Source organism: Calliopsis andreniformis, unplaced genomic scaffold (genome assembly GCF_051401765.1).
Source record: "Calliopsis andreniformis isolate RMS-2024a unplaced genomic scaffold, iyCalAndr_principal scaffold0041, whole genome shotgun sequence".
NCBI lineage: Eukaryota > Metazoa > Arthropoda > Insecta > Hymenoptera > Andrenidae > Calliopsis > Calliopsis andreniformis.
In genome coordinates this window covers 300,108-372,196 of record NW_027480450.1, presented here as the reverse complement: position 1 = coordinate 372,196, position 72,089 = coordinate 300,108, and positions in this window count along the sequence as shown.

Sequence of the window (72,089 nt, the reverse complement as noted above, 5' to 3'; positions counted from 1 at the left end):
AATTGAGGATATTCTATTGAGGATTGAGGATTGACAACAGATTGTTGAGGACTGTGGTCTGAAGATTGAGGATTCAGGATTGAGGATTCAGAATCGAGGTTTGAGGACTGAGGATTGAGGTTTGAAGATTGAGTATTGAGGATTGAAGATTCAGGATTGATGATTGAGGATTGAAAATTGAGGATGAAGGCTGAGGGCTGAGGATTGAGGTTTGTGGACTGAGGACTGAGGACTGAGGGTTGAGGATCGAGAATTGAGGATTGAGGACTGAGGATTGATGATTGAGGATTGAGGATTGAAGATTGAGGATTTGGGACCGAGGATTGAGGATTGAGGATTGAGTATTGAGGATTGAGGATTGAGGATTGAAGATTGAGTATTGAGGATTGAGGATGGAGGATGGAGGATGAGGGCTGAGGGTTGAGGATCGAGGTTTGAGTTTTGAATCCTGAGAATTCAGGATATTCTATTGAGTATTGAGAATTGAGGATTGATGGTTGAGTATTGAGGGCTGAGGATTGAGGGTTGAAGATTGAGTATTGAGGATTCAGAATTGAGGTTTGAGGACTGAGGATTGAGGACTGAAGATTGAGTATTGAGGATTGAATATTGAGGATTGAGGATTGAGGATTGAGTATTGAGAATTGAGGATTGAGGATTGAGGATTGAAGATTGAGTATTAAAGATTGTGGATTGATGATTTAGGATTGAGGAATGAGGATTGAGGGTTGAGGAATGAGGATTGAAGATTGAGTATTGATGATCGATGATTGAGGATTGAGGATTGAGGATTGAGGATTTAGGATTGAGGATTGAGGATTGAAGACTGAGGATTGAAGATTGAGGATTGAGGATTGAGGATTGAGGATTGCGGAATGAGGATTGAAGATTCAGTATTGAGGATTCAAGATTGAGAATTGAGGATTGAGGATTGAACATTGAGTACTGAGTGTTGAGGGTTGAGTGATGAGAATTGATGTTTGTGGATAGAGATTTGAAGATTGCAGATTGAGTATTGAGTATTCAAAACTGTGAATTGAGGATATTCTATTGAGGATTGAGGATTGACAACAGATTGTTGAGGACTGTGGTCTGAAGATTGAGGATTCAGGATTGAGGATTCAGAATCGAGGTTTGAGGACTGAGGATTGAGGTTTGAAGATTGAGTATTGAGGATTGAAGATTCAGGATTGATGATTGAGGATTGAAGATTGAGGATGAAGGCTGAGGGCTGAGGATTGAGGTTTGAGGACTGAGGACTGAGGACTGAGGGTTGAGGATCGAGAATTGAGGATTGAGGATTGAGGATTGAAGATTGAGGATTGGGTATTGAGGATTGAAGAATGAGGACTGAGGATTGAGGATTGAGGATTGAGGATTGAAGATTGAGTATTGAGGATTGAAGACTGACGACTGAGGATTGAGGATTGGGGATTGAGGATTGAGGATTGAGGATTGAAGATTGAGTATTGAGGATTGAAGATTGAGGATTGAGGATTGAGGATTCAGGATTGAGGATTGAGGATTGAGGATTTCGGACTGAGGATTGAACGTTGAGGAATGAGTGTTGAGGGCTGAGTGATGAGAATTGATGTTTGTGGATAGAGATTCGAAGATAGCAGATTGAGTATTGAGTATTGAAAACTGTGAATTGAGGATATTCTATTGAGGATTGAGGATTGACAACTGATTCTTGAGGACTGTGGGCTGAGGATTGAGGATTCAGGATTGAGGATTCAGAATTGTGGTTTGAGGACTGAGGATTGAGGATTGAAGATTGAGTATTGAGGACCGAAGATAGAGGATTGAGGATTGAGTATTGAGGATTGAAGATTGAGTATTGAGGATTGAAGGTTGAGGATTGAGGATTGAAGTTTGAGTATTGAGGATTGAATATTGAGGATTGAGGATTGAGGTCTGAGACTTGAGGATTGAGAATTGAGCATTGAGGATTGAGGGTTGAGGATGGAGGATTGAAGAGAGAGGACTGAGTATTGAGGATTGATGGTTCATGGTTGTGTGTTGAAAATAGAGGATTGAGGATTGAGTATTGAGAATTGAGAATTGATGGTTGAGTATTGAGGATTGAGGACTGAGGATTGAGGATTGAGGATTGAGGGTTGAGGATTGAGGACGAGGACTGGCGGGTTAGGATTGAGGTTTGAGGATTGAGGATTGAGGATTGAGTACTGAGACTTGAGGATTGAGGATTCAGCATTGAGGATTGAAGATTGAGGACTTGGGATTGAGGACTGAACGTTGAGGATTAATGATTGAGGATGGAGGATGAGGGGTGAGGGATCGAGGGTTGAGGTTTGGGTATTGAAACCTGCGAATTCAGGATATTCTATTGACAATTGAGAATTGAGTATTGATGGTTGAGTATTGAGGAATGAGAATTGAGGATTGAGGATTGAGGATTGAAGGTTGATGATTAAGGATTGAGGATTGAAGATTGAGTATTGAGGATTGAAGGTTGAGGATTGAGGATTGAGGATTGAGGGTTGAGGATTGAGGATTGAGGATTCAGGATTGAGGATTGAGGATTGAAGACTGAGGATTTGGGACTGAGGATTGAAGATTCAGGATTGAGGATTGAGAATTGAGGATTGAGGATTGAGGATTGAAGATTCAGTATTTTGGATTGAAGATTGAGAATTGAGGATTGAGGATTGAACATTGAGGACTGAGTGTTGAGGGCTGAGTGATGAGAATTGATGATTGTGGATAGAGATTTGAAGATAGCAGATTGAGTATTGAGAATCGAAAACTCTGAATTGAGAATATTCTATTGAGGATTGAGGATTGACAACTGATTGTTGAGGACTGAGGGCTGAAGATTGAGGATTCAGGATTGAGGATTCAGAATTGAGGTTTGAGGACTGAGGATTGAGGATTGAAGATTGAGTATCGAGTATTGAAGATTGAGGATTGAGGATTGAGGATTGAGGATTGAGGATTGAGGATTGAGGATCAGGGCTGAGGGTTGAGGATTGAGGATTGAGGATTGAGGGTTGAAGGCTGAGGATAGGGGACTGAGTGTTGAGGGTTGAGTGATGAGAATTGATGTTTGTGGATATAGATTTGAAGATTGCAGATTGAGTATTGAGTATTGAAAACTGTGAATTGAGGATATTCTCCTGAGGATTGAGGATTGACTACAGATTGTTGAGGACTGCGGTCTGAAGATTGAGGATTCAGGATTGAGGGTTCAGAATTGAGGTTTGAGGACTGAGGATTGAGGATTGATGATTGAGTATTAAGGATTGAAGATTGAGGATTGATGATTGGGGATTGAGGATTGAGGACGAGGGCTGAGGGCTGAGGACTGAGGTTTGAGGACTGAGGACTGAGGGTTGAGGATCGAGAATTGAGAATTGAGGATTGAGGATTGAAGATTGAGGATTGGGTATTGAGGACTGAAGAATGAGGATTGAGGACTGAGGGTTGAGGTTTGAGGAATGAGGATTGAGGATTGAGGACTGAGAATTGAGGATTGAAGATTGAGCATTGAGGATTGAAGATTGAGGACCGGGGATTGAGGATTGAAGATTGAGGATTAATGATTGAGGTTTGGGGATTGAGGATCTAGGATTGGAGATTGATTATTGAGGATTGAAGATTGAGTATTGAGGATTGTGGGTTGAGAATTGAGAACTGAGGATGAGGACTGAGGGTTGAGGATTGAGGTTTGAGGAATGAGGATTGAGGATTGAGGATTGAGGATTGAGTATGGAGGATGAGGGCTAAGGGTTGAGGATTGAGGTTTGAGTTTTGAGCCATGAGAATTCAGGATATTATACTGAGTATTGAGAATTGAGGATTGATGTTTGAGTATTGAGGACTGAGGATTACGGGTTGATGATTTAGCATTGAGGATTCAGAATTGATGTTTGAGGACTGAGGATTCAGGAATGAAAATTGAGTATAGAGGATTGAAGATTGAGGATTGAGGATTGAGGATTGAGGATTGAGGATGAGGCCTGAGGGTTGAGAATTGAGGCTTGAGGACTGAGTACTGAGGATTGAGGATTGAGGATTGAGGATTGAGGATTGAGGATTGGAGATTGAGAATTGAGGATTGAGGATTGGACATTGAGGACTGAGTGTTGAGGGTTGAGTGATGAGAATTGACGTTTGTGCATAGGGATTTGAAGATTGCAGATGGAGTATTGAGTGTTGAAGACTGTGAATTGAGGATTTTCTATTGAGGATTGAGGATTGACAACTGATTGTTGAGAACTGAGGGCTGAAGAATGAGGGTACAGGATTGAGGATTCAGAATTGAGGTTTGACGACTGAGGATTGAGGATCGAAGATTGTGTATTGAGGATTGAAGGTTGAGGTTTGACGATTGAGGATTGAGGATTGAGGATGAGGGCTGAGGGTTGAGGATTGAGGATTCAGGGCTGAGGACTGAGGATTGAGGGTTGAGAATTGAGGATTGAGGATTGAGGATTGAGGATTCAGGATTGAGGATGAGTTCTGAGGGATGAGGATTGAGGTTTGAGGACTGAGTACTGAGGGTTGAGGATTGATGTTTGAGGATTGAGGATTGAGGATTGAAGATTGAGAATTGAGGATTGAGGATTGGACATTGAGGACTGAGTGTTGAGGGTTGAGTGATGAGTATTGACGTTTGTGCATAGAGATTTGAAGATTGCAGATGGAGTATTGAGTATTGAAGACAGTGAATTGAGGATTTTCTATTGAGGATTGAGGATTGACAACTGATTGTTGAGAACTGAGGGCTGAAGAATGAGGGTACAGGATTGAGGATTCAGAATTGAGGTTTGACGACTGAGGATTGAGGATCGAAGATTGTGTATTGAGGATTGAAGGTTGAAGTTTCACGATTGAGGATTGAGGATTGAGGATGAGGGCTGAGGGATGAGGATTGAGGATTCAGTGCAGAGGACTGAGGATTGATGGTTGAGAATTGAGGATTGAGGATTGAGGATTGAAGATTGAGGATTGGGTATTGAGGATTGAAGAATGAGGGTTGAGGATTGAGGATTGAGGATGAGGGCTGAGGGTTGAGGATTGAGGATTGAGGATTGAGGATTTAGGGTTGAGGATTGAAGATTGAGAATTGAGGATTGAGGATTGGACATTGAGAACTGAGTGTTGAGGGCTGAGTGATGAGAATTGATGTTTGTGGATAGAGATTTGAAGATAGCAGATTCAGTATTTAGTATTGAAAACTGTGTATTGAGAATATTCTATTGAGGATTGAGGATTGACAACTGATTGTTGAGGACTGAGGGCTGAAGATTGAGGATTCAGGATTGAGGATTCAGAATTGAGGTTTGAGGACTGAGGGTTGAGGATTGAAGATTGAGTATTGAGGATTGAAGACTGACGATTGAGGATTGAGGATTGAGGATTGAGGGTTGAGGATTGAGGATTGAAGATTGAGTATTGAGGATTGAAGATTGAGGATTGAGGATTGAGGATTGTGGATTGAGGAATGAGGATTGAAGATTGAGGATTGGGGACTGAGTGTTGAGGGCTGAGTGATGAGAATTGATGTTTGTGGATAGAGATTTGAAAATTGCAGATTGAGTATTAAGTATTGAAAACTGTGAACTGATGATACTCTATTGAGGATTGAGGAGTGACAGCTGATTGTTGAGGACTGAGGGCTGAAGATTGAGGATTCAGGATTGAGGATTCAGAATTGAGGTTTGAGGTCTGAGGATTGAGGATTGAAGATTGTGTATTGAGGATTGAAGATTGTGGATTGATGATTGAGGATTGAGGATTGAGGACGAGGCCTGAGGGCTGAGGACTGAGTTTTGAGGACTGAGGACTGAGGGTTGAGGATCGAGAATTGAGAATTGAGGATTGAGGATTGAAGATTGAGGATTGGGTATTGAGGAATGAAGAATGAGGATTGAAGACTGAGGATTGAGGATTGAGGATTGAAGATTGAGTATTGAGGATTGAAGACTGACGATTGAGGATTGAGGATTGAGGATTGAGGGTTGAGGATTGAGGATTGAAGATTGAGTATTGAGGATTGAAGATTGAGGATTGAGGATTGAGGATTGTGGATTGAGGAATGAGGATTGAAGATTGAGGATTGGGGACTGAGTGTTGAGGGCTGAGTGATGAGAATTGATGTTTGTGGATAGAGATTTGAAGATTGCAGATTGAGTATTAAGTATTGAAATCTGTGAACTGATGATACTCTATTGAGGATTGAGGAGTGACAGCTGATTGTTGAGGACTGAGGGCTGAAGATTGAGGATACAGAATTGAGGATTCAGGATTGAGGTTTGAGGACTGAGGATTGAGGATTGAGGACTGAGGACTGAGGATTGAGAATTGAGGATTGAACATTGAGGATTGTGTATTGCGGATTGAACACTGAGGATTGAGGATTGAGGATTGAGCATTGAGGACTGAGGATTGAAGATTCAGTATTGAGGATTGAAGATTGAGGATTGAGGATTCAGGATTGAGGATTGAGGATTGAAGATTGAGGATTGGGGACTGAGTGTTGAGGGTTGAGTGATGAGAATAGATGTTTGATGATAGAGATTTGAAGATTGCAGATTGAGTTTTGAGTATTGAAAGCTGTGAATTGTGGATATTCTATTGAGGATTGAGGATTGACAACTGATTGTAGAGGACTGAGGGCTGAAGATTGAGAATTCAGGATTGAGGATTCAGGATTGATGTTTGAGGACTGAGGATTGAGGACTGAGAATTGAGGTTTGAGGATTGAAGATTGAATATTGATGATTGAAGATTGAGTATTGAGGATTCAGAATTGAGGTTTGAGGACTGAGGATTGAAGATTGAGGATTGAGGATTGAGGATTGAGGACTGAGGATTGTGGATGAGGGCTGAGGGTTGAGGATTGAGGATTGAGGGTTGAGGATTGAAGATTGAGGATTGGAGACTGACTGTTGAGGGTTGAGTGATGAGAATTGATGTTTGTGGATAGAGATTTGAAGATTGCAGATTGAGTATTGAGTATTGAAAGCTGTGAATTGAGGATATCCTATTGAGGATTGAGGATTGACAACTGATTGTTGAGGACTGAGGGCTGGAGATTGAGGATTCAGGATTGAGGATTCAGGATTGAGGTTCGAAGACTGAGGATTGAGGACTGAGGATTGAGGATTGAGGATTGAAGGATGAGGATTGAGGTCTGAGGATTCACGATTGAGGATTGATGACTGAGGATTGAGGCTTGAGGATTGAGTATTGAGGATTGAATATTGAGGATCGACGACTGAGGATTGAGGATTGAGAATGAGGGCTGAGGGTTGAGGATTAAGGTATGAGTATTGAAGCCGGAGAACTCAGGATATTCTATTGAGTATTGAGAATTGAGTATTGATGTTTGAGTATTGAGCACTGAGGATTGAGGGTTGAAGATTTAGTATTGAGGATTCAGAATTGAGGTTTGAGTACTGAGGATTCAGGATTGAAGATTGAGTATAGAGGATTGAATATTGAGGATTGAGGATTGAGGATTGAGGATTGAGGATGAGGTCTGAGGTCTGAGGATTGAGGTTTGAGGACTGAGTACTGAGGATTGAGGATTGAGGATTGAGGATTGAGGATTGAGGACTGAAGATTGAGAATTGAGGATTGAAGATTGAGGATTGGGGACTGAGTCTTGAGGGTTGAGTGATTAGAATTGATGTTTGCGCATAGAGATTTGAAGATTGCAGATTGAGTATTGAGTATTGAAAACTGTGAATTGAGGATTTTCTATTGAACATTGAGGATTGACAACTGATTGTTGAGATCTGAGGGAAGAAGATTGAGGATACAGGATTGTGGATTCAAAATTGAGGTTTGAGGACCGAGGATTGAGGACTGAACATTGAGTACTGAGGATTGAAGATTGAGCATTGGGGACTGAGTGTTGAGGGTTGAGAGATGAGAATTGATGTTTGAGGACAGAGAATTGAAGATTGCAGGTTGAGTATTGAGTATTGAAAACTGTGAATAGAGGATATTCTATTGAGGATTGAGGATTGACAACTGATTGTTGAGGACTGAGTGCTGAAGATTGAGGATTCAGGATTGAGGATTCAGGATTGAGGTTTCAGGACTGAGGATTGAGGACTGAGGATTGAGGATTGAGGATTGAAGATTGAATATTGATGATTGAAGATTGAGGATTGCGGATTGAGGGTTGTAGATTGAGGACGAGGACTGAGGTTTGAGTATTGATGTTTGAGGTCTGAGGATTGAGGATTGAGGATTGAGAATTCAGGACTGAGGATTGAGGATTGAAGATTTAAGATTGGGTATTGAGGATTGAAGAATGAGGATTGGGGATTGAGCATTGAGGATTGAGGATTGAGGATTCAGGATTGAAGACTGAGGATTTGGGACTGAGGATTGAAGATTCAGGATTGAGGATTGAGAATTGAGGATTGAGGATTGAGGATTGAAGATTCAGTATTTTGGATTGAAGATTGAGAATTGAGGATTGAGTATTGAACATTGAGGACTGAGTGTTGAGGGCTGAGTGATGAGAATTGATGATTGTGGATAGAGATTTGAAGATAGCTGATTGAGTATTGAGAATCGAAAACTCTGAATTGAGAATATTCTATTGAGGATTGAGGATTGACAACTGATTGTTGAGGACTGAGGGCTGAAGATTGAGGATTCAGGATTGAGGATTCAGAATTGAGGTTTGAGGACTGAGGATTGAGGATTGATGATTGAGTATCGAGAATTGAAGATTGGGGATTGAGGATTGAGAATTGAGGATTGAGGATCAGGGCTGAGGGTTGAGGATTGAGGATTGAGGATTGAGGGTTGAAGGCTGAGGATTGGGGACTGAGTGTTGAGGGTTGAGTGATGAGAATTGATGTTTGTGGATATAGATTTGAAGATTGCAGGTTGAGTATTGAGTATTGAAAACTGTGAATTGAGGATATTCTACTGAGGATTGAGGATTGACTACAGATTGTTGAGGACTGCGGTCTGAAGATTGAGGATTCAGGATTGAGGGTTCAGAATTGAGGTTTGAGGACTGAGGATTGAGGATTGAAGATTGAGTATTAAGGATTGAAGATTGAGGATTGATGATTGAGGATTGAGGATTGAGGACGAGGGCTGAGGGCTGAGGACTGAGGTTTGAGGACTGAGGACTGAGGGTTGAGGATCGAGAATTGAGAATTGAGTATTGAAGATTGAGTATTGATGATTGAGGATTGAGGAATGAGGATTGAGGATTGAGGATTGAGGATTGAAGATTGGGTATTGAGGATTGAAGGTTGAGGATTGGGGTTTGAGGATTGAGGATTGAGGATTGAGGATTGAAGATTGAGGATTTGGGACTGAGGATTGAAGATTCAGTATTGAGGATTGAATATTGAGTATTGAGGATTGAGGATCGAAGATTGAGGACTGAGTGTTGAGGGTTGATTGATGAGAATTGATGTTTGTGTATTGAGATTTGAAGATTGAAGATTGGGGATTGAGTATTGAAAACAGAGAATTGAGGATATTCTATTGAGGACTGAGGATTTACGATTGATTGTTGAGGACTGAGGTCTGCAGACAGAGGATTCAGGTTTGAGGATTCGGGTTTGAGGTTTGAGGACTGAGGATTGAGGGTTGAGGATTGAGGATTGAAGATTGACGGTTGAGGATTGAGGATTGAGGATGGAGGATTCAAGAGAGAGGACTGAGTGTTGAGGATTGAGTGTTGAGAATTGACGTTTGAGGATTGAGATTTGATTATTGTATATTGTGGATAGAGTATTGAACCATTAGATTTCAGGATGTTCTATTGAGTATTGAGAATTGAGGATTGATGGTTGAGTATTGAGGATCAATGGTTGAGGGTTGTGTGTTGAATATTGAGGATTGAGGATTGAGGACTGAGGATTGAGGATTGAGGTTGAAGATTGAGTATTGATGGTTGAGTATTGAGGGTTGAGGACTGAGGACGAGGGCTGACGGTTGAGGATTGAGGTTTGAGGATTGTGGATTGAGGATTGAGGACCGAGGATTGAGGATTATGGATTGAGCATTGTGGATTGAAGATTGTGGACTGGGGATTGAGGGTTGAATATTGAGGATTAAGGATTGAGGATTGGGGATTGAGGCTCTAGGATTGGAGATTGACTATTGAGGATTGAAGGTTGAGGATTGAGGATTGAGGATTGAGAATTGTGAACTGAGGATGAGGACTGAGGTTTGAGGAATGAGGTTTGAGGAACGAGGATTGAGGATTGAGGATTGAGGACTGCGGATTGACGATTGATTATTGAATATTGAGGATTGATGACTGAGGATTGAGGATTGAGGATTGAGGATTGAGGAATGAGGATTGAAGGTTGAAGATTGAGTACTGAGGATTCAGGATTGATGACTGAGGATTGAGGATCGAGGATAGAGGATGAGGGCTGAGGGTTGAGGATTGAGGTCTGAGTATTGAATCCTGCGAATTCAGGATGTTCTATTGAGTATTGAGAATTGAGGATCGATGGTTGAGAATTGAGGATTGAGAATTGAGGATTGAGGATTTAGTATTGAAGACTGAGGATTGATGATTGAGAATTGAGGAATGAGGATTGAGGATTGAGGATTGAGGATCGAAGGTTGAGTATTGAGGATTGAAGATTGAGGATTGGGGATTGAGGATTGAGGAATGAGTAATGAGGATTGAAGATTGAGGATTTGGGATTGAGGATTGAAGATTCAGGGTTGAGGATTGAGAATTGAGGATTGAGGATTGAGGATTGAAGATTCAGTATCTTGGATTGAAAATTGAGAATTGAGGATTGAGGATTGAACATTGAGGACTGAGTGTTGAGGGCTGAGTGATGAGAATTGATGTTTGCGGATAGAGATTTGAAGATAGCAGATTGGCTATTGAGTATTGAAAACTGTGAATTGAGAATATTCTATTGAGGATTGAGGATTGACAACTGATTGTTGAGGACTGAGGGCTGAAGGTTGAGGATTCAGGATTGAGGATTGACGATTGAGTATTGAAGATTGAGGATTGATGACTGAGGATTGAGGATTGAGGATTGAGTATTGAGGATTGAATATTGAGGATCGACGACTGAGGATTGAGGATTGAGAATGTGGGCTGAGGGTTGAGGATTAAGGTATGAGTATTGAAGCCGGAGAACTCAGGATATTCTATTGAGTATTGAGAATTGAATATTGATGTTTGAGTATTGAGCACTGAGGATTGAGGGTTGAAGATTTAGTATTGAGGATTCAGAATTGAGGTTTGAGTACTGAGGATTCAGGATTGAAGATTGAGTATAGAGGATTGAATATTGAGGATTGAGGATTGAGGATTGAGGATTGAGGATGAGGTCTGAGGGCTGAGGATTGAGGTTTGAGGACTGAGTACTGAGTATTGAGGATTGAGGATTGAGGATTGAGGATTGAGGATTGAGGAATGAAGATTGAGAATTGAGGATTGAAGATTGAGGATTGGGGACTGAGTGTTGAGGGTTGAGTGATTAGAATTGATGTTTGCGCATAGAGATTTGAAGATTGCAGATTGAGTATTGAGTATTGAAAACTGTGAATTGAGGATTTTCTATTGAGCATTGAGGATTGACAACTGACTGTTGAGATCTGAGGGATGAAGATTGAGGATACAGGATTGTGGATTCAAAATTGAGGTTTGAGGACCGAGGATTGAGGATTGAACATTGAGTACTGAGGATTGAAGATTGAGGATTGACGATTGAGGATTGAGGATTGAGGATGAGGGCTGAGGATTGAGGATTGAGGATTGAGGATTGAAGATTGAGGATTGAGGATTGAAGATTGAGTATTGAGGATTGAGTGTTGTGGATTGAGTACGAGGACTGAGGGTTGAGTATTGATGTTTGAGGTCTGAGGATTGAAGATTGAGTATTGAGGATTGAGGATTGCGGATTGAGGATTGAGGATTGAAGATTGAGGGTTGGGGACTGAGTGTTGAGGGTTGAGTGACGAGAATTGATGTGTGTGGATAGAGATTTGAAGATTGCAGATTGAGTATTTAGTATTGAAAACTGTGAATTGAGGATATTCTATTGAGGATTGAGGATTGACAACTGATTGTTGAGGACTGAGGGCTGAAGATTGAGGATTCAGGATTGAGGATTCAGAATTGAGGTTTGAGGACTGAGGATTGAGGATTGAAGATTGAGTATCGAGAATTGAAGATTGAGGATTGAGGATTGAGGATTGAGGATTGAGGATTGAGGATTGAGGATCAGGGCTGAGGGTTGAGGGTTGAGGATTGAGGATTGAGGATTGAGGATTGAGGATTGAACGTTGAGGATTGGGGACTGAGCCTTGAGTGTTGAGTAATGAGAATTGATGTTTGTGGATAGAGATTTGAGGATTGCAAATTGAGTATTGAGTATTGAAAACTGTGAATTGAGGATATTCTATTGAGGATTGAGGATTGACTTCTGATTGTTGAGGACTTAGGGCTGAAGATTGAGGATTCAGGATTGAGGATTCAGTATTGAGGTTTGAGGACTCAGGATTGAGGATTGAAGATTGAGTACTGAGGACTGAATATTGAGGATTGAGGATTGAGGATTGAGGATTGAGGATTGAGGATTGAGGATTGAAGATTGAGTATTGAGAATTGAAGATTGTGGATTGAGGATTGAGGATTGATGATTGAGGATTCAGGATTGAAGATTGAGGATTGGGGACTGAGGATTGAAGATTGAGGATTGAGGACTGAAGATTGAAGATTGACGATTCAGGATTGAGGATTGAGGATTGAAGATTGAGGATTGGGGACTGAATGCTGAGGGTTGAGTGATGATAATTGATCTTTGTGGATAGAGATTTGAAGATTGCAGATTGAGCTTTGAGTATTGAAAACTGTGAATTGAGGATATTCTGTTGAGGACTGAGGATTGACAACTGATTGTTGAGTACTCTGGGCTGAAGATTGAGGATTCAGGATTGAGGATTCAGGATTGAGGTTTGAGGACTGAGGATTGTGGATTGAAGATTGAGGATTGGATATTGAGGATTGAACATTGAGGATTGAGGATTGAGGATAGGGGATTGAGGATTGAGGATTGAGGATTGATGATTGAAGATTGAGCATTGAGGATTGAGGATTGAGGATTGAGGATTGAGGATTGAGGATTGAGGATTCAGGATTGAAGATTGAGGATTGGGGACTGAGGATTGAGGATTGAGGATTGAGGATTGAAGGTTGAGTATTGAGGATTGAAGATTGAGGATTGTGGTTTGAGGATTGAGGATTGAGGATTCAGGATTGAAGATTGAGGATTGAGGATTGAGGTTTGAGGATTGAGGTTTAAGGACTGAGGACTGAGGGTTGAGGATTGAGAATTGAGGGTTGAGGATTGAGGATTGAAGATTGAGGATTGGGTATTGAGGATTGAAGAATGAGGATTGAGGATTGAGGATTGAGGATTGAGGATTGAAGATTGAGTATTGAGGATTGAAGATTGACGATCGAGGATTGAGGATTGAGGATTGAGGATTGGGGATTGAGGATTGAAGATTGAGGGTTGATGACTGAGGATTGAGGATTGAGGATTGAGTATTGAGGATTGAATATTGAGGATCGACGACTGAGGATTGAGGATTGAGAATGTGGGCTGAGGGTTGAGGATTAAGGTATGAGTACTGAAGCCGGAGAACTCAGGATATTCTATTGAGTATTGAGAATTGAGTATTGATGTTTGAGTATTGAGCACTGAGGATTGAGGGTTGAAGACTTAGTATTGAGGATTCAGAATTGAGGTTTGAGTACTGAGGATTCAGGATTGAAGATTGAGTATAGAGGATTGAATATTGAGGATTGAGGATTGAGGATTGAGGATTGAGGATGAGGTCTGAGGGCTGAGGATTGAGGTTTGAGGACTGAGTACTGAGTATTGAGGATTGAGGATTGAGGATTGAGGATTGAGGATTGAGGATTGAAGATTGAGAATTGAGGATTGAAGATTGAGGATTGGGGACTGTGTGTTGAGGGTTGAGTGATTAGAATTGATGTTTGCGCATAGAGATTTGAAGATTGCAGATTGAGTATTGAGTATTGAAAACTGTGAATTGAGGATTTTCTATTGAGCATTGAGGATTGACAACTGATTGTTGAGATCTGAGGGATGAAGATTGAGGATACAGGATTGTGGATTCAAAATTGAGGTTTGACGACTGAGGATTGAGGATCGAAGATTGTGTATTGAGGATTGAAGGTTGAGGTTTGACGATTGAGGATTGAGGATTGAGGATGAGGGCTGAGGGTTGAGGATTGAGGATTCAGGGCTGAGGACTGAGGATTGAGGGTTGAGAATTGAGGATTGAGGATTGAGGATTGAGGATTCAGGATTGAGGATGAGTTCTGAGGGATGAGGATTGAGGTTTGAGGACTGAGTACTGAGGGTTGAGGATTGATGTTTGAGGATTGAGGATTGAGGATTGAAGATTGAGAATTGAGGATTGAGGATTGGACATTGAGGACTGAGTGTTGAGGGTTGAGTGATGAGTATTGACGTTTGTGCATAGAGATTTGAAGATTGCAGATGGAGTATTGAGTATTGAAGACAGTGAATTGAGGATTTTCTATTGAGGATTGAGGATTGACAACTGATTGTTGAGAACTGAGGGCTGAAGAATGAGGGTACAGGATTGAGGATTCAGAATTGAGGTTTGACGACTGAGGATTGAGGATCGAAGATTGTGTATTGAGGATTGAAGGTTGAAGTTTCACGATTGAGGATTGAGGATTGAGGATGAGGGCTGAGGGATGAGGATTGAGGATTCAGTGCAGAGGACTGAGGATTGATGGTTGAGAATTGAGGATTGAGGATTGAGGATTGAAGATTGAGGATTGGGTATTGAGGATTGAAGAATGAGGGTTGAGGATTGAGGATTGAGGATGAGGGCTGAGGGTTGAGGATTGAGGATTGAGGATTGAGGATTTAGGGTTGAGGATTGAAGATTGAGAATTGAGGATTGAGGATTGGACATTGAGAACTGAGTGTTGAGGGCTGAGTGATGAGAATTGATGTTTGTGGATAGAGATTTGAAGATAGCAGATTCAGTATTTAGTATTGAAAACTGTGTATTGAGAATATTCTATTGAGGATTGAGGATTGACAACTGATTGTTGAGGACTGAGGGCTGAAGATTGAGGATTCAGGATTGAGGATTCAGAATTGAGGTTTGAGGACTGAGGGTTGAGGATTGAAGATTGAGTATTGAGGATTGAAGACTGACGATTGAGGATTGAGGATTGAGGATTGAGGGTTGAGGATTGAGGATTGAAGATTGAGTATTGAGGATTGAAGATTGAGGATTGAGGATTGAGGATTGTGGATTGAGGAATGAGGATTGAAGATTGAGGATTGGGGACTGAGTGTTGAGGGCTGAGTGATGAGAATTGATGTTTGTGGATAGAGATTTGAAGATTGCAGATTGAGTATTAAGTATTGAAAACTGTGAACTGATGATACTCTATTGAGGATTGAGGAGTGACAGCTGATTGTTGAGGACTGAGGGCTGAAGATTGAGGATTCAGGATTGAGGATTCAGAATTGAGGTTTGAGGTCTGAGGATTGAGGATTGAAGATTGTGTATTGAGGATTGAAGATTGTGGATTGATGATTGAGGATTGAGGATTGAGGACGAGGCCTGAGGGCTGAGGACTGAGTTTTGAGGACTGAGGACTGAGGGTTGAGGATCGAGAATTGAGAATTGAGGATTGAGGATTGAAGATTGAGGATTGGGTATTGAGGAATGAAGAATGAGGATTGAAGACTGAGGATTGAGGATTGAGGATTGAAGATTGAGTATTGAGGATTGAAGACTGACGATTGAGGATTGAGGATTGAGGATTGAGGGTTGAGGATTGAGGATTGAAGATTGAGTATTGAGGATTGAAGATTGAGGATTGAGGATTGAGGATTGTGGATTGAGGAATGAGGATTGAAGATTGAGGATTGGGGACTGAGTGTTGAGGGCTGAGTGATGAGAATTGATGTTTGTGGATAGAGATTTGAAGATTGCAGATTGAGTATTAAGTATTGAAATCTGTGAACTGATGATACTCTATTGAGGATTGAGGAGTGACAGCTGATTGTTGAGGACTGAGGGCTGAAGATTGAGGATACAGAATTGAGGATTCAGGATTGAGGTTTGAGGACTGAGGATTGAGGATTGAGGACTGAGGACTGAGGATTGAGAATTGAGGATTGAACATTGAGGATTGTGTATTGCGGATTGAACACTGAGGATTGAGGATTGAGGATTGAGCATTGAGGACTGAGGATTGAAGATTCAGTATTGAGGATTGAAGATTGAGGATTGAGGATTCAGGATTGAGGATTGAGGATTGAAGATTGAGGATTGGGGACTGAGTGTTGAGGGTTGAGTGATGAGAATAGATGTTTGATGATAGAGATTTGAAGATTGCAGATTGAGTTTTGAGTATTGAAAGCTGTGAATTGTGGATATTCTATTGAGGATTGAGGATTGACAACTGATTGTAGAGGACTGAGGGCTGAAGATTGAGAATTCAGGATTGAGGATTCAGGATTGATGTTTGAGGACTGAGGATTGAGGACTGAGGATTGAGGTTTGAGGATTGAAGATTGAATATTGATGATTGAAGATTGAGTATTGAGGATTCAGAATTGAGGTTTGAGGACTGAGGATTGAAGATTGAGGATTGAGGATTGAGGATTGAGGACTGAGGATTGTGGATGAGGGCTGAGGGTTGAGGATTGAGGATTGAGGGTTGAGGATTGAAGATTGAGGATTGGAGACTGACTGTTGAGGGTTGAGTGATGAGAATTGATGTTTGTGGATAGAGATTTGAAGATTGCAGATTGAGTATTGAGTATTGAAAGCTGTGAATTGAGGATATCCTATTGAGGATTGAGGATTGACAACTGATTGTTGAGGACTGAGGGCTGGAGATTGAGGATTCAGGATTGAGGATTCAGGATTGAGGTTCGAAGACTGAGGATTGAGGACTGAGGATTGAGGATTGAGGATTGAAGGATGAGGATTGAGGTCTGAGGATTCACGATTGAGGATTGATGACTGAGGATTGAGGCTTGAGGATTGAGTATTGAGGATTGAATATTGAGGATCGACGACTGAGGATTGAGGATTGAGAATGAGGGCTGAGGGTTGAGGATTAAGGTATGAGTATTGAAGCCGGAGAACTCAGGATATTCTATTGAGTATTGAGAATTGAGTATTGATGTTTGAGTATTGAGCACTGAGGATTGAGGGTTGAAGATTTAGTATTGAGGATTCAGAATTGAGGTTTGAGTACTGAGGATTCAGGATTGAAGATTGAGTATAGAGGATTGAATATTGAGGATTGAGGATTGAGGATTGAGGATTGAGGATGAGGTCTGAGGTCTGAGGATTGAGGTTTGAGGACTGAGTACTGAGGATTGAGGATTGAGGATTGAGGATTGAGGATTGAGGACTGAAGATTGAGAATTGAGGATTGAAGATTGAGGATTGGGGACTGAGTCTTGAGGGTTGAGTGATTAGAATTGATGTTTGCGCATAGAGATTTGAAGATTGCAGATTGAGTATTGAGTATTGAAAACTGTGAATTGAGGATTTTCTATTGAACATTGAGGATTGACAACTGATTGTTGAGATCTGAGGGAAGAAGATTGAGGATACAGGATTGTGGATTCAAAATTGAGGTTTGAGGACCGAGGATTGAGGACTGAACATTGAGTACTGAGGATTGAAGATTGAGCATTGGGGACTGAGTGTTGAGGGTTGAGAGATGAGAATTGATGTTTGAGGACAGAGAATTGAAGATTGCAGGTTGAGTATTGAGTATTGAAAACTGTGAATAGAGGATATTCTATTGAGGATTGAGGATTGACAACTGATTGTTGAGGACTGAGTGCTGAAGATTGAGGATTCAGGATTGAGGATTCAGGATTGAGGTTTCAGGACTGAGGATTGAGGACTGAGGATTGAGGATTGAGGATTGAAGATTGAATATTGATGATTGAAGATTGAGGATTGCGGATTGAGGGTTGTAGATTGAGGACGAGGACTGAGGTTTGAGTATTGATGTTTGAGGTCTGAGGATTGAGGATTGAGGATTGAGAATTCAGGACTGAGGATTGAGGATTGAAGATTTAAGATTGGGTATTGAGGATTGAAGAATGAGGATTGGGGATTGAGCATTGAGGATTGAGGATTGAGGATTCAGGATTGAAGACTGAGGATTTGGGACTGAGGATTGAAGATTCAGGATTGAGGATTGAGAATTGAGGATTGAGGATTGAGGATTGAAGATTCAGTATTTTGGATTGAAGATTGAGAATTGAGGATTGAGTATTGAACATTGAGGACTGAGTGTTGAGGGCTGAGTGATGAGAATTGATGATTGTGGATAGAGATTTGAAGATAGCTGATTGAGTATTGAGAATCGAAAACTCTGAATTGAGAATATTCTATTGAGGATTGAGGATTGACAACTGATTGTTGAGGACTGAGGGCTGAAGATTGAGGATTCAGGATTGAGGATTCAGAATTGAGGTTTGAGGACTGAGGATTGAGGATTGATGATTGAGTATCGAGAATTGAAGATTGGGGATTGAGGATTGAGAATTGAGGATTGAGGATCAGGGCTGAGGGTTGAGGATTGAGGATTGAGGATTGAGGGTTGAAGGCTGAGGATTGGGGACTGAGTGTTGAGGGTTGAGTGATGAGAATTGATGTTTGTGGATATAGATTTGAAGATTGCAGGTTGAGTATTGAGTATTGAAAACTGTGAATTGAGGATATTCTACTGAGGATTGAGGATTGACTACAGATTGTTGAGGACTGCGGTCTGAAGATTGAGGATTCAGGATTGAGGGTTCAGAATTGAGGTTTGAGGACTGAGGATTGAGGATTGAAGATTGAGTATTAAGGATTGAAGATTGAGGATTGATGATTGAGGATTGAGGATTGAGGACGAGGGCTGAGGGCTGAGGACTGAGGTTTGAGGACTGAGGACTGAGGGTTGAGGATCGAGAATTGAGAATTGAGTATTGAAGATTGAGTATTGATGATTGAGGATTGAGGAATGAGGATTGAGGATTGAGGATTGAGGATTGAAGATTGGGTATTGAGGATTGAAGGTTGAGGATTGGGGTTTGAGGATTGAGGATTGAGGATTGAGGATTGAAGATTGAGGATTTGGGACTGAGGATTGAAGATTCAGTATTGAGGATTGAATATTGAGTATTGAGGATTGAGGATCGAAGATTGAGGACTGAGTGTTGAGGGTTGATTGATGAGAATTGATGTTTGTGTATTGAGATTTGAAGATTGAAGATTGGGGATTGAGTATTGAAAACAGAGAATTGAGGATATTCTATTGAGGACTGAGGATTTACGATTGATTGTTGAGGACTGAGGTCTGCAGACAGAGGATTCAGGTTTGAGGATTCGGGTTTGAGGTTTGAGGACTGAGGATTGAGGGTTGAGGATTGAGGATTGAAGATTGACGGTTGAGGATTGAGGATTGAGGATGGAGGATTCAAGAGAGAGGACTGAGTGTTGAGGATTGAGTGTTGAGAATTGACGTTTGAGGATTGAGATTTGATTATTGTATATTGTGGATAGAGTATTGAACCATTAGATTTCAGGATGTTCTATTGAGTATTGAGAATTGAGGATTGATGGTTGAGTATTGAGGATCAATGGTTGAGGGTTGTGTGTTGAATATTGAGGATTGAGGATTGAGGACTGAGGATTGAGGATTGAGGTTGAAGATTGAGTATTGATGGTTGAGTATTGAGGGTTGAGGACTGAGGACGAGGGCTGACGGTTGAGGATTGAGGTTTGAGGATTGTGGATTGAGGATTGAGGACCGAGGATTGAGGATTATGGATTGAGCATTGTGGATTGAAGATTGTGGACTGGGGATTGAGGGTTGAATATTGAGGATTAAGGATTGAGGATTGGGGATTGAGGCTCTAGGATTGGAGATTGACTATTGAGGATTGAAGGTTGAGGATTGAGGATTGAGGATTGAGAATTGTGAACTGAGGATGAGGACTGAGGTTTGAGGAATGAGGTTTGAGGAACGAGGATTGAGGATTGAGGATTGAGGACTGCGGATTGACGATTGATTATTGAATATTGAGGATTGATGACTGAGGATTGAGGATTGAGGATTGAGGATTGAGGAATGAGGATTGAAGGTTGAAGATTGAGTACTGAGGATTCAGGATTGATGACTGAGGATTGAGGATCGAGGATAGAGGATGAGGGCTGAGGGTTGAGGATTGAGGTCTGAGTATTGAATCCTGCGAATTCAGGATGTTCTATTGAGTATTGAGAATTGAGGATCGATGGTTGAGAATTGAGGATTGAGAATTGAGGATTGAGGATTTAGTATTGAAGACTGAGGATTGATGATTGAGAATTGAGGAATGAGGATTGAGGATTGAGGATTGAGGATCGAAGGTTGAGTATTGAGGATTGAAGATTGAGGATTGGGGATTGAGGATTGAGGAATGAGTAATGAGGATTGAAGATTGAGGATTTGGGATTGAGGATTGAAGATTCAGGGTTGAGGATTGAGAATTGAGGATTGAGGATTGAGGATTGAAGATTCAGTATCTTGGATTGAAAATTGAGAATTGAGGATTGAGGATTGAACATTGAGGACTGAGTGTTGAGGGCTGAGTGATGAGAATTGATGTTTGCGGATAGAGATTTGAAGATAGCAGATTGGCTATTGAGTATTGAAAACTGTGAATTGAGAATATTCTATTGAGGATTGAGGATTGACAACTGATTGTTGAGGACTGAGGGCTGAAGGTTGAGGATTCAGGATTGAGGATTGACGATTGAGTATTGAAGATTGAGGATTGATGACTGAGGATTGAGGATTGAGGATTGAGTATTGAGGATTGAATATTGAGGATCGACGACTGAGGATTGAGGATTGAGAATGTGGGCTGAGGGTTGAGGATTAAGGTATGAGTATTGAAGCCGGAGAACTCAGGATATTCTATTGAGTATTGAGAATTGAATATTGATGTTTGAGTATTGAGCACTGAGGATTGAGGGTTGAAGATTTAGTATTGAGGATTCAGAATTGAGGTTTGAGTACTGAGGATTCAGGATTGAAGATTGAGTATAGAGGATTGAATATTGAGGATTGAGGATTGAGGATTGAGGATTGAGGATGAGGTCTGAGGGCTGAGGATTGAGGTTTGAGGACTGAGTACTGAGTATTGAGGATTGAGGATTGAGGATTGAGGATTGAGGATTGAGGAATGAAGATTGAGAATTGAGGATTGAAGATTGAGGATTGGGGACTGAGTGTTGAGGGTTGAGTGATTAGAATTGATGTTTGCGCATAGAGATTTGAAGATTGCAGATTGAGTATTGAGTATTGAAAACTGTGAATTGAGGATTTTCTATTGAGCATTGAGGATTGACAACTGACTGTTGAGATCTGAGGGATGAAGATTGAGGATACAGGATTGTGGATTCAAAATTGAGGTTTGAGGACCGAGGATTGAGGATTGAACATTGAGTACTGAGGATTGAAGATTGAGGATTGACGATTGAGGATTGAGGATTGAGGATGAGGGCTGAGGATTGAGGATTGAGGATTGAGGATTGAAGATTGAGGATTGAGGATTGAAGATTGAGTATTGAGGATTGAGTGTTGTGGATTGAGTACGAGGACTGAGGGTTGAGTATTGATGTTTGAGGTCTGAGGATTGAAGATTGAGTATTGAGGATTGAGGATTGCGGATTGAGGATTGAGGATTGAAGATTGAGGGTTGGGGACTGAGTGTTGAGGGTTGAGTGACGAGAATTGATGTGTGTGGATAGAGATTTGAAGATTGCAGATTGAGTATTTAGTATTGAAAACTGTGAATTGAGGATATTCTATTGAGGATTGAGGATTGACAACTGATTGTTGAGGACTGAGGGCTGAAGATTGAGGATTCAGGATTGAGGATTCAGAATTGAGGTTTGAGGACTGAGGATTGAGGATTGAAGATTGAGTATCGAGAATTGAAGATTGAGGATTGAGGATTGAGGATTGAGGATTGAGGATTGAGGATTGAGGATCAGGGCTGAGGGTTGAGGGTTGAGGATTGAGGATTGAGGATTGAGGATTGAGGATTGAACGTTGAGGATTGGGGACTGAGCCTTGAGTGTTGAGTAATGAGAATTGATGTTTGTGGATAGAGATTTGAGGATTGCAAATTGAGTATTGAGTATTGAAAACTGTGAATTGAGGATATTCTATTGAGGATTGAGGATTGACTTCTGATTGTTGAGGACTTAGGGCTGAAGATTGAGGATTCAGGATTGAGGATTCAGTATTGAGGTTTGAGGACTCAGGATTGAGGATTGAAGATTGAGTACTGAGGACTGAATATTGAGGATTGAGGATTGAGGATTGAGGATTGAGGATTGAGGATTGAGGATTGAAGATTGAGTATTGAGAATTGAAGATTGTGGATTGAGGATTGAGGATTGATGATTGAGGATTCAGGATTGAAGATTGAGGATTGGGGACTGAGGATTGAAGATTGAGGATTGAGGACTGAAGATTGAAGATTGACGATTCAGGATTGAGGATTGAGGATTGAAGATTGAGGATTGGGGACTGAATGCTGAGGGTTGAGTGATGATAATTGATCTTTGTGGATAGAGATTTGAAGATTGCAGATTGAGCTTTGAGTATTGAAAACTGTGAATTGAGGATATTCTGTTGAGGACTGAGGATTGACAACTGATTGTTGAGTACTCTGGGCTGAAGATTGAGGATTCAGGATTGAGGATTCAGGATTGAGGTTTGAGGACTGAGGATTGTGGATTGAAGATTGAGGATTGGATATTGAGGATTGAACATTGAGGATTGAGGATTGAGGATAGGGGATTGAGGATTGAGGATTGAGGATTGATGATTGAAGATTGAGCATTGAGGATTGAGGATTGAGGATTGAGGATTGAGGATTGAGGATTGAGGATTCAGGATTGAAGATTGAGGATTGGGGACTGAGGATTGAGGATTGAGGATTGAGGATTGAAGGTTGAGTATTGAGGATTGAAGATTGAGGATTGTGGTTTGAGGATTGAGGATTGAGGATTCAGGATTGAAGATTGAGGATTGAGGATTGAGGTTTGAGGATTGAGGTTTAAGGACTGAGGACTGAGGGTTGAGGATTGAGAATTGAGGGTTGAGGATTGAGGATTGAAGATTGAGGATTGGGTATTGAGGATTGAAGAATGAGGATTGAGGATTGAGGATTGAGGATTGAGGATTGAAGATTGAGTATTGAGGATTGAAGATTGACGATCGAGGATTGAGGATTGAGGATTGAGGATTGGGGATTGAGGATTGAAGATTGAGGGTTGATGACTGAGGATTGAGGATTGAGGATTGAGTATTGAGGATTGAATATTGAGGATCGACGACTGAGGATTGAGGATTGAGAATGTGGGCTGAGGGTTGAGGATTAAGGTATGAGTACTGAAGCCGGAGAACTCAGGATATTCTATTGAGTATTGAGAATTGAGTATTGATGTTTGAGTATTGAGCACTGAGGATTGAGGGTTGAAGACTTAGTATTGAGGATTCAGAATTGAGGTTTGAGTACTGAGGATTCAGGATTGAAGATTGAGTATAGAGGATTGAATATTGAGGATTGAGGATTGAGGATTGAGGATTGAGGATGAGGTCTGAGGGCTGAGGATTGAGGTTTGAGGACTGAGTACTGAGTATTGAGGATTGAGGATTGAGGATTGAGGATTGAGGATTGAGGATTGAAGATTGAGAATTGAGGATTGAAGATTGAGGATTGGGGACTGTGTGTTGAGGGTTGAGTGATTAGAATTGATGTTTGCGCATAGAGATTTGAAGATTGCAGATTGAGTATTGAGTATTGAAAACTGTGAATTGAGGATTTTCTATTGAGCATTGAGGATTGACAACTGATTGTTGAGATCTGAGGGATGAAGATTGAGGATACAGGATTGTGGATTCAAAATTGAGGTTTGAGGACCGAGGATTGAGGATTGAACATTGAGTACTGAGGATTGAAGATTGAGGATTGACGATTGAGGATTGAGGATTGAGGATGAGGGCTGACGATTGAGGATTGAGGATTGAGGACTGAGGACTGAGGATTGAGGATTGAGAATTGAGGATTGAGGATTGAGGATTGAAGATTGAGGATTGGGTATTGAGGATTGAAGAATGAGGGTTGAGGATTGAGGATTGAGGATTGAGGATTGAAGATTGAGGATTGAGGATTGAAGATTGAGTATTGAGGATTGAGTGTTGTGGATTGAGTACGAGGACTGAGGGTTGAGTATTGATGTTTGAGGTCTGAGGATTGAAGATTGAGTATTGAGGATTGAGGATTGCGGATTGAGGATTGAGGATTGAAGATTGAGGGTTGGGGACTGAGTGTTGAGGGTTGAGTGACGAGAATTGATGTGTGTGGATAGAGATTTGAAGATTGCAGATTGAGTATTTAGTATTGAAAACTGTGAATTGAGGATATTCTATTGAGGATTGAGGATTGACAACTGATTGTTGAGGACTGAGGGCTGAAGATTGAGGATTCAGGATTGAGGATTCAGAATTGAGGTTTGAGGACTGAGGATTGAGGATTGAAGATTGAGTATCGAGAATTGAAGATTGAGGATTGAGGATTGAGGATTGAGGATTGAGGATTGAGGATTGAGGATCAGGGCTGAGGGTTGAGGGTTGAGGATTGAGGATTGAGGATTGAGGATTGAGGATTGAACGTTGAGGATTGGGGACTGAGTCTTGAGTGTTGAGTGATGAGAATTGATGTTTGTGGATAGAGATTTGAGGATTGCAAATTGAGTATTGAGTATTGAAAACTGTGAATTGAGGATATTCTATTGAGGATTGAGGATTGACTTCTGATTGTTGAGGACTTAGGGCTGAAGATTGAGGATTCAGGATTGAGGATTCAGTATTGAGGTTTGAGGACTCAGGATTGAGGATTGAAGATTGAGTACTGAGGATTGAATATTGAGGATTGAGGATTGAGGATTGTGGATTGAGGATTGAGGATTGAGGATTGAAGATTGAGTATTGAGAATTGAAGATTGTGGATTGAGGATTGAGGATTGATGATTGAGGATTCAGGATTGAAGATTGAGGATTGGGGACTGAGGATTGAAGATTGAGGATTGAGGACTGAAGATTGAAGATTGACGATTCACGATTGAGGATTGAGGATTGAAGATTGAGGATTGGGGACTGAGTGCTGAGGGTTGAGTGATGATAATTGATCTTTGTGGATAGAGATTTGAAGATTGCAGATTGAGCTTTGAGTATTGAAAACTGTGAATTGAGGATATTCTGTTGAGGACTGAGGATTGACAACTGATTGTTGAGTACTCTGGGCTGAAGATTGAGGATTCAGGATTGAGGATACAGGATTGAGGTTTGAGGACTGAGGATTGTGGATTGAAGATTGAGGATTGGATATTGAGGATTGAACATTGAGGATTGAGGATTGAGGATAGGGGATTGAGGATTGAGGATTGAGGATTGAGGATTGAAGATTGAGCATTGAGGATTGAGGATTGAGGATTGAGGATTGAGGATTGAGGATTCAGGATTGAAGATTGAGGATTGGGGACTAATGATTGAGGATTGAGGATTGAGGATTGAAGGTTGAGTATTGAGGATTGAAGATTGAGGATTGTGGTTTGAGGATTGAGGATTGAGGATTCAGGATTGAAGATTGAGGATTGGGGACTGAGGATTGAAGATTGAGGATTGAGGACTGAGGATTGAGGATTGAAGATTGAGTATTGAGGATTGAAGATTGAGGATTGAGGATTGAGGTTTGAGGATTGAGGTTTAAGGACTGAGGACTGAGGGTTGAGGATTGAGAATTGAGGGTTGAGGATTGAGGATTGAAGATTGAGGATTGGGTATTGAGGATTGAAGAATGAGGATTGAGGATTGAGGATTGAGGATTGAGGATTGAAGATTGAGTATTGAGGATTGAAGATTGACGATCGAGGATTGAGGATTGAGGATTGAGGATTGGGGATTGAGGATTGAAGATTGAGTATTGAGGGTTGAAGGTTGAGGATAGTGGATTGAGTACTGTGGATTGAGGATTGAATATTGAGGATTGGGGACTAAGTGTTGAGGGTTGAGTGATGAGAATTGATGTTTGTGGATAGAGATTTGAAAATTGCAAATTGTGTATTGAGTATTGAAAACTGTGAATTGATGATATTCTATAGAGGATTGAGGATTGACAACTGATTGTTGAGGACTGAGTGCTGAAGATTGAGGATTCTGTATTGTGGATTCAGGATTGAGGTTTGAGGACAGAGGATTGAGGATTGAGGATTGAAGATTGAATATTGATGATAGAAGATTGAGGATTGAGGATTGAGGGTTGTGGTTTGAGGAAGAGGACTAAGGGTTGAGTATTGATGTTTGAGGTCTGAGAATGGAGGATAGAGGATTGAGAATTTAGGATTGAGGATTGAGGATTGAGGATTGAGGATTGAGTATTGAGGGTTGAAGGTTGAGGATAGAGGATTGAGGATTGAGGATTGAGGATTGAGGATTGAGGATTGAAGGTTGAGTATTGAGGATTGAAGATTGAGGATTGAGGTTTGGGGATTGAGGATTGAGGATTCAGGATTGAAGGTTGAGTATTGGGTACTGAGGATTGAGATTTGATTATTGAATATTGTGGATTCAGTATTGAACCATGAGAATTCAGGATATTCCATTGAGTATTGAGTATTGAGGGTTGATGGTTGAGGGTTGTGTGTTGAATATTGAGAATTGAGGATTTAGGATTGAGGATTGGGGTTTGAGGATTGAAAATTGAGTATTGATGATTGAGTATTGAGGGTTGAGGATTGGGGACGAGGACTGACGGTTGAGGGTTGAGGTTTGAGGATTGAGGATTGAGGATTGAGGATTGAAGATTGAGGATTGGGTACTGAGGATTGAAGATTCTGGATTGAGGATTGAGGATTGAGGATTGAGGATTGAAGATTCAGTATTGAGGATTGAAGATTGAGAATTGAGGGTTGAGGACTGCGCACTGAGGATTGAGGATTGAGAATTGAGGATTGAGGATTGAAGATTGAGGATTGGGTATTGAGGATTGAAGAATGCGGGTTGAGGATTGAGGATTGAGAATTGAGGATTGAAGCCTGAGTATTCAGGATTGAAGATTGACGATTGAGGATTGAGGATTGAGGATTGAGAATTGAGGATTGAGGATTGAAGGTTTAGTATTGAGGATTGAAGATTGAGGATTGAGGATTGAGGATTGAGTATTGAGTATTGAAAGTTGAGGATTTGGGACTGAGTGTTGAGGGTTGAGTGATGAGGATTGATGTTTGTGGATAGAGATTTGAAGATTGCAGATTGAGTATTGAGCATTGAAAACTGTGAATTGAGAATATTCTATTGAGGATTGAGGATTGACAACTGATTGTTGAGGACTGAGGGCTGAATGTTGAGGATTCAGGATTGAGGATTGACGATTGAGTATTGAAGATTGAGGATTGATGACTGAGGATTGAGGATTGAGGATTGAGTATTGAGGATTGAATATTGAGGATCGACGACTGAGGATTGAGGATTGAGAATGAGGGCTGAGGGTTGAGGATTAAGGTATGAGTATTGAAGCCGGAGAACTCAGGATATTCTATTGAGTATTGAGAATTGAGTATTGATGTTTGAGTATTGAGCACTGAGGATTGAGGGTTGAAGATTTAGTATTGAGGATTCAGAATTGAGGTTTGAGTACTGAGGATTCAGTATTGAAGATTGAGTATAGAGGATTGAATATTGAGGATTGAGGATTGAGGATTGAGGATTGAGGATGAGGTCTGAGGGCTGAGGATTGAGGTTTGAGGACTGAGTACTGAGGATTGAGGATTGAGGATTGAGGATTGAGGATTGAGGACTGAAGATTGAGAATTGAGGATTGAAGATTGAGGATTGGGGACTGAGTCTTGAGGGTTGAGTGATTAGAATTGATGTTTGCGCATAGAGATTTGAATATTGCAGATTGAGTATTGAGTATTGAAAACTGTGAATTGAGGATTTTCTATTGAGCATTGAGGATTGACAACTGATTGTTGAGATCTGAGGGATGAAGATTGAGGATACAGGATTGTGGATTCAAAATTGAGGTTTGAGGACCGAGGATTGAGGACTGAACATTGAGTACTGAGGATTGAGGATTGAGGATTGAGGATTGAGGATTGAAGGTTGAGTATTGAGGATTGAAGATTGAGGATTGAGGTTTGGGGATTGAGGATTGAGGATTCAGGATTGAAGGTTGAGTATTGGGTACTGAGGATTGAGATTTGATTATTGAATATTGTGGATTCAGTATTGAACCATGAGAATTCAGGATATTCCATTGAGTATTGAGTATTGAGGATTGATGGTTGAGGGTTGTGTGTTGAATATTGAGAATTGAGGATTTAGGATTGAGGATTGGGGTTTGAGGATTGAAAATTGAGTATTGATGATTGAGTATTGAGGGTTGAGGATTGGGGACGAGGACTGACGGTTGAGGGTTGAGGTTTGAGGATTGAGGATTGAGGATTGAGGATTGAAGATTGAGGATTGGGTACTGAGGATTGAAGATTCTGGATTGAGGATTGAGGATTGAGGATTGAGGATTGAAGATTCAGTATTGAGGATTGAAGATTGAGAATTGAGGGTTGAGGACTGCGCACTGAGGATTGAGGATTGAGAATTGAGGATTGAGGATTGAAGATTGAGGATTGGGTATTGAGGATTGAAGAATGCGGGTTGAGGATTGAGGATTGAGAATTGAGGATTGAAGCCTGAGTATTCAGGATTGAAGATTGACGATTGAGGATTGAGGATTGAGGATTGAGAATTGAGGATTGAGGATTGAAGGTTTAGTATTGAGGATTGAAGATTGAGGATTGAGGATTGAGGATTGAGTATTGAGTATTGAAAGTTGAGGATTTGGGACTGAGTGTTGAGGGTTGAGTGATGAGGATTGATGTTTGTGGATAGAGATTTGAAGATTGCAGATTGAGTATTGAGCATTGAAAACTGTGAATTGAGAATATTCTATTGAGGATTGAGGATTGACAACTGATTGTTGAGGACTGAGGGCTGAATGTTGAGGATTCAGGATTGAGGATTGACGATTGAGTATTGAAGATTGAGGATTGATGACTGAGGATTGAGGATTGAGGATTGAGTATTGAGGATTGAATATTGAGGATCGACGACTGAGGATTGAGGATTGAGAATGAGGGCTGAGGGTTGAGGATTAAGGTATGAGTATTGAAGCCGGAGAACTCAGGATATTCTATTGAGTATTGAGAATTGAGTATTGATGTTTGAGTATTGAGCACTGAGGATTGAGGGTTGAAGATTTAGTATTGAGGATTCAGAATTGAGGTTTGAGTACTGAGGATTCAGTATTGAAGATTGAGTATAGAGGATTGAATATTGAGGATTGAGGATTGAGGATTGAGGATTGAGGATGAGGTCTGAGGGCTGAGGATTGAGGTTTGAGGACTGAGTACTGAGGATTGAGGATTGAGGATTGAGGATTGAGGATTGAGGACTGAAGATTGAGAATTGAGGATTGAAGATTGAGGATTGGGGACTGAGTCTTGAGGGTTGAGTGATTAGAATTGATGTTTGCGCATAGAGATTTGAATATTGCAGATTGAGTATTGAGTATTGAAAACTGTGAATTGAGGATTTTCTATTGAGCATTGAGGATTGACAACTGATTGTTGAGATCTGAGGGATGAAGATTGAGGATACAGGATTGTGGATTCAAAATTGAGGTTTGAGGACCGAGGATTGAGGACTGAACATTGAGTACTGAGGATTGAAGATTGAGGATTGGGGACTGAGTGTTGAGGGTTGAGAGATGAGAATTGATGTTTGAGGACAGAGAATTGAAGATTGCAGGTTGAGTATTGAGTATTGAAAACTGTGAATAGAGGATATTCTATTGAGAATTGAGGATTGACAACTGATTGTTGAGGACTGAGTGCTGAAGATTGAGGATTCAGGATTGAGGATTCAGGATTGAGGTTTCAGGACTGAGGATTGAGGACTGAGGATTGAGGATTGAGGATTGAAGATTGAATATTGATGATTGAAGATTGAGGATTAAGGATTGAGGGTTGTAGATTGAGGACGAGGACTGAGGTTTGAGTATTGATGTTTGAGGTCTGAGGATTGAGGATTGAGGATTGAGAATTCAGGACTGAGGATTGAGGATTGAAGATTTAAGATTGGGTATTGAGGATTGAAGAATGAGGATTGGGGATTGAGCATTGAGGATTGAGTATTGAACATTGAGGACTGAGTGTTGAGGGCTGAGTGATGAGAATTGATGATTGTGGATAGAGATTTGAAGATAGCTGATTGAGTATTGAGAATCGAAAACTCTGAATTGAGAATATTCTATTGAGGATTGAGGATTGACAACTGATTGTTGAGGACTGAGGGCTGAAGACTGAGGATTCAGGATTGAGGATTCAGAATTGAGGTTTGAGGACTGAGGATTGAGGATTGAAGATTGAGTATCGAGAATTGAAGATTGGGGATTGAGGATTGAGGATTGAGGATTGAGAATTGAGGATTGAGGATCAGGGCTGAGGGTTGAGGATTGAGGATTGAGGATTGAGGGTTGAAGGCTGAGGATTGGGGACTGAGTGTTGAGGGTTGAGTGATGAGAATTGATGTTTGTGGATATAGATTTGAAGATTGCAGGTTGAGTATTGAGTATTGAAAACTGTGAATTGAGGATATTCTACTGAGGATTGAGGATTGACTACAGATTGTTGAGGACTGCGGTCTGAAGATTGAGGATTCAGGATTGAGGGTTCAGAATTGAGGTTTGAGGACTGAGGATTGAGGATTGAAGATTGAGTATTAAGGATTAAAGATTGAGGATTGATGATTGAGGATTGAGGATTGAGGACGAGGGCTGAGGGCTGAGGACTGAGGTTTGAGGACTGAGGACTGAGGGTTGAGGATCGAGAATTGAGAATTGAGTATTGAAGGTTGAGTATTGATGATTGAGGATTGAGGAATGAGGATTGAGGATTGAGGATTGAGGATTGAAGATTGGGTATTGAGGATTGAAGGTTGAGGATTGGGGATTGAGGATTGAGGATTGAGGATTGAGGATTGAAGATTGAGGATTTGGGACTGAGGATTGAAGATTCAGTATTGAGGATTGAAGATTGAGTATTGAGGATTGAGGATCGAAGATTGAGGACTGAGTGTTGAGGGTTGATTGATGAGAATTGATGTTTGTGTATTGAGATTTGAAGATTGAAGATTGGGGATTGAGTATTGAAAACAGAGAATTGAGGATATTCTATTGAGGACTGAGGATTTACGATTGATTGTTGAGGACTGAGGTCTGCAGACAGAGGATTCAGGTTTGAGGATTCGGGTTTGAGGTTTGAGGACTGAGGATTGAGGGTTGAGGATTGAGGATTGAAGATTGACGGTTGAGGATTGAGGATTGAGGATGGAGGATTCAAGAGAGAGGACTGAGTGTTGAGGATTGAGTGTTGAGAATTGACGTTTGAGGATTGAGATTTGATTATTGTATATTGTGGATAGAGTATTGAACCATTAGATTTCAGGATGTTCTATTGAGTATTGAGAATTGAGGATTGATGGTTGAGTATTGAGGATCAATGGTTGAGGGTTGTGTTTTGAATATTGAGGATTGAGGATTGAGGACTGAGGATTGAGGATTGAGGTTGAAGATTGAGTATTGATGGTTGAGTATTGAGGGTTGAGGACTGAGGACGAGGGCTGACGGTTGAGGATTGAGGTTTGAGGATTGTGGATTGAGGATTGAGGACTGAGGATTGAGGATTTTGGATTGAGCATTGTGGATTGAAGATTGTGGACTGGGGATTGAGGGTTGAATATTGAGGATTAAGGATTGAGGATTGGGGATTGAGGCTCTAGGATTGGAGATTGACTATTGAGGATTGAAGGTTGAGGATTGAGGATTGAGGATTGAGAATTGTGAACTGAGGATGAGGACTGAGGTTTGAGGAATGAGGTTTGAGGAACGAGGATTGAGGATTGAGGATTGAGGACTGCGGATTGACGATTGATTATTGAATATTGAGGATTGATGACTGAGGATTGAGGATTGAGGATTGAGGATTGAGGAATGAGGATTGAAGGTTGAAGATTGAGTACTGAGGATTCAGGATTGATGACTGAGGATTGAGGATCGAGGATAGAGGATGAGGGCTGAGGGTTGAGGATTGAGGTCTGAGTATTGAATCCTGCGAATTCAGGATATTCTATTGAGTATTGAGAATTGAGGATCGATGGTTGAGAATTGAGGATTGAGAATTGAGGATTGAGGATTTAGTATTGAAGACTGAGGATTGATGATTGAGAATTGAGGAATGAGGATTGAGGATTGAGGATTGAGGATCGAAGGTTGAGTATTGAGGATTGAAGATTGAGGATTGGGGATTGAGGATTGAGGAATGAGTAATGAGGATTGAAGATTGAGGATTTGGGATTGAGGATTGAAGATTCAGGGTTGAGGATTGAGAATTGAGGATTGAGGATTGAGGATTGAAGATTCAGTATCTTGGATTGAAAATTGAGAATTGAGGATTGAGGATTGAACATTGAGGACTGAGTGTTGAGGGCTGAGTGATGAGAATTGATGTTTGCGGATAGAGATTTGAAGATAGCAGATTGGCTATTGAGTATTGAAAACTGTGAATTGAGAATATTCTATTGAGGATTGAGGATTTACAACTGATTGTTGAGGACTGAGGGCTGAAGGTTGAGGATTCAGGATTGAGGATTGACGATTGAGTATTGAAGATTGAGGATTGATGACTGAGGATTGAGGATTGAGGATTGAGTATTGAGGATTGAATATTGAGGATCGACGACTGAGGATTGAGGATTGAGAATGTGGGCTGAGGGTTGAGGATTAAGGTATGAGTATTGAAGCCGGAGAACTCAGGATATTCTATTGAGTATTGAGAATTGAATATTGATGTTTGAGTATTGAGCACTGAGGATTGAGGGTTGAAGATTTAGTATTGAGGATTCAGAATTGAGGTTTGAGTACTGAGGATTCAGGATTGAAGATTGAGTATAGAGGATTGAATATTGAGGATTGAGGATTGAGGATTGAGGATTGAGGATGAGGTCTGAGGGCTGAGGATTGAGGTTTGAGGACTGAGTACTGAGTATTGAGGATTGAGGATTGAGGATTGAGGATTGAGGATTGAGGATTGAAGATTGAGAATTGAGGATTGAAGATTGAGGATTGGGGACTGAGTGTTGAGGGTTGAGTGATTAGAATTGATGTTTGCGCATAGAGATTTGAAGATTGCAGATTGAGTATTGAGTATTGAAAACTGTGAATTGAGGATTTTCTATTGAGCATTGAGGATTGACAACTGATTGTTGAGATCTGAGGGATGAAGATTGATGATACAGGATTGTGGATTCAAAATTGAGGTTTGAGGACCGAGGATTGAGGGTTGAACATTGAGTACTGAGGATTGAAGATTGAGTATTGACGATTGAGGATTGAGGATTGAGGATGAGGGCTGACGATTGAGGATTGAGGATTGAGGACTGAGGACTGAGGATTGAGGATTGAGAATTGAGGATTGAGGATTGAGGATTGAAGATTGAGGATTGGGTATTGAGGATTGAAGAATGAGGGTTGAGGATTGAGGATTGAGGATTGAGGATTGAAGATTGAGGATTGAGGATTGAAGATTGAGTATTGAGGATTGAGTGTTGTGGATTGAGTACGAGGACTGAGGGTTGAGTATTGATGTTTGAGGTCTGAGGATTGAAGATTGAGTATTGAGGATTGAGGATTGCGGATTGAGGATTGAGGATTGAAGATTGAGGGTTGGGGACTGAGTGTTGAGGGTTGAGTGACGAGAATTGATGTGTGTGGATAGAGATTTGAAGATTGCAGATTGAGTATTTAGTATTGAAAACTGTGAATTGAGGATATTCTATTGAGGATTGAGGATTGACAACTGATTGTTGAGGACTGAGGGCTGAAGATTGAGGATTCAGGATTGAGGATTCAGAATTGAGGTTTGAGGACTGAGGATTGAGGATTGAAGATTGAGTATCGAGAATTGAAGATTGAGGATTGAGGATTGAGGATTGAGGATTGAGGATTGAGGATTGACGGTTGAGGCTTGAGGATTGAGGATTGAGGATTGAAGATTGAGTATTGATGACTGAGTATTGAGGGTTGAGGGTTGAGGACGAGGACTGACGGTTGAGGATTGAAGATTGAGTATTGAGGATTGAAGATTGAGGATTGGGGATTGAGGACTGAAAATTGAGGATTGAGGATTGAGGATCGAGGATGGACGATGAGTGGTGAGGATTGAGGATTGAGGTTTGAGTATTGAAACCTGCGAATTCAGGATATTCTATTGAGTATTGAAAATTGAGGATTGATGGTTGAGTATTGAGGATTGAGAATTGAGGATTAAGGATTGAGTATTGAAGGTTGAGGATTGATGATTGAGGATTGAGGAATGAGGATTGAGGATTGAGGATTGAGGATAGAAGATTGGGTATTGAGGATTGAAGATTGAGGATTGGGGATTGAGGATTGAGGATTGAGGATTGAGGATTGAGGATTGAAGATTGAGGATTTGGGTCTGAGGATTGAAGATGCAGGATTGAGGATTGAGAGTTGAGGACAGAGGATTGAAGATTCAGTATTTAGGATTGAAGATTGAGGATTGAGGATTGAGTATTGAAGATAGAAGATTGAGTATTGAGGATTGAAGATTGAGGATTGAGGATTGAGGATCGAGGATGGAGGATGAGGGGTGAGGGTTGATGATTGGGGTTTGAGAATTGAAACATGCGAATTCAGGATATTCTATTGAGTATTGAGAATTGAGGATTGATGGTTGAGTATTGAGGATTGAGAATTGAGGATTGATGTTTGAGGATTGAGATTTCATTATTGTATATTGTGGATTGAGTATTGAACCATGAGACTTCAGGTTATTCTATTGAGTATTGAGAATTGAGGATTGATGGTTGAGTATTGAGGATTGATGGTTGAGGGTTGTGTGTTGAATGTTGAGGATTGAGGATTGAGGATTGAGGATTGAGGATTGAAGATTGAGTATTTACGATTGTGTATTGAAGGTTGAGGGTTGAGTACGAGGACTGACGGTTGAGGATTGAGGTTTGAGGATTGAGGGTTGTGGATTGAGGGCTGAGGATTGAGGATTTTGCATTGAGCATTGAGGATTGAAGATTGAGGACTGGGGATTGAGAGTAGAAGATTGAGGATTAAGGATTGAGGACTGGGGATTGAGGATCTAGGATTGGAGACTGATTATTGAGGATTGAAGATTGAGGATTGCAGATTGAGGATTGAGAATTGAGAACTGAGGATGAGGACTGAGGGTTGAGGAATGAGGATTGAGGAACGAGGATTGAGGATTGAGGATTGAGGACTGCGGAATGACGATTGAGTATTGCATATTGAGGTTTGATGACTGAGGATTGAGGATCGAGGATAGAGGATTGAGGATTGAGGATCGAAGGTTGAGTATTGAGGATTGAAAATTGAGGATTGGGGATTGAGGATTGAGGAATGAGTAATGAGGATTGAAGATTGAGGATTTGGGACTGAGGATTGAAGATTCAGGGTTGAGGATTGAGAATTGAGGATTGAGGATTGAGGATTGAGGATTGGGTATTGAGGATTGAAGAACGAGGATTGAGGACTGAGGATTGAGGTTTGAGGAATGAGGATTGAGGATTGAGGACTGAGAATTGAGGATTGAAGATTGAGCATTGAAGATTGAAGATTGAGTATCGAGTAGTGAAGATTGAGGATTGAGGATTGAGGATTGATGATTGAGGATAGAGGATTGAGGATCAGGGCTGAGGGTTGAGGATTGAGGATTGAGGATTGAGGATTAAAGATTGAGGATTGGGGACTGAGTGTTGAGGGTGAGTGATGAGAATTGATGTTTGTGGATAGAGATTTGAAGATTGCAGATTGAGTATTGAGTATTGAAAACTGTGAATTGAGGATATTCTACTGAGGATTGAGGATTGACGACAGATTGTTGAGGACTGCGGTCTGAAGATTGAGGATTCAGGATTGAGGGTTCAGAATTGAGGTTTGAGGACTGAGGATTGAGGATTGAAGATTTAGTATTGAGGATTGAAGATTGAGGATTGAGGATTGAGGATTGAGGACGAGGGCTGAGGGCTGAGGACTGAGGTATGAGGACTGAGGACTGAGGGTTGAGGATCGAGAATTGAGAATTGAGGATTGAGGATTGAAGATTGAGGATTGAGCATTGAGGATTGAAGATTGAGGACTGGGGATTGAGGATCTAGGATTGGAGATTGATTATTGAGGATTGAGGATTGAGTATGGCGGATGAGGGCTGAGGGTTGAGTATTGAGGTTTGAGTTTTGAACCCTGAGAATTCAGGATATTATATTGAGTATTGAGAATTGAGGATTGATGTTTGAGTATTGAGGACTGAGGATTACGGGTTGAAGATTTAGCATTGAGGATTCAGAATTAATGTATGAGGACTGATGATTCAGGATTGAAAATTGAGTATAGAGGATTGAAGATTGAGGATTGAGGATTGAGGATTGAGGATTGAAGATTGAGAATTGAGGATTGAGGATTGGACATTGAGGACTGAGTGTTGAGGGTTGAGTGGTGAGAATTGAAGTTTGTGCATAGAGATTTGTAGATTGCAGATGGAGTATTGAGCATTGAAAACTGTGAATTGAGGATTTTCTATTGAGGATTGAGGATTGACAACTGATTGTTGAGAACTGAGGGCTGAAGACTGAGGGTACGGGATTAAGGATTCAGAATTGAGGTTTGACGACTGAGGATTGAGGATTGAAGATTGTGTATTGAGGATTGAAGATTGAGGTTTGACGATTGAGGATTGAGGATTGAGGATGAGGGCTGAGGGTTGAGGATTGAGGATTCAGGACTGAGGACTGACGATTGAGGATTGAGAATTGAGGATTGAGGATTGAGGCTTGAAGATTGAGGATTTGGTATTGAGGATTGAAGAATGAGGGTTGAGGATTGAGGATTGAGGGTTGAGGATTGAAGATTGAGTATTCAGGTTTGAAGATAGACGTTTGAGGATTGAGGATTGAGGATTGAGAATTGAGGATTGAGGATTGAACATTCAGTATTGAGGATTGAAGATTGAGGATTGAGGATTAAGGGTTGAGGATTGAGGATTGAAGATTGAGTACTGGGGATTGAGGGTTGAAGATTGAGGATTAAGGATTGAGGATTGGTGATTGAGGATCTAGGATTAGAGTTTGATTATTGAGGATTGAAGATTGAGGATTGAGGATTGAGGATTGAGGATTGAGGATTGAGAACTGAGGATGAGGACTGAGGGTTGAGGATTGAGGTTTGAGGAACGAGGATTGAGGATTGAGGATTGAGGACTGCGTATTGACGATTGAGTATTGAATATTGAGGATTGATGACTGAGGGTTGAGGATTGAGGATTGAGGATTGAGGATTGAGGATTGAGGATTGAGGTTTGAGGATTGAACATTGAGTATTTGGGACTGAGGATTGAAGATTCAGTATTGAGGATTGAAGATTGAGTATTGAGGATTGAGGATTGAACATTGAGGACTGAGTGTTGAGGTCTGAGTGATGAGAATTGATGTTTGTGGATAGAGATATGAAGATTGCAGATTGAGTATTGAGTATTGAAAACTGTGAATTGAGGATATTCTTTTAATAATGGAGGATTGACAACAGATTGTTGAGGACTAAGGGCTGAGGATTGAGGATTGAGAATTGAGGATTGAGGATTGAGGATTGGGTATTGAGGATTGAAGAATGAGGATTGATGACTGAGGATTGAGGTTTGAGGAATGAGGATTGAGGATTGAGGATTGGGTATTGAGGATTGAAGAATGAGGGTTGAGTATTGAGGATTGAGGGTTGAGGATTGAAGATTGAGTATTCAGGTTTGAAGATTGACGTTTCAGGATTGAGGATTGAGGATTGAGAATTGAGGATTGAGGATTGAAGATTCAGTATTGAGGATTGAAGATTGAGGACTGAGGATTAAGGATTGAGGATTGAGGATTGAAGATTGAGGATTGGGGACTGAGTGTTGAGGGTTGAGTGATGAGAATAGATGTTTGAGGATAGAGATTTGAAGATTGCAGATTGAGTTTTGAGTATTGAAAACTGTGAACTGAGGATATTCTATTGAGGATTGAGAATTGACAACTGATTGTAGAGGACTGAGGGCTGAAGGTTGAGGATTCAGGATTGAGGATTGACGATTGAGTATTGAAGATTGAGGATTGATGACTGAGGATTGAGGATTGAGGATTGACGATTGAGGATTGAGGATTGAAGATTGAGTATTGAGGATTGAATATTGAGGATCGACGACTGAGGATTGAGGATTGAGAATGAGGGCTGAGGGTTGAGGATTAAGGTATGAGTATTGAAGCCGGAGAACTCAGGATATTCTATTGAGTATTGAGAATTGAGTATTGATGTTTGAGTATTGAGCACTGAGGATTGAGGGCTGAAGATTTAGTATTGAGGATTCAGAATTGAGGTTTGAGTACTGAGGATTCAGGATTGAAGATTGAGTATAGAGGATTGAATATTGAGGATTGTGGATTGAGGATTGAGGATTGAGGATGAGGTCTGAGGGCTGAGGATTGAGGATTGAGGATTGAGGATTGAAGACTGAGTATTTGGGACTGAGGATTGAAGATTCAGGATTGAGGATTGAGAATTGAGGATTGAGGATTGAGGATTGAAGATTCAGTATTTTGGATTGAAGATCGAGAATTGAGGATTGAGGATTGAACATTGAGGACTGAGTGTTGAGGGCTGAGTGATGAGAATTGATGATTGTGGATAGAGATTTGAAGATAGCAGATTGAGTATTGAGAATTGAAAACTCTGAATTGAGAATATTCTATTGAGGATTGAGGATTGACAACTGATTGTTGAGGACTGAGGGCTGAAGATTGAGGATTCAGAATTGAGGATTCAGAATTGAGGTTTGAGGACTGAGGATTGAGGATTGAAGATTGAGTATCGAGTATTGAAGATTGAGGATTGAGGATTGAGGATTGATGATTGAGGATTGAGGATTGAGGATCAGGGCTGAGGGTTGAGGATTGAGAATTGAGGATTGAGGATAGAAGGTTGAGGATTGGGGACTGAGTGTTGAGGGTTGAGTGATGAGAATTGATGTTTGTGGATAGAGATTTGAAGATTGCAGATTGAGTATTGAGTATTGAAAGCTGTGAATTGAGGATATTCTACTGAGGATTGAGGATTGACGACAGATTGTTGAGGACTGCGGTCTGAAGATTGAGGATTCAGGATTGAGGGTTCAGAATTGAGGTTTGAGGACTGAGGATTGAGGATTGAAGATTGAGTATTGATTATTGAAGATTGAGGATTGATGATTGAGGATTGACGATTGAGGACGAGGGCTGACGGCTGAGGACTGAGGTTTGAGGACTGAGGACTGAGGGTTGAGGATCGAGAATTGAGAATTGAGGATTGAGGATTGAAGATTGAGTATTGGGTATTGAGGACTGAAGAATGAGGATTGAAGACTGAGGGTTGAGGTTTGAGGAATGAGGATTGAGGATTGAGGACTGAGAATTGAGGATTGAAGATTGAGCATTGAGGATTGAAGATTGAGGACTGGGGTTTGAGGATTGAAGATTGAGGATTAATGATTGAGGTTTGGGGATTGAGGATCTAGGATTGGAGATTGATTATTGAGGATTGAAGATTGAGTATTGAGGATTGTGGGTTGAGAATTGAGAATTGAGGATGAGGACTGAGGGTTGAGGATTGAGGTTTGAGGAATGAGGATTGAGGATTGTGGATTGAGGATTGAGTATGGAGGATGAGGGCTAAGGGTTGAGGATTGAGGTTTGAGTTTTGAGCCCTGAGAATTCAGGATATTATACTGAGTATTGAGAATTGAGGATTGATGTTTGAGTATTGAGGACTGAGGATTACGGGTTGAAGGTTTAGCATTGAGGATTCAGAATTGATGTTTGAGGACTGAGGATTCAGGAATGAAAATTGAGTATAGAGGATTGAAGATTGAGGATTGAGGATTGAGGATTGAGGATTGAGGATGAGGCCTGAGGGTTGAGGATTGAGGCTTGAGGACTGAGTACTGAGGATTGAGGATTGAGGATTGAGGGTTGAGGATTGAGGATTGAAGATTGAGAATTGAGGATTGAGGATTGGACATTGAGGACTGAGTGTTGAGGTTTGAGTGATGAGAATTGACGTTTGTGCATAGAGATTTGAAGATTGCGGATGGAGTATTGAGTATTCAAAACTGTGAATTGAGGGTATACTATTGAGGATTGAGGATTGACAACTGATTGTAGAGGACTGAGGGCTGAAGATTGAGAATTCAGGATTGAGGATTCAGGATTGAGGTTTGAGGACTGAGGACTGAGGGCTGAGTATTGAGGATTCAGGATTGAGGATTCGGGTTTGAGGATTGAGGACTGAGGATTGTGGGTTGAGGATTGAGGATTGAGGTTTGACGTTTGAGGACTGAGGATTGAGGATGGAGGATTCAAGAGAGATGACAGAGTGTTGAGAATTAATGTTTGAGGATTGAGATTTGATTATTGTATATTGTGGATTGAGTGTTGAACCATGAGATTTCAGAATATTCTGTTGAGTATTGAGAATTGAGGATTGATGGTTGAGTATTGAGGATTGAGGATTGAGGGTTGTTGATTGCAGATTGAGGATTTGGGACTGAGGATTGAAGATTCAGGATTGAGGATTGAGAGTTGAGGATTGAGGATTGAGGATTGAATATTCAGTATTGAGGATTCAAGACTGAGAATTGAGGATTGAGGATTGAACATAGAAGACTGAGTGTTGAGGGCTGAGTGATGAGAATTGATGATTGTGGATAGAGATTTGAAGATAGCAGATTGAGTATTGAGAATCGAAAACTCTGAATTGAGAATATTCTATTGAGGATTGAGGATTGACAACTGATTGTTGAGGACTGAGGGCTGAAGATTGAGGATTCAGGATTGAGGATTCAGAATTGAGGTTTGAGGACTGAGGATTGAGGATTGAAGATTGAGTATCCAGTATTGAAGATTGAGGATTGAGGATTGAGGATTGAGGATTGAGGATTGAGGATTGAGGATCAGGGCTGAGGGTTGAGGATTGAGGATTGAGGATTGAGGGTTGAAGGCTGAGGATTGGGGACTGAGTGTTGAGGGTTGAGTGATGAGAATTGATGTTTGTGGATATAGATTTGAAGATTGCAGATTGAGTATTGAGTATTGAAAACTGTGAATTGTGGATATTCTACTGAGGATTGAGGATTGACTACAGATTGTTGAGGACTGCGGTCTGAAGATTGAGGATTCAGGATTGAGGGTTCAGAATTGAGGTTTGAGGACTGAGGATTGAGGATTGAGGATGAGGACTGAGGGTTGAGGGTTGAGGATTGAGGCTTGAGGACTGAGTACTGAGGATTGAGGATTGAGGATTGAGGATTGAGGATTGAGGATTGAAGATTGAGAATTGAGGATTGAGGATTGAAGATTGAGAATTGAGGATTGAAGATTGAGGATTGGGGACAGAGTGTTGAGGGTTGAGTGATTAGAATTGATGTTTGCGCATAGAGATTTCAAGATTGCAGATGGAGTATTGAGTATTGAAAACTGTGAATTGAGGGTATACTATTGAGGATTGAGGATTGACAACTGATTGTAGAGGACTGAGGGCTGAAGATTGAGAATTCAGGATTGAGGATTCAGGATTGAGGTTTGAGGACTGAGGACTGAGGGCTGAGTATTGAGGATTCAGGATTGAGGATTCGGGTTTGAGGTTTGAGGACTGAGGATTGTGGGTTGAGGATTGAGGATTGAGGTTTGACGTTTGAGGACTGAGGATTGAGGATGGATGATTCAAGAAAGATGACAGAGTGTTGACAATTGAGTGTTGAGAATTAATGTTTGAGGATTGAGATTTGATTATTGTATATTGTGGATTGAGTGTTGAACCATGAGATTTCAGAATATTCTGTTGAGTATTGAGAATTGAGGATTGATGGTTGAGTATTGAGGATTGAGGATTGAGGGTTGTTGATTGCAGATTGAGGATTTGGGACTGAGGATTGAAGATTCAGGATTAAGGATTGAGAGTTGAGGATTGAGGTTTGAGGATTGAGGTTTAAGGACTGAGGACTGAGGGTTGAGGATTGAGAATTGAGGGTTGAGGATAGAGGATTGAAGATTGAGGATTGGGTATTGAGGATTGAAGAATGAGGATTGAGGATTGAGGATTGAGGATTGAGGATTGAAGATTGAGTATTGAGGATTGAAGATTGACGATCGAGGATTGAGGATTGAGGATTGAGGATTGGGGATTGAGGATTGAAGATTGAGTATTGAGGGTTGAAGGTTGAGGATAGTGGATTGAGTACTGTGGATTGAGGATTGAATATTGAGGATTGGGGACTAAGTGTTGAGGGTTGAGTGATGAGAATTGATGTTTGTGGATAGAGATTTGAAAATTGCAAATTGTGTATTGAGTATTGAAAACTGTGAATTGATGATATTCTATAGAGGATTGAGGATTGACAACTGATTGTTGAGGACTGAGTGCTGAAGATTGAGGATTCAGGATTGAGGGTTCAGAATTGAGGTTTGAGGACTGAGGATTGAGGATTGAAGATTGAGTATTAAGGATTGAAGATTGAGGATTGATGATTGAGGATTGAGGATTGAGGACGAGGGCTGAGGGCTGAGGACTGAGGTTTGAGGACTGAGGACTGAGGGTTGAGGATCGAGAATTGAGAATTGAGTATTGAAGATTGAGTATTGATGATTGAGGATTGAGGAATGAGGATTGAGGATTGAGGATTGAGGATTGAAGATTGGGTATTGAGGATTGAAGGTTGAGGATTGGGGATTGAGGATTGAGGATTGAGGATTGAGGATTGAAGATTGAGGATTTGGGACTGAGGATTGAAGATTCAGTATTGAGGATTGAAGATTGAGTATTGAGGATTGAGGATCGAAGATTGAGGACTGAGTGTTGAGGGTTGATTGATGAGAATTGATGTTTGTGTATTGAGATTTGAAGATTGAAGATTGGGGATTGAGTATTGAAAACAGAGAATTGAGGATATTCTATTGAGGACTGAGGATTTACGATTGATTGTTGAGGACTGAGGTCTGCAGACAGAGGATTCAGGTTTGAGGATTCGGGTTTGAGGTTTGAGGACTGAGGATTGAGGGTTGAGGATTGAGGATTGAAGATTGACGGTTGAGGATTGAGGATTGAGGATGGAGGATTCAAGAGAGAGGACTGAGTGTTGAGGATTGAGTGTTGAGAATTGACGTTTGAGGATTGAGATTTGATTATTGTATATTGTGGATAGAGTATTGAACCATTAGATTTCAGGATGTTCTATTGAGTATTGAGAATTGAGGATTGATGGTTGAGTATTGAGGATCAATGGTTGAGGGTTGTGTGTTGAATATTGAGGATTGAGGATTGAGGACTGAGGATTGAGGATTGAGGTTGAAGATTGAGTATTGATGGTTGAGTATTGAGGGTTGAGGACTGAGGACGAGGGCTGACGGTTGAGGATTGAGGTTTGAGGATTGTGGATTGAGGATTGAGGACTGAGGATTGAGGATTTTGGATTGAGCATTGTGGATTGAAGATTGTGGACTGGGGATTGAGGGTTGAATATTGAGGATTAAGGATTGAGGATTGGGGATTGAGGCTCTAGGATTGGAGATTGACTATTGAGGATTGAAGGTTGAGGATTGAGGATTGAGGATTGAGAATTGTGAACTGAGGATGAGGACTGAGGTTTGAGGAATGAGGTTTGAGGAACGAGGATTGAGGATTGAGGATTGAGGACTGCGGATTGACGATTGATTATTGAATATTGAGGATTGATGACTGAGGATTGAGGATTGAGGATTGAGGATTGAGGAATGAGGATTGAAGGTTGAAGATTGAGTACTGAGGATTCAGGATTGATGACTGAGGATTGAGGATCGAGGATAGAGGATGAGGGCTGAGGGTTGAGGATTGAGGTCTGAGTATTGAATCCTGCGAATTCAGGATATTCTATTGAGTATTGAGAATTGAGGATCGATGGTTGAGAATTGAGGATTGAGAATTGAGGATTGAGGATTTAGTATTGAAGACTGAGGATTGATGATTGAGAATTGAGGAATGAGGATTGAGGATTGAGGATTGAGGATCGAAGGTTGAGTATTGAGGATTGAAGATTGAGGATTGGGGATTGAGGATTGAGGAATGAGTAATGAGGATTGAAGATTGAGGATTTGGGATTGAGGATTGAAGATTCAGGGTTGAGGATTGAGAATTGAGGATTGAGGATTGAGGATTGAAGATTCAGTATCTTGGATTGAAAATTGAGAATTGAGGATTGAGGATTGAACATTGAGGACTGAGTGTTGAGGGCTGAGTGATGAGAATTGATGTTTGCGGATAGAGATTTGAAGATAGCAGATTGGCTATTGAGTATTGAAAACTGTGAATTGAGAATATTCTATTGAGGATTGAGGATTGACAACTGATTGTTGAGGACTGAGGGCTGAAGGTTGAGGATTCAGGATTGAGGATTGACGATTGAGTATTGAAGATTGAGGATTGATGACTGAGGATTGAGGATTGAGGATTGAGTATTGAGGATTGAATATTGAGGATCGACGACTGAGGATTGAGGATTGAGAATGTGGGCTGAGGGTTGAGGATTAAGGTATGAGTATTGAAGCCGGAGAACTCAGGATATTCTATTGAGTATTGAGAATTGAATATTGATGTTTGAGTATTGAGCACTGAGGATTGAGGGTTGAAGATTTAGTATTGAGGATTCAGAATTGAGGTTTGAGTACTGAGGATTCAGGATTGAAGATTGAGTATAGAGGATTGAATATTGAGGATTGAGGATTGAGGATTGAGGATTGAGGATGAGGTCTGAGGGCTGAGGATTGAGGTTTGAGGACTGAGTACTGAGTATTGAGGATTGAGGATTGAGGATTGAGGATTGAGGATTGAGGATTGAAGATTGAGAATTGAGGATTGAAGATTGAGGATTGGGGACTGAGTGTTGAGGGTTGAGTGATTAGAATTGATGTTTGCGCATAGAGATTTGAAGATTGCAGATTGAGTATTGAGTATTGAAAACTGTGAATTGAGGATTTTCTATTGAGCATTGAGGATTGACAACTGATTGTTGAGATCTGAGGGATGAAGATTGAGGATACAGGATTGTGGATTCAAAATTGAGGTTTGAGGACCGAGGATTGAGGATTGAACATTGAGTACTGAGGATTGAAGATTGAGTATTGACGATTGAGGATTGAGGATTGAGGATGAGGGCTGACGATTGAGGATTGAGGATTGAGGACTGAGGACTGAGGATTGAGGATTGAGAATTGAGGATTGAGGATTGAGGATTGAAGATTGAGGATTGGGTATTGAGGATTGAAGAATGAGGGTTGAGGATTGAGGATTGAGGATTGAGGATTGAAGATTGAGGATTGAGGATTGAAGATTGAGTATTGAGGATTGAGTGTTGTGGATTGAGTACGAGGACTGAGGGTTGAGTATTGATGTTTGAGGTCTGAGGATTGAAGATTGAGTATTGAGGATTGAGGATTGCGGATTGAGGATTGAGGATTGAAGATTGAGGGTTGGGGACTGAGTGTTGAGGGTTGAGTGACGAGAATTGATGTGTGTGGATAGAGATTTGAAGATTGCAGATTGAGTATTTAGTATTGAAAACTGTGAATTGAGGATATTCTATTGAGGATTGAGGATTGACAACTGATTGTTGAGGACTGAGGGCTGAAGATTGAGGATTCAGGATTGAGGATTCAGAATTGAGGTTTGAGGACTGAGGATTGAGGATTGAAGATTGAGTATCGAGAATTGAAGATTGAGGATTGAGGATTGAGGATTGAGGATTGAGGATTGAGGATTGAGGATTGAGGATCAGGGCTGAGGGTTGAGGGTTGAGGATTGAGGATTGAGGATTGAGGATTGAGGATTGAACGTTGAGGATTGGGGACTGAGTCTTGAGTGTTGAGTGATGAGAATTGATGTTTGTGGATAGAGATTTGAGGATTGCAAATTGAGTATTGAGTATTGAAATCTGTGAATTGAGGATATTCTATTGAGGATTGAGGATTGACTTCTGATTGTTGAGGACTTAGGGCTGAATATTGAGGATTCAGGATTGAGGATTCAGTATTGAGGTTTGAGGACTCAGGATTGAGGATTGAAGATTGAGTACTGAGGATTGAATATTGAGGATTGAGGATTGAGGATTGAGGATTGAGGATTGAGGATTGAGGATTGAAGATTGAGTATTGAGAATTGAAGATTGTGGATTGAGGATTGAGGATTGATGATTGAGGATTCAGGATTGAAGATTGAGGATTGGGGACTGAGGATTGAAGATTGAGGATTGAGGACTGAAGATTGAAGATTGACGATTCAGGATTGAGGATTGAGGATTGAAGATTGAGGATTGGGGACTGAATGCTGAGGGTTGAGTGATGATAATTGATCTTTGTGGATAGAGATTTGAAGATTGCAGATTGAGCTTTGAGTATTGAAAACTGTGAATTGAGGATATTCTGTTGAGGACTGAGGATTGACAACTGATTGTTGAGTACTCTGGGCTGAAGATTGAGGATTCAGGATTGAGGATTCAGGATTGAGGTTTGAGGACTGAGGATTGTGGATTGAAGATTGAGGATTGGATATTGAGGATTGAACATTGAGGATTGAGGATTGAGGATAGGGGATTGAGGATTGAGGATTGAGGATTGAGGATTGAAGATTGAGCATTGAGGATTGAGGATTGAGGATTGAGGATTGAGGATTGAGGATTCAGGATTGAAGATTGAGGATTGGGGACTGAGGATTGAGGATTGAGGATTGAGGATTGAAGGTTGAGTATTGAGGATTGAAGATTGAGGATTGTGGTTTGAGGATTGAGGATTGAGGATTCAGGATTGAAGATTGAGGATTGGGGACTGAGGATTGAAGATTGAGGATTGAGGACTGAGGATTGAGGATTGAAGATTGAGTATTGAGGATTGAAGATTGAGGATTGAGGATTGAGGTTTGAGGATTGAGGTTTAAGGACTGAGGACTGAGGGTTGAGGATTGAGAATTGAGGGTTGAGGATTGAGGATTGAAGATTGAGGATTGGGTATTGAGGATTGAAGAATGAGGATTGTGGATTGAGGATTGAGGATTGAGGATTGAAGATTGAATATTGATGATAGAAGATTGAGGATTGAGGATTGAGGGTTGTGGTTTGCGGAAGAGGACTAAGGGTTGAGTATTGATGTTTGAGGTCTGAGAATGGAGGATAGAGGATTGAGAATTTAGGATTGAGGATTGAGGATTGAGGATTGAGGATTGAGTATTGAGGGTTGAAGGTTGAGGATAGAGGATTGAGGATTGAGGATTGAGGATTGAGGATTGAGGATTGAAGGTTGAGTATTGAGGATTGAAGATTGAGGATTGAGGTTTGAGGATTGAGGATTGAGGATTCAGGATTGAAGATTGAGTATTGGGTACTGAGGATTGAGATTTGATTATTGAATATTGTGGATTCAGTATTGAACCATGAGAATTCAGGATATTCCGTTGAGTATTGAGTATTGAGGATTGATGGTTGAGGGTTGTGTGTTGAATATTGAGAATTGAGGATTTAGGATTGAGGATTGGGGTTTGAGGATTGAAAATTGAGTATTGATGATTGAGTATTGAGGGTTGAGGATTGGGGACGAGGACTGACGGTTGAGGGTTGAGGTTTGAGGATTGAGGATTGAGGATTGAGGATTGAAGATTGAGGATTGGGTACTGAGGATTGAAGATTCTGGATTGAGTATTGAAGATTGAGGATTGATGATTGAGGATTGAGGAATGAGGGCTGAGGATTGAGGATTGAGGATTGAAGATTGGGTATTGAGGATTGAAGGTTGAGGATTGGAGATTGAGGATTGAGGATTGAGGTTTGAGGATTGAAGATTGAGTATTTGGGACTGAGGGTTGAAGATTCAGTATTGAGGATTGAAGATTGAGTATTGAGGATTGAGGATTGAATATTGAGGACTCAGTGTTGAGGGCTGAGTGATGAGAATTGATGTTTGTGGATAGAGATATGAAGATTGCAGATTGAGTATTGAGTATTGAAAACTGTGAATTGAGGATATTCTATTGAGGATGGAGGATTGACAACTGATTGTTGAGGACTGACGGCTGAGGATTGAGGATTGAGAATTGAGGATTGAGTATTGAGTATTGAAGATTGAGGATTGATGATTGAGAGTTGTGGATTGAGGATTGAAGATTGAGTATTGAGGATTGAAGATTGAGCATTGAGGATTGAGGATTGAAGATTGAAGATTGAGTATTGAGGATTGAAGATTGATAATTGAGGATTGAGTGTCGAGGATTGAGGTTTGAGTATTGAAACCTGCGAGTTCAGGATATTCTATTGGTTATTGAGAATTGAGGATTGATGGTTGGGTATTGAGGAATGAGAATTGAGGATTAAGGATTGAGTATTGAAGATTGAGGATTGATGATTGAGGATTGAGGAATGAGGGCTGAGGATTGAGGATTGAGGATTGAAGATTGGGTATTGAGGATTGAAGATTGAGGATTGGAGATTGTGGATTGAGGATTGAGGATTGATGATTGAGGATTCAGGATTGAAGATTGAGGATTGGGGACTGAGGATTGAAGATTGAGGATTGAGGACTGAAGATTGAAGATTGACGATTCAGGATTGAGGATTGAGGATTGAAGATTGAGGATTGGGGACTGAATGCTGAGGGTTGAGTGATGATAATTGATCTTTGTGGATAGAGATTTGAAGATTGCAGATTGAGCTTTGAGTATTGAAAACTGTGAATTGAGGATATTCTGTTGAGGACTGAGGATTGACAACTGATTGTTGAGTACTCTGGGCTGAAGATTGAGGATTCAGGATTGAGGATTCAGGATTGAGGTTTGAGGACTGAGGATTGTGGATTGAAGTTTGAGGATTGGATATTGAGGATTGAACATTGAGGATTGAGGATTGAGGATAGGGGATTGAGGATTGAGGATTGAGGATTGAGGATTGAAGATTGAGCATTGAGGATTGAGGATTGAGGATTGAGGATTGAGGATTGAGGATTCAGGATTGAAGATTGAGGATTGGGGACTGAGGATTGAGGATTGAGGATTGAGGATTGAAGGTTGAGTATTGAGGATTGAAGATTGAGGATTGTGGTTTGAGGATTGAGGATTGAGGATTCAGGATTGAAGATTGAGGATTGGGGACTGAGGATTGAAGATTGAGGATTGAGGACTGAGGATTGAGGATTGAAGATTGAGTATTGAGGATTGAAGATTGAGGATTGAGGATTGAGGTTTGAGGATTGAGGTTTAAGGACTGAGGACTGAGGGTTGAGGATTGAGAATTGAGGGTTGAGGATTGAGGATTGAAGATTGAGGATTGGGTATTGAGGATTGAAGAATGAGGATTGAGGATTGAGGATTGAGGATTGAGGATTGAAGATTGAATATTGATGATAGAAGATTGAGGATTGAGGATTGAGGGTTGTGGTTTGAGGAAGAGGACTAAGGGTTGAGTATTGATGTTTGAGGTCTGAGAATGGAGGATAGAGGATTGAGAATTTAGGATTGAGGATTGAGGATTGAGGATTGAGGATTGAGTATTGAGGGTTGAAGGTTGAGGATAGAGGATTGAGGATTGAGGATTGAGGATTGAGGATTGAGGATTGAAGGTTGAGTATTGAGGATTGAAGATTGAGGATTGAGGTTTGAGGATTGAGGATTGAGGATTCAGGATTGAAGATTGAGTATTGGGTACTGAGGATTGAGATTTGATTATTGAATATTGTGGATTCAGTATTGAACCATGAGAATTCAGGATATTCCATTGAGTATTGAGTATTGAGGATTGATGGTTGAGGGTTGTGTGTTGAATATTGAGAATTGAGGATTTAGGATTGAGGATTGGGGTTTGAGGATTGAAAATTGAGTATTGATGATTGAGTATTGAGGGTTGAGGATTGGGGACGAGGACTGACGGTTGAGGGTTGAGGTTTGAGGATTGAGGATTGAGGATTGAGGATTGAAGATTGAGGATTGGGTACTGAGGATTGAAGATTCTGGATTGAGGATTGAGGATTGAGGATTGAGGATTGAAGATTCAGTATTGAGGATTGAAGATTGAGAATTGAGGGTTGAGGACTGCGGACTGAGGATTGAGAATTGAGAATTGAGGATTGAGGATTGAGGATTGAAGATTGAGGATTGGGTATTGAGGATTGAAGAATGCGGGTTGAGGATTGAGGATTGAGAATTGAGGATTGAAGCCTGAGTATTCAGGATTGAAGATTGACGATTGAGGATTGAGGATTGAGGATTGAGAATTGAGGATTGAGGATTGAAGGTTTAGTATTGAGGATTGAAGATTGAGGATTGAGGATTGAGGATTGAGTATTGAGGATTGAAAGTTGAGGATTTGGGACTGAGTGTTGAGGGTTGAGTGATGAGGATTGATGTTTGTGGATAGAGATTTGAAGATTGCAGATTGAGTGTTGAGTATTGAAAACTGTGAATTGAGGATATTCTATTGAGGATTGAGGATTGACAACTGATTGTTGAGGACTTAGGGCTGAAGATTGATGATTCAGGGTTGAGGATTCAGAATTGACGTTTTAGGACTCAGGATTGAGGATTGAAGATTGAGTATTGAGGATTGAATATTGAGGATTGAAGATTGAGGATTGGGGATTGAGGATTGAGGATTGAGTAATGAGGATTGAGGATTGAGGGTTGAAGATTGCGTATTTAGGATTGAAGATTGAGTATTGAGGATTGAGGATTGAAGATTGAAGATTGAGTATTGAGGATTGAAGATTGAGGATTGAGAATTGAGAATCGAGGATGGAGGATGAGTGGTGAGGGTTGAGGATTGAGGTTTGAGTATTGAAACCTGCGAGTTCAGGATATTCTATTGGTTATTGAGAATTGAGGATTGATGGTTGGGTATTGAGGAATGAGAATTGAGGATTAAGGATTGAGTATTGAAGATTGAGGATTGATGATTGAGGATTGAGGAATGAGGGCTGAGGATTGAGGATTGAGGATTGAAGATTGGGTATTGAGGATTGAAGATTGAGGATTGGAGATTGAGGATTGAGGATTGAGGTTTGAGGATTGAAGATTGAGTATTTGGGACTGAGGGTTGAAGATTCAGTATTGAGGATTGAAGATTGAGTATTGAGGATTGAGGATTGAATATTGAGGACTCAGTGTTGAGGGCTGAGTGATGAGAATTGATGTTTGTGGATAGAGATATGAAGATTGCAGATTGAGTATTGAGTATTGAAAACTGTGAATTGAGGATATTCTATTGAGGATGGAGGATTGACAACTGATTGTTGAGGACTGACGGCTGAGGATTGAGGATTGAGAATTGAGGATTGAGTATTGAGTATTGAAGATTGAGGATTGATGATTGAGAGTTGTGGATTGAGGATTGAAGATTGAGTATTGAGGATTGAAGATTGAGCATTGAGGATTGAGGATTGAAGATTGAAGATTGAGTATTGAGGATTGAAGATTGATAATTGAGGATTGAGTGTCGAGGATTGAGGTTTGAGTATTGAAACCTGCGAATTCAGGATATTCTATTGAGTATTGAAAATTGAGTATTGATGGTTGAGTATTGAGGATTGAGAATTGAGGATTAAGGATTGAGTATTGAAGGTTGAGGATTGATGATTGAGGATTGAGGAATGAGGATTGAGGATTGAGGATTGAGGATTGAAGATTGAGGATTTGGGTCAGAGGATTGAAGATTCAGGATTGAGGATTGAGAGTTGAGGATTGAGGATTGAAGATTGAGTATTTAGGATTGAAGATTGAGGATTGAGGATTGAGTATTGAAGATAGAAGATTGAGTATTGAGGATTGAAGGTTGAGGATTGAGGATTGAAGATTGAGAATTGAGTATTGCGTATTGAACGTTGAGGACTGAGCGTTAAGGGCTGAGTGATGAGGATTGATGTTTGTGGATCGAGATTTGAAGATTGCAGATTGAGTATTGAGTATTGAAAACTGTGAATTGAGGATATTCTATTGAGGATTGAGGATTGACAACTGATTGTTGAGGACTGAGGTCTGAGGATTGAGGATTCTGGTTTGAGGTTTGAGCACTGAGGATTGAGGGTTGAGGATTGAGGATTGAGGATTGACGGTTGAGGCTTGAGGATTGAGGATTGAGGATTGAAGATTGAGTATTGATGACTGAGTATTGAGGGTTGAGGGTTGAGGACGAGGACTGACGGTTCAGGATTGAAGATTGAGTATTGAGGATTGAAGATTGAGGATTGGGGATTGAGGACTGAAAATTGAGGATTGAGGATTGAGGATCGAGGATGGACGATGAGTGGTGAGGATTGAGGATTGAGGTTTGAGTATTGAAACCTGCGAATTCAGGATATTCTATTGAGTATTGAAAATTGAGGATTGATGGTTGAGTATTGAGGATTGAGAATTGAGGATTAAGGATTGAGTATTGAAGGTTGAGGATTGATGATTGAGGATTGAGGAATGAGGATTGAGGATTGAGGATTGAGGATAGAAGATTGGGTATTGAGGATTGAAGATTGAGGATTGGGGATTGAGGATTGAGGATTGAGGATTGAGGATTGAGGATTGAAGATTGAGGATTTGGGTCTGAGGATTGAAGATGCAGGATTGAGGATTGAGAGTTGAGGACAGAGGATTGAAGATTCAGTATTTAGGATTGAAGATTGAGGATTGAGGATTGAGTATTGAAGATAGAAGATTGAGTATTGAGGATTGAAGATTGAGGATTGAGGATTGAGGATCGAGGATGGAGGATGAGGGGTGAGGGTTGATGATTGGGGTTTGAGAATTGAAACATGCGAATTCAGGATATTCTATTGAGTATTGAGAATTGAGGATTGATGGTTGAGTATTGAGGATTGAGAATTGAGGATTGATGTTTGAGGATTGAGATTTCATTATTGTATATTGTGGATTGAGTATTGAACCATGAGACTTCAGGTTATTCTATTGAGTATTGAGAATTGAGGATTGATGGTTGAGTATTGAGGATTGATGGTTGAGGGTTGTGTGTTGAATGTTGAGGATTGAGGATTGAGGATTGAGGATTGAGGATTGAAGATTGAGTATTTACGATTGTGTATTGAAGGTTGAGGGTTGAGTACGAGGACTGACGGTTGAGGATTGAGGTTTGAGGATTGAGGGTTGTGGATTGAGGGCTGAGGATTGAGGATTTTGCATTGAGCATTGAGGATTGAAGATTGAGGACTGGGGATTGAGAGTAGAAGATTGAGGATTAAGGATTGAGGACTGGGGATTGAGGATCTAGGATTGGAGACTGATTATTGAGGATTGAAGATTGAGGATTGCAGATTGAGGATTGAGAATTGAGAACTGAGGATGAGGACTGAGGGTTGAGGAATGAGGATTGAGGAACGAGGATTGAGGATTGAGGATTGAGGACAGCGGAATGACGATTGAGTATTGCATATTGAGGTTTGATGACTGAGGATTGAGGATCGAGGATAGAGGATTGAGGATTGAGGATCGAAGGTTGAGTATTGAGGATTGAAAATTGAGGATTGGGGATTGAGGATTGAGGAATGAGTAATGAGGATTGAAGATTGAGGATTTGGGACTGAGGATTGAAGATTCAGGGTTGAGGATTGAGAATTGAGGATTGAGGATTGAGGATTGAGGATTGGGTATTGAGGATTGAAGAACGAGGATTGAGGACTGAGGATTGAGGTTTGAGGAATGAGGATTGAGGATTGAGGACTGAGAATTGAGGATTGAAGATTGAGCATTGAAGATTGAAGATTGAGTATCGAGTAGTGAAGATTGAGGATTGAGGATTGAGGATTGATGATTGAGGATAGAGGATTGAGGATCAGGGCTGAGGGTTGAGGATTGAGGATTGAGGATTGAGGATTAAAGATTGAGGATTGGGGACTGCGTGTTGAGGGTGAGTGATGAGAATTGATGTTTGTGGATAGAGATTTGAAGATTGCAGATTGAGTATTGAGTATTGAAAACTGTGAATTGAGGATATTCTACTGAGGATTGAGGATTGACGACAGATTGTTGAGGACTGCGGTCTGAAGATTGAGGATTCAGGATTGAGGGTTCAGAATTGAGGTTTGAGGACTGAGGATTGAGGATTGAAGATTTAGTATTGAGGATTGAAGATTGAGGATTGAGGATTAAGGATTGAGGTTTGGGGATTGAGGATCTAGGATTGGAGATTGATTATTGAGGATTGAAGATTGAGTATTGAGGACTGAGGGTTGAGAATTGAGAATTGAGGATGAGGACTGAGGGTTGAGGATTGAGGTATGAGGAATGAGAATTGAGGATTGAGGATTGAGGATTGAGTATGGCGGATGAGGGCTGAGGGTTGAGTATTGAGGTTTGAGTTTTGAACCCTGAGAATTCAGGATATTATATTGAGTATTGAGAATTGAGGATTGATGTTTGAGTATTGAGGACTGAGGATTACGGGTTGAAGATTTAGCATTGAGGATTCAGAATTAATGTTTGAGGACTGATGATTCAGGATTGAAAATTGAGTATAGAGGATTGAAGATTGAGGATTGAGGATTGAGGATTGAGGATTGAAGATTGAGAATTGAGGATTGAGGATTGGACATTGAGGACTGAGTGTTGAGGGTTGAGTGGTGAGAATTGAAGTTTGTGCATAGAGATTTGAAGATTGCAGATGGAGTATTGAGCATTGAAAACTGTGAATTGAGGATTTTCTATTGAGGATTGAGGATTGACAACTGATTGTTGAGAACTGAGGGCTGAAGTCTGAGGGTACGGGATTGAGGATTCAGAATTGAGGTTTGACGACTGAGGATTGAGGATTGAAGATTGTGTATTGAGGATTGAAGATTGAGGTTTGACGATTGAGGATTGAGGATTGAGGATGAGGTCTGAGGGTTGAGGATTGAGGATTCAGGACTGAGGACTGACGATTGAGGATTGAGAATTGAGGATTGAGGATTGAGGCTTGAAGATTGAGGATTTGGTATTGAGGATTGAAGAATGAGGGTTGAGGATTGAGGATTGAGGGTTGAGGATTGAAGATTGAGTATTCAGGTTTGAAGATAGACGTTTGAGGATTGAGGATTGAGGATTGAGAATTGAGGATTGAGGATTGAACATTCAGTATTGAGGATTGAAGATTGAGGATTGAGGATTATGGGTTGAGGATTGAGGATTGAAGATTGAGTACTGGGGATTGAGGGTTGAAGATTGAGGATTAAGGATTGAGGATTGGTGATTGAGGATCTAGGATTAGAGTTTGATTATTGAGGATTGAAGATTGAGGATTGAGGATTGAGGATTGAGGATTGAGGATTGAGAACTGAGGATGAGGACTGAGGGTTGAGGATTGAGGTTTGAGGAACGAGGATTGAGGATTGAGGATTGAGGACTGCGTATTGACGATTGAGTATTGAATATTGAGGATTGATGACTGAGGGTTGAGGATTGAGGATTGAGGATTGAGGATTGAGGATTGAGGATTGAGGTTTGAGGATTGAAGATTGAGTATTTGGGACTGAGGATTGAAGATTCAGTATTGAGGATTGAAGATTGAGTATTGAGGATTGAGGATTGAACATTGAGGACTGAGTGTTGAGGTCTGAGTGATGAGAATTGATGTTTGTGGATAGAGATATGAAGATTGCAGATTGAGTATTGAGTATTGAAAACTGTGAATTGAGGATATTCTTTTAATAATGGAGGATTGACAACAGATTGTTGAGGACTAAGGGCTGAGGATTGAGGATTGAGAATTGAGGATTGAGGATTGAGGATTGGGTATTGAGGATTGAAGAATGAGGATTGATGACTGAGGATTGAGGTTTGAGGAATGAGGATTGAGGATTGAGGATTGGGTATTGAGGATTGAAGAATGAGGGTTGAGTATTGAGGATTGAGGGTTGAGGATTGAAGATTGAGTATTCAGGTTTGAAGATTGACGTTTCAGGATTGAGGATTGAGGATTGAGAATTGAGGATTGAGGATTGAAGATTCAGTATTGAGGATTGAAGATTGAGGACTGAGGATTAAGGATTGAGGATTGAGGATTGAAGATTGAGGATTGGGGACTGAGTGTTGAGGGTTGAGTGATGAGAATAGATGTTTGAGGATAGAGATTTGAAGATTGCAGCTTGAGTTTTGAGTATTGAAAACTGTGAACTGAGGATATTCTATTGAGGATTGAGAATTGACAACTGATTGTAGAGGACTGAGGGCTGAAGGTTGAGGATTCAGGATTGAGGATTGACGATTGAGTATTGAAGATTGAGGATTGATGACTGAGGATTGAGGATTGAGGATTGAGGATTGAGGATTGAGTATTGAAGATTGAGGATTGATGATTGAGGATTGAGGAATGAGGGCTGAGGATTGAGGATTGAGGATTGAAGATTGGGTATTGAGGATTGAAGATTGAGGATTGGAGATTGTGGATTGAGGATTGAGGATTGATGATTGAGGATTCAGGATTGAAGATTGAGGATTGGGGACTGAGGATTGAAGATTGAGGATTGAGGACTGAAGATTGAAGATTGACGATTCAGGATTGAGGATTGAGGATTGAAGATTGAGGATTGGGGACTGAATGCTGAGGGTTGAGTGATGATAATTGATCTTTGTGGATAGAGATTTGAAGATTGCAGATTGAGCTTTGAGTATTGAAAACTGTGAATTGAGGATATTCTGTTGAGGACTGAGGATTGACAACTGATTGTTGAGTACTCTGGGCTGAAGATTGAGGATTCAGGATTGAGGATTCAGGATTGAGGTTTGAGGACTGAGGATTGTGGATTGAAGATTGAGGATTGGATATTGAGGATTGAGGATTGAGGATTGAGGATTGAGGATAGGGGATTGAGGATTGAGGATTGAGGATTGAGGATTGAAGATTGAGCATTGAGGATTGAGGATTGAGGATTGAGGATTGAGGATTGAGGATTCAGGATTGAAGATTGAGGATTGGGGACTGAGGATTGAGGATTGAGGATTGAGGATTGAAGGTTGAGTATTGAGGATTGAAGATTGAGGATTGTGGTTTGAGGATTGAGGATTGAGGATTGAAGATTGAGGATTGGGTATTGAGGATTGAAGAATGCGGGTTGAGGATTGAGGATTGAGAATTGAGGATTGAAGCCTGAGTATTCAGGATTGAAGATTGACGATTGAGGATTGAGGATTGAGGATTGAGAATTGAGGATTGAGGATTGAAGGTTTAGTATTGAGGATTGAAGATTGAGGATTGAGGATTGAGGATTGAGTATTGAGGATTGAAAGTTGAGGATTTGGGACTGAGTGTTGAGGGTTGAGTGATGAGGATTGATGTTTGTGGATAGAGATTTGAAGATTGCAGATTGAGTATTGAGTATTGAAAACTGTGAATTGAGGATATTCTATTGAGGATTGAGGATTGACAACTGATTGTTGAGGACTTAGGGCTGAAGATTGATGATTCAGGGTTGAGGATTCAGAATTGACGTTTTAGGACTCAGGATTGAGGATTGAAGATTGAGTATTGAGGATTGAATATTGAGGATTGAAGATTGAGGATTGGGGATTGAGGATTGAGGATTGAGTAATGAGGATTGAGGATTGAGGGTTGAAGATTGCGTATTTAGGATTGAAGATTGAGTATTGAGGATTGAGGATTGAAGATTGAAGATTGAGTATTGAGGATTGAAGATTGAGGATTGAGAATTGAGAATCGAGGATGGAGGATGAGTGGTGAGGGTTGAGGATTGAGGTTTGAGTATTGAAACCTGCGAGTTCAGGATATTCTATTGGTTATTGAGAATTGAGGATTGATGGTTGGGTATTGAGGAATGAGAATTGAGGATTAAGGATTGAGTATTGAAGATTGAGGATTGATGATTGAGGATTGAGGAATGAGGGCTGAGGATTGAGGATTGAGGATTGAAGATTGGGTATTGAGGATTGAAGATTGAGGATTGGAGATTGAGGATTGAGGATTGAGGTTTGAGGATTGAAGATTGAGTATTTGGGACTGAGGGTTGAAGATTCAGTATTGAGGATTGAAGATTGAGTATTGAGGATTGAGGATTGAATATTGAGGACTCAGTGTTGAGGGCTGAGTGATGAGAATTGATGTTTGTGGATAGAGATATGAAGATTGCAGATTGAGTATTGACTATTGAAAACTGTGAATTGAGGATATTCTATTGAGGATGGAGGATTGACAACTGATTGTTGAGGACTGACGGCTGAGGATTGAGGATTGAGAATTGAGGATTGAGTATTGAGTATTGAAGATTGAGGATTGATGATTGAGAGTTGTGGATTGAGGATTGAAGATTGAGTATTGAGGATTGAAGATTGAGCATTGAGGATTGAGGATTGAAGATTGAAGATTGAGTATTGAGGATTGAAGATTGATAATTGAGGATTGAGTGTCGAGGATTGAGGTTTGAGTATTGAAACCTGCGAATTCAGGATATTCTATTGAGTATTGAAAATTGAGTATTGATGGTTGAGTATTGAGGATTGAGAATTGAGGATTAAGGATTGAGTATTGAAGGTTGAGGATTGATGATTGAGGATTGAGGAATGAGGATTGAGGATTGAGGATTGAGGATTGAAGATTGAGGATTTGGGTCAGAGGATTGAAGATTCAGGATTGAGGATTGAGAGTTGAGGATTGAGGATTGAAGATTGAGTATTTAGGATTGAAGATTGAGGATTGAGGATTGAGTATTGAAGATAGAAGATTGAGTATTGAGGATTGAAGGTTGAGGATTGAGGATTGAAGATTGAGAATTGAGTATTGCGGATTGAACGTTGAGGACTGAGCGTTAAGGGCTGAGTGATGAGGATTGATGTTTGTGGATCGAGATTTGAAGATTGCAGATTGAGTATTGAGTATTGAAAACTGTGAATTGAGGATATTCTATTGAGGATTGAGGATTGACAACTGATTGTTGAGGACTGAGGTCTGAGGATTGAGGATTCTGGTTTGAGGTTTGAGCACTGAGGATTGAGGGTTGAGGATTGAGGATTGAGGATTGACGGTTGAGGCTTGAGGATTGAGGATTGAGGATTGAAGATTGAGTATTGATGACTGAGTATTGAGGGTTGAGGGTTGAGGACGAGGACTGACGGTTGAGGATTGAAGATTGAGTATTGAGGATTGAAGATTGAGGATTGGGGATTGAGGACTGAAAATTGAGGATTGAGGATTGAGGATCGAGGATGGACGATGAGTGGTGAGGATTGAGGATTGAGGTTTGAGTATTGAAACCTGCGAATTCAGGATATTCTATTGAGTATTGAAAATTGAGGATTGATGGTTGAGTATTGAGGATTGAGAATTGAGGATTAAGGATTGAGTATTGAAGGTTGAGGATTGATGATTGAGGATTGAGGAATGAGGATTGAGGATTGAGGATTGAGGATAGAAGATTGGGTATTGAGGATTGAAGATTGAGGATTGGGGATTGAGGATTGAGGATTGAGGATTGAGGATTGAGGATTGAAGATTGAGGATTTGGGTCTGAGGATTGAAGATGCAGGATTGAGGATTGAGAGTTGAGGACAGAGGATTGAAGATTCAGTATTTAGGATTGAAGATTGAGGATTGAGGATTGAGTATTGAAGATAGAAGATTGAGTATTGAGGATTGAAGATTGAGGATTGAGGATTGAGGATCGAGGATGGAGGATGAGGGGTGAGGGTTGATGATTGGGGTTTGAGAATTGAAACATGCGAATTCAGGATATTCTATTGAGTATTGAGAATTGAGGATTGATGGTTGAGTATTGAGGATTGAGAATTGAGGATTGATGTTTGAGGATTGAGATTTCATTATTGTATATTGTGGATTGAGTATTGAACCATGAGACTTCAGGTTATTCTATTGAGTATTGAGAATTGAGGATTGATGGTTGAGTATTGAGGATTGATGGTTGAGGGTTGTGTGTTGAATGTTGAGGATTGAGGATTGAGGATTGAGGATTGAGGATTGAAGATTGAGTATTTACGATTGTGTATTGAAGGTTGAGGGTTGAGTACGAGGACTGACGGTTGAGGATTGAGGTTTGAGGATTGAGGGTTGTGGATTGAGGGCTGAGGATTGAGGATTTTGCATTGAGCATTGAGGATTGAAGATTGAGGACTGGGGATTGAGAGTAGAAGATTGAGGATTAAGGATTGAGGACTGGGGATTGAGGATCTAGGATTGGAGACTGATTATTGAGGATTGAAGATTGAGGATTGCAGATTGAGGATTGAGAATTGAGAACTGAGGATGAGGACTGAGGGTTGAGGAATGAGGATTGAGGAACGAGGATTGAGGATTGAGGATTGAGGACAGCGGAATGACGATTGAGTATTGCATATTGAGGTTTGATGACTGAGGATTGAGGATCGAGGATAGAGGATTGAGGATTGAGGATCGAAGGTTGAGTATTGAGGATTGAAAATTGAGGATTGGGGATTGAGGATTGAGGAATGAGTAATGAGGATTGAAGATTGAGGATTTGGGACTGAGGATTGAAGATTCAGGGTTGAGGATTGAGAATTGAGGATTGAGGATTGAGGATTGAGGATTGGGTATTGAGGATTGAAGAACGAGGATTGAGGACTGAGGATTGAGGTTTGAGGAATGAGGATTGAGGATTGAGGACTGAGAATTGAGGATTGAGGATTGAGCATTGAAGATTGAAGATTGAGTATCGAGTAGTGAAGATTGAGGATTGAGGATTGAGGATTGATGATTGAGGATAGAGGATTGAGGATCAGGGCTGAGGGTTGAGGATTGAGGATTGAGGATTGAGGATTAAAGATTGAGGATTGGGGACTGAGTGTTGAGGGTGAGTGATGAGAATTGATGTTTGTGGATAGAGATTTGAAGATTGCAGATTGAGTATTGAGTATTGAAAACTGTGAATTGAGGATATTCTACTGAGGATTGAGGATTGACGACAGATTGTTGAGGACTGCGGTCTGAAGATTGAGGATTCAGGATTGAGGGTTCAGAATTGAGGTTTGAGGACTGAGGATTGAGGATTGAAGATTTAGTATTGAGGATTGAAGATTGAGGATTGAGGATTAAGGATTGAGGTTTGGGGATTGAGGATCTAGGATTGGAGATTGATTATTGAGGATTGAAGATTGAGTATTGAGGACTGAGGGTTGAGAATTGAGAATTGAGGATGAGGACTGAGGGTTGAGGATTGAGGTTTGAGGAATGAGAATTGAGGATTGAGGATTGAGGATTGAGTATGGCGGATGAGGGCTGAGGGTTGAGTATTGAGGTTTGAGTTTTGAACCCTGAGAATTCAGGATATTATATTGAGTATTGAGAATTGAGGATTGATGTTTGAGTATTGAGGACTGAGGATTACGGGTTGAAGATTTAGCATTGAGGATTCAGAATTAATGTTTGAGGACTGATGATTCAGGATTGAAAATTGAGTATAGAGGATTGAAGATTGAGGATTGAGGATTGAGGATTGAGGATTGAAGATTGAGAATTGAGGATTGAGGATTGGACATTGAGGACTGAGTGTTGAGGGTTGAGTGGTGAGAATTGAAGTTTGTGCATAGAGATTTGAAGATTGCAGATGGAGTATTGAGCATTGAAAACTGTGAATTGAGGATTTTCTATTGAGGATTGAGGATTGACAACTGATTGTTGAGAACTGAGGGCTGAAGACTGAGGGTACGGGATTGAGGATTCAGAATTGAGGTTTGACGACTGAGGATTGAGGATTGAAGATTGTGTATTGAGGATTGAAGATTGAGGTTTGACGATTGAGGATTGAGGATTGAGGATGAGGGCTGAGGGTTGAGGATTGAGGATTCAGGACTGAGGACTGACGATTGAGGATTGAGAATTGAGGATTGAGGATTGAGGCTTGAAGATTGAGGATTTGGTATTGAGGATTGAAGAATGAGGGTTGAGGATTGAGGATTGAGGGTTGAGGATTGAAGATTGAGTATTCAGGTTTGAAGATAGACGTTTGAGGATTGAGGATTGAGGATTGAGAATTGAGGATTGAGGATTGAACATTCAGTATTGAGGATTGAAGATTGAGGATTGAGGATTATGGGTTGAGGATTGAGGATTGAAGATTGAGTACTGGGGATTGAGGGTTGAAGATTGAGGATTAAGGATTGAGGATTGGTGATTGAGGATCTAGGATTAGAGTTTGATTATTGAGGATTGAAGATTGAGGATTGAGGATTGAGGATTGAGGATTGAGGATTGAGAACTGAGGATGAGGACTGAGGGTTGAGGATTGAGGTTTGAGGAACGAGGATTGAGGATTGAGGATTGAGGACTGCGTATTGACGATTGAGTATTGAATATTGAGGATTGATGACTGAGGGTTGAGGATTGAGGATTGAGGATTGAGGATTGAGGATTGAGGATTGAGGTTTGAGGATTGAAGATTGAGTATTTGGGACTGAGGATTGAAGATTCAGTATTGAGGATTGAAGATTGAGTATTGAGGATTGAGGATTGAACATTGAGGACTGAGTGTTGAGGTCTGAGTGATGAGAATTGATGTTTGTGGATAGAGATATGAAGATTGCAGATTGAGTATTGAGTATTGAAAACTGTGAATTGAGGATATTCTTTTAATAATGGAGGATTGACAACAGATTGTTGAGGACTAAGGGCTGAGGATTGAGGATTGAGAATTGAGGATTGAGGATTGAGGATTGGGTATTGAGGATTGAAGAATGAGGATTGATGACTGAGGATTGAGGTTTGAGGAATGAGGATTGAGGATTGAGGATTGGGTATTGAGGATTGAAGAATGAGGGTTGAGTATTGAGGATTGAGGGTTGAGGATTGAAGATTGAGTATTCAGGTTTGAAGATTGACGTTTCAGGATTGAGGATTGAGGATTGAGAATTGAGGATTGAGGATTGAAGATTCAGTATTGAGGATTGAAGATTGAGGACTGAGGATTAAGGATTGAGGATTGAGGATTGAAGATTGAGGATTGGGGACTGAGTGTTGAGGGTTGAGTGATGAGAATAGATGTTTGAGGATAGAGATTTGAAGATTGCAGATTGAGTTTTGAGTATTGAAAACTGTGAACTGAGGATATTCTATTGAGGATTGAGAATTGACAACTGATTGTAGAGGACTGAGGGCTGAAGGTTGAGGATTCAGGATTGAGGATTGACGATTGAGTATTGAAGATTGAGGATTGATGACTGAGGATTGAGGATTGAGGATTGAGGATTGAGGATTGAGGATTGAAGATTGAGTATTGAGGATTGAATATTGAGGATCGACGACTGAGGATTGAGGATTGAGAATGAGGGCTGAGGGTTGAGGATTAAGGTATGAGTATTGAAGCCGGAGAACTCAGGATATTCTATTGAGTATTGAGAATTGAGTATTGATGTTTGAGTATTGAGCACTGAGGATTGAGTGCTGAAGATTTAGTATTGAGGATTCAGAATTGAGGTTTGAGTACTGAGGATTCAGGATTGAAGATTGAGTATAGAGGATTGAATATTGAGGATTGTGGATTGAGGATTGAGGATTGAGGATGAGGTCTGAGGGCTGAGGATTGAGGATTGAGGATTGAGGATTGAAGACTGAGTATTTGGGACTGAGGATTGAAGATTCAGGATTGAGGATTGAGAATTGAGGATTGAGGATTGAGGATTGAAGATTCAGTATTTTGGATTGAAGATTGAGAATTGAGGATTGAGGATTGAACATTGAGGACTGAGTGTTGAGGGCTGAGTGATGAGAATTGATGATTGTGGATAGAGATTTGAAGATAGCAGATTGAGTATTGAGAATTGAAAACTCTGAATTGAGAATATTCTATTGAGGATTGAGGATTGACAACTGATTGTTGAGGACTGAGGGCTGAAGATTGAGGATTCAGAATTGAGGATTCAGAATTGAGGTTTGAGGACTGAGGATTGAGGATTGAAGATTGAGTATCGAGTATTGAAGATTGAGGATTGAGGATTGAGGATTGATGATTGAGGATTGAGGATTGAGGATCAGGGCTGAGGGTTGAGGATTGAGAATTGAGGATTGAGGATAGAAGGTTGAGGATTGGGGACTGAGTGTTGAGGGTTGAGTGATGAGAATTGATGTTTGTGGATAGAGATTTGAAGATTGCAGATTGAGTATTGAGTATTGAAAGCTGTGAATTGAGGATATTCTACTGAGGATTGAGGATTGACGACACATTGTTGAGGACTGCGGTCTGAAGATTGAGGATTCAGGATTGAGGGTTCAGAATTGAGGTTTGAGGACTGAGGATTGAGGATTGAAGATTGAGTATTGATTATTGAAGATTGAGGATTGATGATTGAAGATTGACGATTGAGGACGACGGCTGACGGCTGAGGACTGAGGTTTGAGGACTGAGGACTGAGGGTTGAGGATCGAGAATTGAGAATTGAGGATTGAGGATTGAAGATTGAGTATTGGGTATTGAGGACTGAAGAATGAGGATTGAAGACTGAGGGTTGAGGTTTGAGGAATGAGGATTGAGGATTGAGGACTGAGAATTGAGGATTGAAGATTGAGCATTGAGGATTGAAGATTGAGGACTGGGGATTGAGGATTGAAGATTGAGGATTAATGATTGAGGTTTGGGGATTGAGGATCTAGGATTGGAGATTGATTATTGAGGATTGAAGATTGAGTATTGAGGATTGTGGGTTGAGAATTGAGAATTGAGGATGAGGACTGAGGGTTGAGGATTGAGGTTTGAGGAATGAGGATTGAGGATTGTGGATTGAGGATTGAGTATGGAGGATGAGGGCTAAGGGTTGAGGATTGAGGTTTGAGTTTTGAGCCCTGAGAATTCAGGATATTATACTGAGTATTGAGAATTGAGGATTGATGTTTGAGTATTGAGGACTGAGAATTACGGGTTGAAGGTTTAGCATTGAGGATTCAGAATTGATGTTTGAGGACTGAGGATTCAGGAATGAAAATTGAGTATAGAGGATTGAAGATTGAGGATTGAGGATTGAGGATTGAGGATTGAAGATTGAGAATTGAGGATTGAGGATTGGACATTGAGGACTGAGTGTTGAGGGTTGAGTGGTGAGAATTGAAGTTTGTGCATAGAGATTTGAAGATTGCAGATGGAGTATTGAGCATTGAAAACTGTGAATTGAGGATTTTCTATTGAGGATTGAGGATTGACAACTGATTGTTGAGAACTGAGGGCTGAAGACTGAGGGTACGGGATTGAGGATTCAGAATTGAGGTTTGACGACTGAGGATTGAGGATTGAAGATTGTGTATTGAGGATTGAAGATTGAGGTTTGACGATTGAGGATTGAGGATTGAGGATGAGGGCTGAGGGTTGAGGATTGAGGATTCAGGACTGAGGACTGACGATTGAGGATTGAGAATTGAGGATTGAGGATTGAGGCTTGAAGATTGAGGATTTGGTATTGAGGATTGAAGAATGAGGGTTGAGGATTGAGGATTGAGGGTTGAGGATTGAAGATTGAGTATTCAGGTTTGAAGATAGACGTTTGAGGATTGAGGATTGAGGATTGAGGATTGAAGATTGAGGATTTGGGACTGAGGATTGAAGATTCAGTATTGAGGATTGAGGATCGAAGATTGAGGACTGAGTGTTGAGGGTTGATTGATGAGAATTGATGTTTGTGTATTGAGATCTGAAGATTGAAGATTGGGGATTGAGTATTGAAAACAGAGAATTGAGGATATTCTATTGAGGACTGAGGATTTACGGTTGATTGTTGAGGACTGAGGGCTGCAGACAGAGGATTCAGGTTTGAGGATTCGGGTTTGAGGTTTGAGGACTGAGGATTGAGGGTTGAGGATTGAGGATTGAAGATTGACGGTTGAGGATTGAGGATTGAGGATGGAGGATTCAAGAGAGAGGACTGAGAGTTGAGGATTGAGTGTTGAGAATTGACGTTTGAGGATTGAGATTTGATTATTGTATATTGTGGATAGAGTATTGAACCATTAGATTTCAGGATGTTCTATTGAGTATTGAGAATTGAGGATTGATGGTTGAGTATTGAGGATCGATGGTTGAGGGTTGAAGGCTGAGGATTGGGGACTGAGTGTTGCGGGTTGAGTGATGAGAATTGATGTTTGTGGATATAGATTTGAAGATTGCAGATTGAGTATTGAGTATTGAAAACTGTGAATTGTGGATATTCTACTGAGGATTGAGGATTGACTACAGATTGTTGAGGACTGCGGTCTGAAGATTGAGGATTCAGGATTGAGGGTTCAGAATTGAGGTTTGAGGACTGAGGATTGAGGATTGAAGATTGAGTATTAAGGATTGAAGATTGAGGATTGATGATTGAGGATTGAGGATTGAGGACGAGGGCTGAGGGCTGAGGACTGATGTTTGAGGACTGAGGACTGAGGGTTGAGGATCGAGAATTGAGAATTGAGGATTGAAGATTGAGTATTGAGGATTGAATATTGAGGAATGAGGATTGAGGATTGTGGATTGAGGATTGAGGATTGAAGATTGAGTATTAAGTATTGAAAACTGTGAACTGATGATATTCTATTGAGGATTGAGGTTTGACAGCTGATTGTTGAGGACTGAGGGCTGAAGATTGAGGATTCAGAATTGAGGATTCAGGATTGAGGTTTGAGGGCTGAGGATTGAGGATTGAGGATGAGGACTGAGGGTTGAGGATTGAGGTTTGAGGAATGAGGATTGAGGATTGAGGATTGAGGATTGAGTATGGAGGATGAGGGCTGAGGGTTGAGGATTGAGGTTTGAGCTTTGAGCACTGAGAATTCAGGATATTATATTGAGTATTGAGAATTGAGGATTGATGTTTGAGTATTGAGGACTGAGGATTACGGGTTGAAGATTTAGCATTGAGGATTCAGAATTGATGTTTGAGGACTGAGGATTCAGGAATGAAAATTGAGTATAGAGGATTGAAGATTGAGGATTGAGGATTGAGGATAGAGGATTGAGGATGAGGCCTGAGGGTTGAGGATTGAGGCTTGAGGACTGAGTACTGAGGATTGAGGATTGAGGATTGAGGATTGAGGATTGAGGATTGAAGATTGAGAATTGAGGATTGAGGATTGAACATTGAGGACTGAGTGTTGAGGGCTGAGTGATGAGAATTGATGATTGTGGATAGAGATTTGAAGATAGCAGATTGAGTATTGAGAATCGAAAACTCTGAATTGAGAATATTCTATTGAGGATTGAGGATTGACAACTGATTGTTGAGGACTGAGGGCTGACGATTAAGGATTCAGGATTGAGGATTCAGAATTGAGGTTTGAGGACTGAGGATTGAGGATTGAAGATTGAGTATCGAGTATTGAAGATTGTGGATTGAGGATTGAGGATTGAGGATTGAGGATTGAGGATTGAGGATCAGGGCTGAGGGTTGAGGATTGAGGATTGAGGATTGAGGGTTGAAGGCTGAGGATAGGGGACTGAGTGTTGAGGGTTGAGTGATGAGAATTGATGTTTGTGGATATAGATTTGAAGATTGCAGATTGAGTATTGAGTATTGAAACTGTGAATTGAGGGTATTCTACTGAGGATTGAGGATTGACTACAGATTGTTGAGGACTGCGGTCTGAAGATTGAGGATTCAGGATTGAGGGTTCAGAATTGAGGTTTGAGGACTGAGGATTGAGGATTGAAGATTGAGTATTAAGGATTGAAGGTTGAGGATTGATGATTGGGGATTGAGGATTGAGGACGCGGGCTGAGGGCTGAGGACTGAGGTTTGAGGACTGAGGACTGAGGGTTGAGTATCGAGAATTGAGAATTGAGATTGAGCATTGAAGATTGAGGATTGGGTATTGAGGACTGAAGAATGAGGATTGAGGACTGAGGGTTGAGGTTTGAGGAATGAGGATTGAGGATTGAGGACTGAGAATTGAGGATTGAAGATTGAGCATTGAGGTTTGAAGATTGAGGACTGGGGATTGAGGATTGAAGATTGAGGATTAATGATTGAGGTTTGGGGATTGAGGATCTAGGATTGGAGATTGATTATTGAGGATTGAAGATTGAGTATTGAGGATTGTGGGTTGAGAATTGAGAATTGAGGATGAGGACTGAGGGTTGAGGATTGAGGTTTGAGGAATGAGGATTGAGGATTGAGGATTGAGGATTGAGTATGGAGGATGAGGGCTAAGGGTTGAGGATTGAGGTTTGAGTTTTGAGCCCTGAGAATTCAGGATATTATACTGAGTATTGAGAATTGAGGATTGATGTTTGAGTATTGAGGACTGAGGATTACGGGTTGAAGATTTAGCATTGAGAATTCAGAATTGATGTTTGAGGACTGAGGATTCAGGAATGAAAATTGAGTATAGAGGATTGAAGATTGAGGATTGAGGATTTAGGATTGAGGATTGAGGATGAGGCCTGAGGGTTGAGGATTGAGGCTTGAGGACTGAGTACTGAGGATTGAGGATTGAGGATTGAGGATTGAGGATTGAGGATTGAAGATTGAGAATTGAGGATTGAGGATTGGACATTGAGGACTGAGTGTTGAGGGTTGAGTGATGAGAATTGACGTTTGTGCATAGAGATTTCAAGATTGCAGATGGAGTATTGAGTATTGAAAACTGTGAATTGAGGGTATACTATTGAGGATTGAGGATTGACAACTGATTGTAGAGGACTGAGGGCTGAAGATTGAGAATTCAGGATTGAGGATTCAGGATTGAGGTTTGAGGACTGAGGATTGAGGATTGAAGATTGAGTATTAAGGATTGAAGATTGAGGATTGAGGATTGAGCATTGATGATTGAGGATGCTGTCTGAGGGTTGAGGATTGAAGTTTGAGGACTGAGTACTGAGGGTTGAGGATTGAGGATTGAGGATTGAGGATTGAGGATTGAAGATTGAGAATTGAGGATTGATGATTGGACATTGAGGACTGAGTGTTGAGGGCTGAGTGATGAGAATTGATGTTTGTGGATAGAGATTTGAAGATAGCAGATTGAGTATTGAGTATTGAAAACTGTGAATTGAGAATATTCTATTGAGGATTGAGGATTGACTACTGATTCTTGAGGACTGAGGGCTGAAGATTGAGGATTCAGAATTCAGGATTCAGAATTGAGGTTTGAGGACTGAGGATTGAGGATTGAAGATTGAGTATCGAGTATTGAAGATTGAGGATTGAGGATTGAGGATTGATGATTGAGGATTGAGGATTGAGGATCAGGGCTGAGGGTTGAGGATTGAGAATTGAGGATTGAGGATAGAAGATTGAGGATTGGGGACTGAGTGTTGAGGGTTGAGTGATGAGAATTGATATTTGTGGATAGAGATTTGAAGATTGCAGATTGAGTATTGAGTATTGAAAGCTGTGAATTGAGGATATTCTACTGAGGATTGAGGATTGACGACAGATTGTTGAGGACTGCGGTCTGAAGATTGAGGATTCAGGATTGAGGGTTCAGAATTGAGGTTTGAGGACTGAGGATTGAGGATTGAAGATTGAGTATTGATTATTGAAGATTGAGGATTGATGATTGAGGATTGAGGATATAGGACGAGGGCTGAGGGCTGAGGACTGAGGTTTGAGGACTGAGGACTGAGGACTGAGGGTTGAGGATCGAGAATTGAGAATTGAGGATTGAGGATTGGGGGTTGAGAATTGAGAATTGAGGATGAGGACTGAGGGTTGAGGATTGAGGTTTGAGGAATGAGGATTGAGGATTGAGGATTGAGGATTGAGGATTGAGTATGGAGGATGAGGGCTAAGGGTTGAGGATTGAGGTTTGAGTTTTGAGCCCTGAGAATTCAGGATATTATACTGAGTATTGAGAATTGAGGATTGATGTTTGAGTATTGAGGACTGAGGATTACGGGTTGAAGATTTAGCATTGAGGATTCAGAATTGATGTTTGAGGACTGAGGATTCAGGAATGAAAATTGAGTATAGAGGATTGAAGATTGAGGATTGAGGATTGAGGGTTGAGGATTGAGGATGAGGCCTGAGGGTTGAGGATTGAGGCTTGAGGACTGAGTACTGAGGATTGAGGATTGAGGATTGAGGATTGAGGATTGAGGATTGAGGATTGAAGATTGAGAATTGAGGATTGAGGATTGGACATTGAGGACTGAGTGTTGAGGGTTGAGTGATGAGAATTGACGTTTGTGCATAGAGATTTGAAGATTGCAGATGGAGTATTGAGTATTGAAAACTGTGAATTGAGGGTATACTATTGAGGATTGAGGATTGACAACTGATTGTAGAGGACTGAGGGCTGAAGATTGAGAATTCAGGATTGAGGATTCAGGATTGAGGTTTGAGGACTGAGGATTGAGGACTGTGGATGAGGTTTGAGGATTGAAGAATGAATATTGATGATTGAAGGTTGAGTATTGAGGATTCAGAATTGAGGTTTGAGGACTGAGGATTGAAGATTGAGGATTGAGGATTGAGGATGGTGGATTGAGGATTGAGGATGAGGGCTGAGGGTTGAGGATTGAGGATTGAGGTTTGAGGGACGAGGATTGGGGATTGAGGATTGAGGACTGAGGATTGACGATTGAGTATTGAAAATTGAGGATTGATGACTGAGGATTGAGGATTGAGGATTGAGGATTGAGGATTGAGGATTGAAGAGTGAGTATTGAGGATTGAATATTGAGGATCCACGACTGAGGATTGAGGATTGAGAATGAGGGCTGAGGGTTGAGGATTAAGGTATGAGTATTGAAGCCGGAGAACTCAGGATATTCTATTGAGTATTGAGAATTGAGTATTGATGTTTGAGTATTGAGCACTGAGGATTGAGGGTTGAAGATTTAGTATTGAGGATTCAGAATTGAGGTTTGAGTACTGAGGATTCAGGATTGAAGATTGAGTATAGAGGATTGAATATTGAGGATTGAGGATTGAGGATTGAGGATTGAGGATTGAGGATGAGGTCTGAGGGCTGAGGATTGAGGTTTGAGGACTGAGTACTGAGGATTGAGGATTGAGGATTGAGGATTGAGGATTGAGGATTGAAGATTGAGAATTGAGGATTGAAGATTGAGGATTGGGGACAGAGTGTTGAGGGTTGAGTGATTAGAATTGATGTTTGCGCATAGAGATTTGAAGATTGCAGATTGAGTATTGAGTATTGAAAACTGTGAATTGGGGATTTTCTATTGAGCATTGAGGATTGACAACTGATTGTTGAGATCTGAGGGATGAAGATTGATGATACAGGATTGTGGATTCAAAATTGAGGTTTGAGGACCGAGGATTGAGGATTGAACATTGAGTACTGAGGATTGAAGATTGAGGATTGACGATTGAGGATTGAGGATTGAGGATGAGGGCTGACGATTGAGGATTGAGGATTGAGGACTGAGGACTGAGGATTGAGGATTGAGAATTGAGGATTGAGGATTGAGAATTCAGGACTGAGGGTTGAGGATTGAAGATTTAAGATTGGGTATTGAGGATTGAAGAATGAGGATTGGGGATTGAGCATTGAGGATTGAGGATTGAGGATTGAGGATTGAAGACTGAGGATTTGGGACTGAGGATTGAAGATTCAGGATTGAGGATTGAGAATTGAGGATTGAGGATTGAGGATTGAAGATTCAGTATTTTGGATTGAAGATTGAGAATTGAGGATTGAGGATTGAACATTGAGGACTGAGTGTTGAGGGCTGAGTGATGAGAATTGATGATTGTGGATAGAGATTTGAAGATAGCAGATTGAGTATTGAGAATCGAAAACTCTGAATTGAGAATATTCTATTTAGGATTGAGGATTGACAACTGATTGTTGAGGACTGAGGGCTGAAGATTAAGGAT